At 32.0% G+C, this 72089-nt stretch overlaps 2 protein-coding genes across 2 annotated transcripts; both read left to right on the forward strand.

Annotated features, from left to right (window-relative positions):
- The first annotated feature begins 31998 nt into the window (after window positions 1-31998).
- On the forward strand, window positions 31999-32742 carry LOC124354645 (venom serine carboxypeptidase-like). Its single transcript, XM_046805269.1, has one exon. It carries the CDS (start codon window positions 31999-32001, stop codon window positions 32740-32742), a length of 744 nt encoding a protein of 247 aa, XP_046661225.1.
- A 66-nt stretch (window positions 32743-32808) lies between these two features.
- Window positions 32809-33473, forward strand: LOC124356069 (venom serine carboxypeptidase-like). Its single transcript, XM_046807240.1, has one exon. It carries the CDS (start codon window positions 32822-32824, stop codon window positions 33362-33364), a length of 543 nt encoding a protein of 180 aa, XP_046663196.1. The 5' UTR covers window positions 32809-32821; the 3' UTR covers window positions 33365-33473.
- The last annotated feature ends 38616 nt before the right edge of the window (window positions 33474-72089 follow it).

Here is a 72089-nt window from a genome sequence, read left to right on the forward strand (position 1 = left end):
ATTTGTTTTCATCGGATAAGAAGTGTTGCGGTAATTTATAATGGTTAGGACCAGCAACGGTGGAAGTTGTGAGCTTGATTTAACCTTGCGGTGTAATAATACAAAAATATTCACGTTCTGATGAAAAAAAAACTTAAAATAAATACAATGTATACTTGAAAATGTATGAAAATAAATAAACGTATACGGTACTTGTAGTTATCAAAACTTAATATTTTCTGATAAAATCTAATTGGAAATATCTTATAGATAGTTACGTTACATAAGCTACTATATTAAATGTTAAATTATTTATACTATCTGAGGTTTACTCGTTTTCATCCTAGTTATACATAAGACCAATATAAAATGTTCTTACTAACGTTCAGCCAAAACCCATGGTCTGTCTCACACTCGATAGACGACATATATGAAAATGCATATTCATGAAACATTTCAATTCTCTGGGTCTGTCTCGAGATATAGTGCGGACAGACCGACAGAAAAATATCTTTCAACCCTCGAGTGATAGGCTCCACTAACGTTCAACCAAAAATAGCAAAATTAGCCATTCATGTGAGCATATATGACATTCAAAAAGTGCTCAATTAAGATTTATACAGATTCTAAAGACAAAGCGTCTAAGAATTATCTATTGAGAAGTATTTTAAACCAAATAAAATGGTGCATAATGCACGTAATGTAAGCATATACTTGTGAAATATTTAATTTATTTGAAGGAAATATAACACTTAATGAAGAGTTTAAGGCATGAAATGATCACTCTAATACTGAGACTACTGAAGGGCAGTGCATTAAAGCTTTCACTGTAATGGATTTACAAATTATTCATAGGATTCCAGGTGATAATGAAGCATTTAAAATCCATTAATTCCAGCTCCTTTTTGTCACAGTCCGTAGCTTTATTTATATATTACGATATAAGAATTATTAACACATTATTTCTTAGGGGTACTACTTCTGTATACATTTTGCCAACATTACATTTTGACGAGCAATTTACCCTCCACTTTAGTATAAACTGACCTGGTAGTTGGAAGAAATTAAAACCCCTCAAACCGTAGATTCCTCCTAAAAACAATGTATTTCCTCCGAATTTAAAGTGCATTATGAAGTTAATTATTTTGGCTCACAATTAAGTTTAGTATATTGTCCAATATATGGTATATGAGTTACGGCAATTTATTTCAGTTAAATTAATATTATATATAAGAAATTTAACATATTAATCATTAAGAATGTTTTGTTTGGCAGGAAAAAGCAACCAACGGCGCTTATTTATTATAAAGGCCCAACAAAAACAATAACCATTGAACCACCACTTTGACAGAGCTGGAGACAGTTATGAGTCTGCTGGAGCTGGACAGCCCTGAGATATTGGCTCTCCCTGCTTTAGTGACAGACTCCAGACAACTGGAATACTGGAGCCCGGAGCTGCGTCGGCAGGCTTGAGACATTCTACATCAAACAAATTTGAAATAATTTTTATTGCAGCTTAGGCACTGACGCGGTTTGAATAAGATTACTTACATAGCCTAATTAGTTTTATTTGTCTTACACTATTTTGTATTATCTTGTATATTATTTTAAGCAGTACACTACTGCTTATACTTATATAACCAGGTCCCTTAACTCTTAATAAACGATAAACATCAATGCATTCACCATTAGTGTTTAATTTTCTAATTGGAACCACTAATTAGGGAATACATAAGTACATTTAACTCATGCTACTTTTATGAAGTGTGTATTGATGTTAAAGTTATTCGTGATACTTACAAAATCTTAAGCCACAAGCGATACATTTTTTAGTAAAAAGTACCATAAAATAAACTAAATAAAATAACTAATTTGGCTTAACAATTAATTGAAATCCGTTTACATTTATTCCAAAACTCAAGTGATTGTTTCAAATTTTAGAGCCCTTTTTGTATTTAACGTTCTTGTAAATGTTTTATATCGTTAAATTTTAATTTATATAAATACATATAATTCACTAATGACTAAAATTACATTTTTAGTAAAAATTACCATAAAATAAACTAAATAAAATGACTAATTTGACTTAACAATTAATTGAAATCCGTTTACATTTATTCAAAAACTCAAGTGATTGTTTCAAATTTTAGAGCCCTTTTTGTGTTTAACGTTCTTGTAAATGTTTTATATCGTTAGATTTTAATTTATATAAATACATATAATTCACTAATGACCATACAGTTGGACTAAATACGTCATTTGCGTGTCTGATGGAGTGGGACACACAGCCAAGCGTGGCGGGCGACCAGCCGACGATAACGATGATATGGCAAATGAGCGGAAAACTACTTCACTTCCTGCCACACAATTTGCGGCGAAAATACAGGAGGCGTTGGTACCTGTTTATTGACTCATGACAAATATTTTTCACACGCACAAACTTTAAATTTGTTTAACTCAGTGCATGAGTTGAAGACAATCATATACGTATTATCAAAAATAAAGATTCCGTCAAAATTCAATTTATCCTTTTAGTTTTATTTCAAGATCTGAATTACTGAGATTATCATATAAGTTTAAACCCCTCAGTTAACAAATATACGAGCCCTTTTCGCTTATATTACGTATGAAAATTCAACATCGAATAATGTCATTAACGATTAAAAAAATCATACACCTTTAATGCAACTCAATAATATTGTTTTAAAAAATATTAAATAACTCCTTCAGGTATTATTTGGCACTAAGATTTTACTGTCTCTGTACAAGACTTAAATAAAAATACTAAAGATACTAAATATCTACCGTGTATATGTAAGTTTAAGGCAGTTAAATGATTTTCTAGGCGATTAAATACTGTAGGATATTTTAAATTCAAACAAATTGAAATGCTTATCATTTACACAAGTTGACTTTCATGTACACAAAGTCCAATGTTAATATGCTTTTTTCAATAGTGTTTCATTGGGTCTGATTATACTTTACGAGTGAACGCTTATAATCCTAGTGTAAGTCTTCATAAAAATAAAGGCTGTGGCTAAAAAAAATAATATTATCCGTACACCAATTTCAACATTTGTCGGTCCTGTTTTCTATTCAATTTTCTGTATATGATAAAGTAACACTGGAGACATTAAATCCCGGCGTAAAGTCATTGCAACAGAGATTTCTGACGTATATTCTCCTATGGCATACTGTAAACACCAATATCTACAGTTAATATTTGTTTCTGCAAAAGAACTGTATACAGCGAGGCTATTAATTTTTGTGTAGCATTTAGTGTGAAATGTTACTAAACTTTTTATGCCGAGACTAAAAATGTAAATCCTTAACTAATCTAATATTTAAAATTTGAAGTAAATCTTATATGTTTATTCAGATTAGAAAAGTATCCTGTCTAGTATCTGTGATATAAAACATAGATTAATTCGAAATAAAATATAACTGAAATGTCCTAATTCACAATTTTACTACAAGTAACAACTTTTAACTTGAGTGGAACCATTATTCACTCTTTGCCACTTGTTATTCCCTCATGTTAATCAATAGAACAGTGACAAGTTACTACTTCTTCTTCGTGTTAGTGACATATATATTGTTTCCATTATTATTATTATTATTATTATTATTATTATTATTTAAATTGTGTATAAATGGTAAAAAATAATAACGTAGCTTAGCATATTTCGAATTTTGATCAACCATTTTTTATTATTATGCTATATTTATTAAATTTTTTCTAAGTATTATCATTACGTGTTTTAGTGTATTGTATATTAATTAATCAATGTTATATATTTATATTTTATTTAGTATTTATCGAGTTTATTAAAATTATTTATAGGGCAGGTTAGAGATAAATGGTGTATTTTATCTTAGATTAAATATTTTATGTATCATAATATCAGGATTATGTTTTAATACTACTCAAGATTAATGCGCAAAACTTTTAATATTCTTATACATATTTTAAGAACTATTTATGATGTTAATTTATAATTAACATATTATTTCGATCATGATTGATACTAGAGTAGTCTGAGTTTCTATTAAGGGGTCATCAGTCAGGGCACTGCAGATAAACTACAATCTGGAAAGATAAACTTCTACAGCTCCAAATTGTTGTATCTATTGGAGGAATATTCTTGTCAAGGTTTAAACTTCAAGGTCAATTTAGAAACGAATAAATATTTAATAACCTTAGAACAATCACTCTGGCAATTCTGAAGATAAAAAGGCAGTACGTGCACAATAATACTTTTCAAGCGTTCTCACTTGCCTTCTGAATTTAGTAGCAATACACAATGTAAAAGTTTCAATGTTTCATTAAGGTATACACACAAGTTTCTCGGTATCACATGTACAAACAGTAGGTATAAGGATGTAAGAATACTTTTCTTTAGATTTTTTACAATTGCTTAAGATTCATCATTCTGTCTCATGGGATTATGATTAGCAATATGTTGTATTAAAAATACAAAACTTCCTTCTTTTAACTAAAGATGCCGCTGAAATTGTTGCAATCATTATAGCAATTTATTAGATAATTGTAATTTTGAATATCAAACTATTATAATAAATTAATTAGCGTGCTAATAAAAGAATGAAACTGAAAATACTATAATAATAGATTTCACTTCACATTTCATCAATCAGAAACAACGCATATAAACACCGATTTAGCAAACGTATAGTTTATGTAGTTAAACTGTAATTCCAATAATCTGGGACAGCAGATTTAACGCTAATTCCACAAAGAGCAACTCAAATAACAACTGATTACAGGCAGCACCTTTGTTCCTGAATGTAGTAATTACATCGAGTAAAGTACAACCGGGTTAATCATCACATTGGGAAATGCGTTGTTTTCTGATAATCTAGGACTCATTTATTTTAATTTGTGTTTCATAACTAAGACACTTTGTAATAATAATTTAAACTTTGCTTAGCACTACGAGCGTTTACGTGATATTTTGCTACTACTAAACTATGTTAAAGACGAAGCACGAAAATTGTGTATTCAAAATTAAACCACATAATGTGAGAGGTCAATCTATTTTTAAAGGTCTCATATAATAGAGACTAAAATCACAAATAATCGATCGTATGGTAAATATAATATAAAGTTAGGCTCACCAAAGAAAAAACTATAAGCAACGGAATACCCGTTTCATTATTATTTCTAAAGTTTACGCTCAGTGTCATAACACAAATAAAACGTTTTCCTGTTCAATCCATGTCGGAAACACTGCTAAGTAATTAATTTTGAAGTTCTATCTGTAATGGTCGTACATTACGAAGACTCTATATATTTAAACCACTTGTTCATGCCATGCTTTTCATAATTGCTTATACCTTTGTTGCCATATCCTATCGCAGCTGTGGTAAGTACGGAATATTGTAAAGTAATTATGTTTACTCTAATTGAATCTAGTACCGCAGCTTTGGTGAGGATCTCATTTCAAGTGTAATTTATGTTGCTGCCTATAACACCCATACGATGGTTTATATAAACAGCCCGGACTTGAGACCTATTTAGGCCTTAACGAAATTCTTAACGAAAAAGATTATGAGTAACTTATTGTTCTAAAAATTATAATTTGTCTCAATGGTTGATCCCAAAAATTACAAACATCCAAGCCAATCCTAGCTGGACACAATATCTAAGTGCCATAAACTTTCAAAAGATCATCACTAGTGTCCAACATAATTCCTTGTTTTTATTGCAGCTACAATAGGAACAAGCCATATAGTTTTTGATACATTAAGAATGAATGTGACACTGAATAAAGACATCATGCATTCCGTTACACCTCCATTACATGCTTGGCAGAGCCCAATGTATGGCAACTGATACGACACTGAAGAACTAATATATTACCTCTCTTTCTCGCTCGTAACTACCTCCAACAATATATCTCGGTGTGTGGTGGGTCTCTCGCTCTTCCCGCGGTAAAAATCAAGGTGACGGATATCTCGAAAAACTCCTTGGCCCCGTTACATTTTGTGAACCCCGTTAGATTTGGTGAAGATCGTTGGCCTTGGACAGATGTGGGTTCCCTTGTAAACACTTTACCCTCTCCGATGGTTGTGAAGTGTATCTCCAATGTTAGCTGTGACTAAAGCTACAGACACCGAGTTGACACATGGTGGCCCTCAGGAGGATGGCATTGCTCCATAGAAAACCTTTCTGTCAACTGTTTACCTCCTCAACCACGTCTTTCTGTCTTTTATGTTTATTGTTATATCTGTAATACAGAATAGAATATATTTATTTCCATCTTTTTCATGTATATTACATAGTAAGATGACAACTTGGAAAAAACAAATAACCACCATTTGCCAGTATTCTGTGGTTATTTTGGTAATTTAATTATAACATAATTACAACTTAAAGTCTTCCGTAATAAATTTAATTTTTAATTTTTCGACTTCTTTACCACATACCAACTAATGATAATAAAAATAAGTATGTAAGAGAAGGAAAAATTCATATTTAATAATTGCACCTATTTTACAGTTATAGCACCGTTAAAGAGAAAATGATTGAAGAGCATTACATTAAAGAAATATAAAATTTATAACAATATAGATTAATACTCGATTAGATCGTAAGCTAGACAGAGCTAGACAATGGTTCATTGGCCCTTCGACTCCGGATGTAACAGTTTTATTTTCATTATCTCATCTTACACCATCCCTTTGTCCTCTGAGTCCAAATGACAGTACTATATTTTATTATACTATATTATATTCAGTAATAATACGTAATCCCTCCCTGGGATTCCCAGAGAAACGGAGGCAACTTCTGAGGCATTTTTTGTATAAGTATTTTAAACACTTACAACCCTTAAGACAAATTCCCTGGATACAGAGTCAAAACATTTATGATGCACTAGGAAATACAGGCATTAATAGTAATAAAGATAATATCACATTTGTGATATTTCATAAACCTATTTTTTAACACAGTTGCGGAAACTACTGGTGATTCTATTCTAAATCAGTATCAGACCACGCAGTGCTGATACCCATCAACAAGTCTGATTGATGTTTACTAAGGTAGTGTGTAGCTTACATCAGTTACACACCTTTGATCTTCAACTAGTTTGCTTTTGGTAACACGTTTTCTTTAACCAGAGTCATTGATTGTCTGTTTATCCAATCAAGGAATGGTTTTTAAAAACTCAGGATAAATTTATATGAAAAAAATTCAGTATTTTACAGTCCATTATGTAACTGAATGTTAAAGTGTTAATCACTCGAATTTATATTGTATCTTAAAGGAAACACGATCGAAAACGGTGGAAACTATAACTTTCAGTTTCTTAGATAAGACAAGATATTTTAATGTCGATTCTAATAAAAACTAATCTAAAAACTAAACTTTACTAAGAAACACAAAAGGTAGCTCATGCAAAAAAAATTTAAAACCTCATACGATATTTAAAAAGGTAAAATTTATAAATATAAATTATCATCGATGTTTTTTTATAGTTTTGTAGAATTTTAGTACATAAAAGTGATGCAATATCGGATTCATATTCGTATGTGAAACGTCTTACTTTATGTTTAACTCTGTTGAGACAAATAAGAAATATGTGTCTTTAGTTTTATACAAATAAGCAATATACTTTAGATTGTTTCATGAAGGTTCTGAGAAATTCAAAAATAATTCTTAATAATACAATAATTCGATTAACAGGTATGTGGATATAATTTTCCAATTGAACAACCTTCAGTGTCACATCCAGACCACTAAACAATGAGTAGCTAGTCCGTTAATTACCGATTATTAACTGAAATACAGTTAATTATTAGGTAATCACTGAAAGTTGCATGGTTTAAATTTAAAAACGATTTTATGCCATGCATAATAATTTTAAATTATTTATTTCAATGTTTATTTATTTTTAAACTGCTTAAATGGAACTTAAGATTTTTATGAATTATGACTGAATTCATAAGCTTTATTTAAATTAAATAAAGATAATAGGAGGAAACAGTACTGTATAGAGGTATTAAATTTTTAGAGAGTATTAATTTGGAAGAAATATTTTCTAAAATGTGTGAATGATTTTTTAGACGATAGGGTCTACACGGACACATTACAAGTTACGGGCTGTACAGACATCGGTGTCAATTAAATTTTGGTTGTTACTGTATTTGAAGGGGTACTCAATTTTAGGTTGCCTTTTAGATTATTGAAATACATATTTTAAATCGAGCCCACTACCGTTCTAAACTTTTGCTCAAGCAAATAGTTTGATTTTTTTCTCTAAGTATTCTAGATTTCTAAAACCACAATTGTACAGGAAAATTGCTGTAAAACGATGGAAACTAAACACATCCATTTAGTTAATACGTGTCGTTAAATATCTACTTCCGGTACAAGAGAGGTGGTAAACTGAATTGGCATATTAGACTAGTTTACCAATGTAGTAAATTACGCGAGATGTGTCCGTAAGAATTAATTTTGGGTTATACGAATATATTATTAATTAATCCTAGAACGTCTTGTAAATTTTAATGCTACCGTACTACACAGTAAATAATAGAAGTAATTGGGTTTTTACTTTTTTTATTTTGAAACTTGTTACTAAAATGCATGTGCTTAAGACCATGAAGAAGGTTTTATTTTATTAATTAATTTTTCGGTTTAAATCTAACTAGTTTGGGGTTGTTTTATGCGGGTTCGTGGTTAAGGAGTCCAACGCAGCATCGTTTCGTGGTTAACATTCATCCTTATTTTGTGGAGATAAGATTTTCGGTTGGCAAGCTACAGTGATATATTTTATTAACAATTGTTTTATTTATTTGGAATGCATTGTCGCAATGGAAGAGTTCAGGGCTACATTCCTACTGTGTTTCAAAGGTTGTCTAACTGTAAAGTCAATCAGCAGATGGTTCCAGTTAAAGTGGCATTGTACCACAACAAATTATTACTGTCAGTTGTGAAGAAAAAATCTATTTATAGTCCTGCCTGTAACTCCAGTATGCAGTAATCATAAGTTTTCAAACTAGTTACAACAATAAATACGAACTAAAAAGTGTAAGGGATTAAAAATTAAAGAATAATAAAATTTTGCCTCGCAGTAATTTTGCGACAGTCATTTCTATTGACCGATAACTGTCTGGTAAATACATCCACAGTTTGGAGCAACAAATAACTCAATTAAGTTAGGATCAGATAAATCAGATAAATTTGTGTGCAGTTGGATTAGTAAATGCTTTCCGCGTATCGACATCCGTTTCAATCAATATCCTACAATACGACATATCCTAGGTATTGACATGTTGTCTAATAATATTAATAGGTTTGGTCGATTACTTGCAATGACGAACTGATGATAAACCATGTTCAACAAACTTATACTCGTATTACATGCGATGTAACAGATATGTGTAACATGTGGAGTATTTTATATCGAGTCGACTATATAAATATAATTACTTAAGAAGAATTAATTACTTAGTTTAATACGACTTCGTATTTGATATATCGTGCGGACAGTCAGACTGACAGAAAATAAATTATTATTTAAATAAATAAATAATACTCCAGGAGTTGAAATTTATCAAACTCCTGGAGTAATAGACTTCGTTAATGCTCAGCTAATTACTTAATAAGGCTAACATAATTGGTATAAAATGTTTGATTTTCTGTTATTTAACTCCTTAGCTATACAAGGTGTATGTCTGTGCGCATATACGAGACGCATTTACAATAACCTATTATGTTTCATACCGTTAGGTTGTAGACTAAACTATTAGTCCTGTCTGAACAGTGAGGAATGTGGTAATACTATCCAGTATATGTGTTATAGACGTAATGCGGAGTTACTGACACGATCCACGTGCATTTATTAACTTAAAGCAAAGTGAGAGTTTCCTAAAGTCTGAAATAGAGGAAAAAAGATAAAGAGCAAAAGTCCATGCAAATCGGAAACACCAGAAACATATAAGTAGAACACATTACCCATCTTTTTTTTGGTCAAGCAAAATAAGTAAACCGTGTTTTTTTTTTGCAAAAAATAAAACAAATCAATAAATGTGCGTCGTATTTATCAATAAAATATATTTGCGCGAAGAGTTTACATTGCGTTAGACTTCAGATTCTTAGCTGGTGGGATAGACTTAATTCGTAATAAATATTAATAACACTTTATAGTATCCTGATGGGTTTTATAAGTATGATGCATTTCTCAAAATTCTTTCTTTGTATGATTATGAAAATTTTATATTCATTTTTAATTTTAAAGCTTTCAAATGTGTGACGTAAGAGCGTATCCAAAGTAGATTAAAAGCAATCTTATTGTTCAATAAATAACGGACTTACTGTACGGATAACAATTAATGAAATAATGTGTACTGTGAGCAAACTACAAGATTACTTTAAGCAACTGATACAAGAAAACTAAAAGAATTCAAAACTTCTTCAAATAAAGAATAATAGTTTGTAGAAAGGTTTGAGTAAATATGAACAGTTGGATATAGATCACAGTTTTCTCCTTTGTATCCTTGGTGGAAGTAAGTAGGTTTTAATGGAAAAGACATTTTTTATATACTTCCACATTAAATTTATCAAAAAAGCGCTTTCGCCGGTTAAGGCATCATCAGTTTGACATTTTTTACAGAAAAAAACATATCTGTAAAATAGAATAAACATATGGTAAAATAGAATACAATTTAAAACTAACTGTAAAGACCAAAATCTAATAAATTATGAATTTACTCCATTATTTCAAAATTATGAATTGCAAACCATATTTTTCTACATAATTCTTTTATAATTTATTAGTTTTTGGTCTTTACAGTTAGTTTTTAATTTTATTCTATTTTATCATATGTTTATTCTATATTACACATATGTTTTTTTTCTGTAAACAATGTCAAACTGATGATGCCTTAACCGGCGAAAGGGCTTTTTTGATAAATTTAATGTGGAAGTATATAAAAAATTATTTTCCGTTAAAATAGATAACAGTGACAGAACATAGACCACCCTCTGTGAGATAACATCTGTAAACCGCTCTTATTATTATTACATGTTGCTACTGCATATTTCTTTTTAGCACGTGAACCGAGTCTTGTATACCGGTAGTTAAAAGCTTTGATATCATATCAATCTAACTAATAGAAGTTTGCTACTATAAAGGTTGAGTAAATATGAACAGTTGGATATAGATCACAGTGACAGAACACATACCACCCTCTGTGAGATAACATCTGTAAACCGCTTCTTATTAATTTATTACATGTTGCTACTGCACATATTTCTTTTTAGCACGTGAACCGCGTCTTGTATATCGGTAGTTAAAAGCTTTGATGTCATATCAAACTAACTAATAGAAGTTTCTACTATAAAGGTTGAGTAAATATGAACAGTTGGATATAGATCACAGTGACAGAACACAAGCCACCCTCTGTGAGATAACATCTGTAAACCGCTCTTATTACTATTACATGTTGCTACTGTACATTACACTATACCACGTGCACCTCGCCTTGTCTTCTAGTGATTAATGACATGTGATTAATTTAAGCTATGAAGATTTTATCTCTTAATCAATACAAATAACTTATTTAATATAAAGAATAGGTACTCAATCAGACATTTGATTCGTGTGAAATTCTTATCAAAAGGTCAGGTTACTCCAGACCACATGTCGCGTAACAGATTCGCTGAACATGCATGAACAATTTCAATTGTACATCTCATTTCATTCTCTAGTTGCCTATGGACAAACAGACAATCAGACGGAGGGATTTATTCGTTGTTTTTAGTTAAAGGATTCAATAACGGTCATAAAAACTCATGGATGGTCGAGCACCAGCACCGAATTCATTCTTGTCAGTGTCTAAAGGAAGTTCCGGGAAAGTTTAAAATATATAAACGTAAAAAAATCTTTCCCAAGATATCTTATGGAAAGTTACGATCAGCCAAATCCTATAGAAGGATATAGCCATCATGAATCATGACGTTGCCTATTTATAAAGACTGTAAGATTCCAAGTCCATCGCTCAATGCGTTCTTGAGGTATCCATCAGAAAACTGACGCAAAGAGAGATAGATAGGAAGGCAGAAGAATTTATTCAGATCCCAGAATTAAAATTTACACCATTTTAGGTGTATAGCTCAATTCATTCTCGGAATATCACCCTGATTTATAGGTGTTTTGGTCAGCCAAACTCTTTGGATTGACACGCTTATCATAGACTCTATGTTGTTTATATAAAAAAATCCAATCCAATACAGCAGAATATTGAAGGGTCCGACAGAACGTTATGAGAGTCTTACCGAGCAATCATATATAAGTATAAGCTAATCACAAAATATAGTAACCTCATTACTCGTGTTACAACGTAACATATCAATTGACTGGACTCAGTTTGAATGTCAATTTTCGAAGCAGTTGGAAAAAGTTTAAATTGAATTTTTGGACCTCATTAGATAGCACGATTTTTCGAGATATCACGTACATAAAATGCGTACAAATTATCATTACGATTAAATGTTTTCATTAAAAAGAGTTGTCTTTTTTTACATAATAATTTAATGTACTCGTATCTTTAACATCTTCTGAAAAGTTTTTTTCCCAATAAAATAATGATTATGCATTGAAAATTCATCATTGGCTGCAGTTCTTAAATTATACAGTAATTCGTTTTAATATATAAAATGTGATACAATTAATGAATGTTGAATGGATTAAGTATAGTTTCAGATTTGTTATTTCAATATTTCAAAATCTAATGCATCAATCATTCTATATTGCCATACATCTGAAATTATTCTATTGTAACAATACGAATGTATTTAAAAACACTTCAGTGCGTGTTGAAACCTTTCTTAAAACAAGAACTGTTTGATGTAACATATATGAAACTCAGCCTCAAGGTTGGGATTTCGATCACGTTCTTGGATTGAGGTATGTTCTTGAATATTTATTCATTCCCGTGTCTCAGAATATACGATCACATTGTGTGTTTACATTTGTATGCGCTCAGCTCTATACACCACTACATTTACATTTATTGGTCCATTAACTGTTCAAGTCCTTCTTAGTTTAAGTTGGGTATTTTTTTAATCCGATGCAGCATACATTTTAGAAATAATGAGCAGTACATCCTCGTTTATCCGGATTAATTGGTACCAAACTGCGAATACAGAAAATGCAATAGATTAGCCTATAGCTATCAAGAGCTTTCCTTTTATACAAATACAGTATTAATAAAAAATAGCTAGTTTCTCATTAGTGTTACAGAGATTAACATGCACCAGAAAATTGATCTAAAAAGAATTTTTGTCTATTTTATAAAAGACGTATTCAGTTTATTCTTTAACTTTAATACACTGCTTCTGGGAATTGCAAATTATTGAGTCATTGCATTAGCAGACATTTCAACTTTATATATAAATAAATATCAACTATTCATTCATCATCATGCGTTACCTGAATTCGGCATTACTTACATGTTAATGTTAAGGAAAATTAATCAAAATAGAAAATATATCCTTTTTTCATGAGCCTTGGTATGCTCCAAGGCAGGGTTTAATCAATCTTCTCCTGATATAAAGATCATATAGAATTCAAGTAACCCACTGAGCTGAGTGAGCACCAGAGGTGATATCCCTTTAAGTAGTTACACTACGTTTTAGAGACTGGGATTGTAATTAGATTCATCGTTAAGCTAGAGAGATTTCCACCACTCGAAACAACAGATTAACTTTGTGTTAGCCTGAACTACACTGGCGAGTAAAGGCTTCTGTATGTTGAACCGCTGACTGCCGGGATTATTCAATTTGAGTCTTTAATGCCGACACACAAATTCACTTTCTTTTCATAAAACGATGAAATTTATAACGATAATTACGTAAAAGCCATATGAGATAACAAAAAATAAAAGAAGTTGTTTATAATCTGTATTATACGTTTATAGCCTGTGAAACGCGTGTAGATTTTATTTTTAATTATAGTAAAATACAAACTTTTCTATATTGTTTCAAAAAAATATAACAATACTTCCAGTATTCCTTTTATTCTTATTGCATTTTTTTGTCACAGGGACAAAAATTAATTTACATATTCTAAGTGTAACTTTTTTAAACGTCGCATTTTATCGAAATAGACGCAGAATTTATTTATACAAGTCATAGTATAGTAGGTTTTGTTGAAAAATTTAAGTAATTGAATTTTCATTTCTATTCTCATTTACTTTAGTCTACTTTAAAATTGTTTTGTTATTTTTATAGATCACCCTCAATTATTTTTAAACTTGATTCCATAGTTCTTTTCATTGTGGAAAATTTACTATAAAAATAAAAACAACTTAATATATGAAAGATTTTACGCCTGTTATTTTTTTATTGTTATGCTTAGTACTATAAAACACTGAGTCTGATGATGAATATATGTCCATAAGTTATATTTGAAAAGCATGCAACTCCCTCGTGAAATCTTCAGAAAAGGCATCCTTGTGTGTCGTGACTACAAAATTTGTGTGAAATTACTAAAATGTTTTCAATTATACACTGATAGTATACGCATTACTCGTACAATGCGTAACATAATAATACATTATGTTATACATTTTTTTTAATATAGCAAATCAAAGGTATGTTACGTCAAGTAATTTCAGGACTACGCCACGAATGTCTAAAGTCACTCCATTTCAGTCACTTGTGTAGTTGACAGTGGCCTCACGTAATACACAGTGTAATTATCTTCACCTGGCTTATACATCGCGTCTTGTCTTCAGCAGAACCTTTAAGGGCATCATTGCATTAAGTCTTAAGGAAACGTACTTCGCAACATCATCAAATAAATAGTATTGGGCAAAAACTTTTAATTGTATTTTACTGGGTTTTGTAAGACAAAATGAAAGTAGCATATGTGAAATGTGCTATCTGAAAACATTGTAAATTTAAGTTATATCGACTAAGAACTAAAAAAAAGAAATTATAAGATCTTAACCACGAGATTTACTTTCATTTAAAGACTTCATAATAAAAAATGTTTCAACCAGAACGTATTTTTTAAGTAAAAGTCTCCATATCTATAGAGTATACAATCTTAAAATGACCTATTTAAAAATTTCTCTTGAAATAAATTAATGATATTCACGCGGTAAGCAAATTCCAAACCCCAATGTTTTATCTCATGTGAATACAAAATAAAATCCCAACTTTTTAACCCACAGTTTTTATCAGTTTACGGTTTACGCGTTGTCAATCAAAAAATAAACTATAAATAGACGGAATTTTGTAAAACTGTCGTAAATAATGTTGTAAGTATACGAAATCTATATAAAATCAACACTAGCGTTAATTTTAATCGAGTTTCATTTCTAGACCGCTCCTTCTTCCCTTGCGCCCTAGGGGAGCTGTCAGTTGCCTGTAGGCACGAATCCACTTAACGCCTTGACAACATGCGTCCTGAAAATTGATTTTCTGCTGAACTTATCAATCTTATTAAATAATGTACCTATTTTCTCATCAAACCATAACGACAATATTATTTGAATACCAAAAAGTAACATTTAATAAAACAGAATTTAGGGCTATTTTTAACATAGTTTGTTTTTCAGAGGTAATTATATCAATCACATATGTCAGCTTTTAATGGTCATTTTTGACTTAACTTATATAAATTGTTCAAAATAGATTCCCTACAATTTATTTTGAAAATTTTATGTATTTACGATTCATTTCACAAAGCTTTTATACATAAAAAGCGGAGTTTCGTGCCCCAACGCCTTGTATTTAGCCAGGCCTAAAAAAACTACTAAAGGTAAACCTCTTAAACTTATACTATCAGATTTTCCTGCTTCAAAGATACAGAATAAAACAACAGAATTTATCATTTAATTTACCTTCTCATAAGTTTTGAATGGCTTTATTCAAACACTTGGCTCAGGAATCACATTATAATCTTCCACTAGTTATAACTCGTGACAATTTTTATATTGCTTTAATAAAATAATTAGTTGTAAAAATTAAGGCTAACTTCATAAAACTACCAATACAATTACTTAAGAAAAGTTAAAAACGTACCCATTATTCAGATGATGTACAAATTTTGTTTCAGGTTAAAAAGTTGTGGCTATAGCCCTAAAATGGTTTCCGTGTAGATTAGCGACGATATTGCAGTATTTAACTCATTTAAAATTTCGATGCTAATGGACGCTTCGCTACGCGTTTTAGTACGGAAGTTGCTCTTGAAGCTTGTTAATTATTTTCGTGTAGGTTGTTTTGTATTTGAAACTGCGAGGACTTGTATTTCAACAGTCATTTCACACTTGCTATATTAAAACAACTATACCGACGCACTGACACTACCAGTAAGTGTTGTATGTTGATATTGTTAACCCTAAATGACAGTATTTGGTGAAAGTATTATCTTTTTACACTGGATTAAAGTTCAAATCTCTTGCAATACCCATCGCCCTTTTGCTTTTCGATTATAATAAACTTGCATTGAATTGTTATAACAGCACACATCGGCTTGCACCGAAGTATTCAATACTTTTACAATACAATTATTTATATTTAAATTGTTCAATTAGTTTACCCATAGTTGGAAAAAGTAGGTAAATTTTTTTACTACTAATATATTAATAGTTTATTTCTAATTCGATTTATATTTAGTTATTATCTTAAAAATTGTAAGAGAAGGCAAAATTGTGTATTTCCTAAAGTTTATGAAATGTTTTAAGTAACCCAAAACTCTTTTATTTTTTAGTCTGGGTCTTAAATAACAGAAGTTGTGTTTTTTACTTTAAAGCAACTACCGCATTGCAAATAATTACTCACCGTACGAGGCCGAGATAAACTTAAAATAGGATAACCCTAATGTAGGTAAAATTATAATATCCGGTTTCACCTTTTTTCATCATTTATTCCTCCATTCATTAATGATTAAAATATTTTCATGGGATTACATGTAATTTATATTTTAAAATTGGGCTCTGGAGGGCATTTTCGGTGAATTATATATATGTGTGTGTGTGTGTGTGTGTGTGTGTGTGTGTGTGTGTGTGTGTGTGTGTGTGTGTGTGTGTGTGTGTGTGTTTAAATTAAATATATATAGTGCTATCATGATGACCATTGCAATATGTTGGTTTTGTGTAAAAAATTTTCCTAAAATCAACAATAGCGTTAATTTTAATTGAGTTGTTAAATGAAATGTTCCCCTTGTAGACTGCCCCCTTCTTCCCTTGCGCCCTAGGGGAGCTGTCAGTCGCCTGTAGGCACGAATCCACTTAGCGCCAACATGCGTCCTGACAATCAATTTTGCGCCAAAACTTATCATCCTAATTAAATGATATGCCTATTTTTCTTACCAAACCGTAAGGACGATATTAATTTTCTGTGTTTTAAAACGATACTGTACTCTTGGAGTAGACTGATCGTTAATATGTATTATTAAATTTGTGACAACTTCATGCTTTGAGTAATATTTTAAATCTAATTATATATTTTGAATTAGTTCATCTTTAACGTTCAAATATTTTAAACTCATTATACAGTAATTAGGTTTACTATATAAGGTGTCCATCCTCAATATAACAGCATTGGTATGTCAATATCGTCTAAAGTCGTCTAAGAATTCGTATATTTTTTAGTTCTAATTAAAAATATTAATTTAAAATTTCAACATCTTTCCTCCACTTTTCAATATATCAGTAAAATTTAAAATTTCTTACAGAAAACCATGTATTTTTATATAATTTTAGACTAAAAATAAAAATGTTTAACGTTTAACTATTTGTTATCAATGTTTTATCACCGTTTAAGAAACTCATTCAAAATATCCCAACAAGAACTTATGCGCAATGTGTGGTGTTACCTAAATTGAACATTGGGAAAAAATTAAAGACAAAAAATAGTAAAAGTATGAATGCTTATCTTTGCGTTACTATGGAAACAATAATAAATTTTAAATTATTTATTTTTCGTTATAAAATAATCCACATAATATTTGTTACACAATACTTTGCAACTAAATGATTTTACAATATATAGATTGATATAAAATGTCTAAGTAATATATTTTGATTAAAATGAATACTCGGCAATTCTCTGTCTAAACAATTAAGTCATTGCAAAAATAATATTAGTTTTACATTAACTGAATAGGTATATTGAATTTGAATTAACATAAAGCACTTTGACATTTGAAATATTGACTGTTCAATACTTTTATGAACATTTTAAGCCCTTCTAAAATTGCCCTACTTGTATAGGATGTTTATTTATGGTAACCAGTAATTAAGAATAAGTCTTTATCTTGAGCAGAAGACATAGTACCATAATGTGATCATAATACCAATGAAAATGCTGTAATTATATACACAGAATATTAAATAATGTTAAAGGATTTGCATCGCAAATATAAAAACACAAAACTGTATCAAGTAACCACATAACCATCACGCTCATGTAAGTCACAATACCGTGTATCAATACAATGTTATTCCTACATTGCGTCAGTAATCTGGAGTGTATTGAGAGGCAGCGAACTGTATCAGTGAATCACAATTCCAAATCGCGGCATATGCTCGGATACTCTGGCCTGGCCCAATGATCGTCCATCCCTTCCTTACTCAAATTAAATTTATTCTCTAAGGTTATTTCAATCATGAAATAAAAGCCCTTAGTTTGTTTTAAAATAATTTATTTTAGTGCTTTTTTATGTGTAGTTTTATGTGTGCATAATTATGCTAATTGCAGGTATTTTCGTGTCGTCTCATTGACTCCAGTGAAACGTCCACGATAGATTGCCGAACTACGTTTCGATTAGGCAAACAGTTCTCTGAGGTCGCATGAAAATTGAAAAGTATAGATAGCTATGTGTGTTACTATGTCACCTATTAAAATTTCCTATTATTGTACTCCGTTATTTACAAATTTATGCATTCTGTAATTGACCCATAAGACAAGAGATTGTCTTATGAGATTGTTGTGAGATTGTCTTTGAGATTGTGTAAAGATGTTCACTAACGCTCAGGTAAATCCCATAGAGTGACGTACAACACATCGAACTCGAAATTGCCTACACAGAAAAGAAGTGCCATGCTAAATATCATATCTATAGATATGTTCATTATTGAGATATCGGGCGGACAGGCAGACACATATGATATTTTCCCAGCCCCAAGAGGGATAGGCATCGGTAACGCTCAGCCAATCGATAAATAATAATTGGATTTACATATGATGGATATTAAATAGGAAAAAGACTTGTTCGGCTAACTCTTGCGTTATACATGTAATCAGAATTATCTATAATTAGTGGTTGTGTGTAACAGAGTTATTTAGTCTTACACTTCCAGGGAGGTGGATGGAAGTTTTATTTTGAATTGTCGTTACATTTAATCAGCTGGACAGTTTTTTGTGATCAGCCATAACGGACATTACAGCAGCTGGGTAGTTATAAACGTCATCGTTCCCACGTCATGACTGCCCGCCTGGATCTACACAGACAAAGCGTTGTTACATTTTAAGTCATCCTCTTTTCTGATCTCTTACAGAGAACATCGATGATGATCTTTCTTGGGTAATTTTAAATGGCTAGTTCCCCAGAAGGGTTCACTTCTAGCTGGTTTATTCCTTCCAATTTAACCCACATTGGGTACAGCAAAAACCTATGTGTCACTTAACTGTGGTCAACCTCATCGATGTCTAAGAGAGGCACATTACTAACCGTAAATGTGGAGATTCTGGGGCGCAAGGATAATTCGATAGATCTAGTCTACTACGGAAGATGACTGTTGGAATTGGTGATGTTTGTTCCATAAAAGGCAAAGGCTCATGCCAGCCTGGACATAAAGGAGTGATACCCCCAGCCTGTTTTGACTGGAGAGGTTGGTTTAGATCTGGCTTCTCCTTCTTCCTAGGGAACATAACATGCGATTAGTGCACTAAACTTTCCCTCTTAAATCTTGACAGGAGGCGGCCCTTACTCCCAAACTTACCCTTCCAAAATATCCTGTCACTTCGAATGCAGCGCTAAGGTCCTTATAAGACTAGGTGCAATTTTATAAGCTTATTGTCATTAGAGGAAAATGTAAATGCTTACTCCAAATCTCCGGGACTGTTTCTATAATAACAAATGAATACAACTAAAGACATTAAAATAAAAATAGCAGTCGTGGGACTGCCGATAGAAGTGAAAACGGAACTATTAAGTTGAGAGTAATTAAAACTATATGCAAAAATTATATGAAATTTTTTATGTTTTATTTATTAGTTACATATGATGGGTTAAACAAATCATGAACAAAATATAAATACAAAGTGGTTGAAAAAAAATTATATGAAATTTTTTATGTTTTATTTATTAGTTACATATGATGGGTTAAACAAATCATGAACAAAATATAAATACAAAGTGGTTGAAAAAATAATTAATATACAATTATCTTAATTATACATAGTATTTATATTTACACGAATTTCAATGAATTCAAGTTTGAACATTATTTTCATTATTTACATCATTGTCATCATTAATTTCGACAATACTTAGATTATCTGTTCGTTCAATCATTTCATTGTATTCTTAAAAAGATACAATAGATTTATGGTAACTGAAATAAGAAATAAAAATGTTTGATTGAAATTTATCTAAATATCGTATAAAAACAGCATCGATAGTCGTTTTATACTTTGTTGTACTGACTTTTCGATCATTAGACATAGTCAAACCAAATGTTTCATTCAAAAATTCAATTAATGATAAATTTTTGTCATCTGCGAAGTTAATATTAAAGTCCCGCTTAATATCAATGTTTAAAAATATATTCGTTGTTTTCATTATTCATTTATCTGTATAAAAATATTAATATGTTTCATACTCACTTTTATACTGAAGTCAATGAATTTAAATTCAATAAATAAACAGTAATCCTTCAATTAAATAATTACAATAATAGTCAAATTAAAAATTCACTTAAATAAACAAAATCCAGTACACACAAGTTGAACTTCCCACGTGGTCAATTTAACTTTACTTATGTATTCTACACTCTAATACTTAATGTACAACGCGTCACATTTACAATTACAGATGTAATGCTACTATAACGTATTGTTGACGTGACTCACAAAATTATACTTATCCAAAAAGCGTCCAACGCGCACATAATACAGTCAGAAATAGTCGATGTATTAGTGTATACGTGTACACAGGCTACTGCGCGTGCGCTAGTCTGGCTCTCCATAGCTATAGATATACTATTATCATTAGCATATTACATTGCGTAGATTTAGTATTAGGCGTTTAATATATCATAAATAGCACAAAATGACTAAAATAGAATAAACAAATTTTCCAAAGATTATTAACGTTTCCATGGAAACCACTTTAGCATATCGGTGACGCGAACCGAGGATTTTTACCCTCTACCAAAACGCTCAACGCGCCTAAAGAAGTTTTCACTTCAAAAATATATATATTTTTAATGTCTATTTTTTAAATGTGTATATATATATATACATATATATATATATATATATATATATATATATATGAAAAATAAGCCCAACTGCCCCGAGGATCTTATTATCATAGAAATCTAAAAGACCTCTCCATAATATTTTAGGAATTAAGCTCAGACAGTGCAAACAATATTGGTTATCTGAAGAAATGGTCATATACTGTAATTAAAGCAAAAAGCTTGTCCGAAAATCTATACATATACAAAATTATAGGCAGTTCCTGTGTATATGTAATAGCCGTATAAATTTTTACGTAACCAAAGCAACAAAGAGTAGATGACAGTAATATAAACAGATCTGGAAATCTGGCTCATCCACTCCCGGAGATATCAAATAGTTTATATATTCAGCAATGAAATATTCACACAACTGACCCAAACCCTGCGATGCCCCGGATTGATCGAAACTGTGAGATTTACTTTTGATTTAATATTATCAGGAAAAATCCAAATACTTCTTACTAGTACGTTCTAGACTGGAAACTATTTTTAATATAATGTAGTATAATATAATGTGCAGATAATATTGATAGATGTGCCTTAAAAGACAGTACATAGGATCAATTACATCTCTGCTGTATCAGAAATAATATTAAACCTGTAAAAATACGTTTTACATATATTAGTACATCCTACAGTTTTCTTTAGCTTTTTAATCAATTGGTAATTTGTTTTGCATGCATAAACTTATCTTGCAATTGAATAAGAATATGTATTTTCATGATTGAAACGTCGTGTTTCTTTTATTATAACAATTTAACCATGGGAAATTTGTTATATCTGATCTCCCTTCAAATCATCCTTTACCAATAATAGACTTTAAACAGGAATGGCTGAGTATTAGTTGTATTTTCTTGTAAATGTCCATGGTTAAAGTAAAATATATAAAGTCTTGAATATATCTTAGTGGAATTCTATTTAATTTACAATAAATTATATAAATTGTGGCGTAGTCTGATATGTATTAGGTAGGATGGAGATGCAAGGAAAGAGAATAGGGTAACTAAATATTGATTGTCTCTGAATTTTAACCTGTAATGTCCATACAACATATCCTATCTATAGCTAGTATACATGATTAGCGGAACTACAGATTCTTTCTTCCAACCTTTCAACTTTAGCACACCCTTTAAAATAACACAGAGAGCTAAATATTTACGACTTCAAGATTACGAGAAGTCTACTAATAAGGAAATTTTAATGTTATGTGCACGACAGTAAAAACGTACGAGGAAAAAACGTTCATGAATTTCCTCAATCTCATTTTTAGTATTAATTGATTTCAATTACCAAGTAACATAGATATCACAGAAAACCCGGAACACTAAGCAAAGGATTTGACTGTCAGATTTAGAACTTACCGTTGACTACACGAAGAAATACTAGTGATCTGTTTTTTACTGTGTACCGTTGGACGATAACACATGGGGGTGGTGACTTCTGAGGTCGTAGTAATAAATACTCGAATTGCAAAGTTTACTTATAAGTTCAGTTTAATTATTAAAATTTATAAGCGCCACTTTTAGATGGTAAAGGAAAAGTATGTAATGCCACGTTGCTGCCATTTAGAATATAATAACTAAAAATGCATATCTTCCAGGTGGGCCTAAAATATCCAATGTTCTATGGAATTATGCCTACGATGTTCTATTTTATAAAACATAAGATTTTACTTCCCTTCACAATGTGTAGACTCACAACCCGGGTGTCGGCATCTTGGCACGAGACAATGGCGCTGTAGTCTAAGAAGGGTTATGTCTAGTCGGTGGTTACTAGACGATGAGTAGAAGTTAAGAAACTGGTAGCCATCTACTCAAATAATATGTGCCCTGTGAGCCGTGAGACACGTGGGACACGTAAACTCGCGGACAAAGCGCGCGAGGTCTGCTCGGTCACATAGTTGGGCTGCTACCAAGGGTTAGAAGAAAATATTCATACGCGTGCCAATTAGGTAGTTACTCCGCCCAATAATTTAGTCCGGAACATTGGATAAAAATAATATTAAATTATACTGGCTGACTAGGTTGCGAAATTTACATTATATGAAATTTAATTAATCAATTAACGGTACAACTGATGCTTATAACCATATAGGTTTTAAGATTTTTTACAGTCCTTATATCACTGGCCACGACTATATTTAAAGTTTTCCTCAGTTGTTGAAGTTTCCTATAAGCCAATACAATTCTTAAAAACCTCAAACTCGTCATTGACATATGTAAGGTTCATGGATACCTGTTCTTTTGCCTCGTCCACTATTAAGGCAAAATATTCATCATGTTTTATTTCACTCCTTAACTTTTGCATCAACTCAAAAACTAGGATCTCCAGTATTTCATTTTTTTTCGTGAGAAATCCCAGATCTCATTCTTAGTAGCCACTCCTTTAGTTCAGGAATACCTTTCACTCTCAAATGCAAAAGTTCGTAAAAATTTCCTGTTCTATCAAAGTGGCCTCTCAATGCAAGCCTGCGAGTGGCTAATTAATCAAAGACACAATGCTTATAAGAGCTTTTTATGCAGTCAGAACTTAAGAATGTGTTTGGCTAGATAGCTGAACCGTAATGGAAAATCGATTAAAACCTATTGAGCTGTAACATAAATGTATGGAATTCACTGTTTTTTTTTTTTTTTTTTCTGAAGAAAACTTATCAGAAGCGTTTTTTCGAGTTAGAAAACTTAGTAACCATAAATGTCTTCTTTGCTTATTATAAACAATAAAAACATGCTTTTTACTCCGTGTCGAGCTGTTGAACGAAACTCCTTAGTCTGAACCATTAGATATTGCGTAATCGTCTATTAATTTTAGTTTTAATGGCATTGTTTTATGCTAGCAATTAATATTTTAGGTAATGGTACACTACTGCTATGTAGTACATAGTTCTGATTTTATATCATACAAACTTAATGAGCAGGCTATATTCTATGCATGTATAAGGCTTTCAGTAATACATATTTTATTTTAATTTGGTTTAATTTTGCAATTGGATAAAACCATTCAGGTTAAGCTTTTTATACTGCATGCAAACATAGCAAATAACTGTTTCAGATTCAGTATGTTAGAATAACAATAGCCACGTTTTATATCATTCTTGTTTAAATTTGTTGATTTAATCCATGTGTAACCCTTATCGGGTATTTAAAATCTAAAGTCTGAATGGCTCATTACCTTCCGTTCGTTGATCTCGAAGGTGAAACGTTGTATTAGGCCTAATATCATTAATATTCTTTACTACTTTGCACAGTTTATATAATAAGAACACAGTACGTCACTTATGGACGTGTGATTCTTAGTTTTCTATCTAAAATAATGTGTAATACTTTGTCTCTTCATAAGTTATAAAAGAGTGAAACACTTATGAATTATTGAATTCAAGAAAGAAACAATTCACAATAATGATTGTAGTAAGAATCTCACTATAGTAAGAATGTAGGTTAGATGTCACCTATGAATACTATAATACGTATTTATTGGTGACACTTACACGTACGGCCTGCACGTACGTATATCGTTCTCCATAGAGTAATAAATTCAGTTTAAACTAACTCAAGTCTCACTAAGAACAAAGTAAAAAAATACACTTGACAAAAAGTAGGCTGTTCGATACAAATAATTCCAAATACAAATGTTTCCGGCTGTTCGATTGGTAATTTAATTTTTGATATAGCAAAACATAAGACAGTTTAAAAAGCACATATTTTGTTACATTGACTACCTATAGATATTTCGCTTTCATTCATAATCCTGTGGTTATGGAGTGAATCAAAGTAATGTTATTTCACATTTAACTCATTTGAATGTTTGATCCCTCACTTCCCCTCGGCAATATCCTGAACATTTAGAGTCAGCCAACCCTTGTAACCTTGAGTTTAACATAATTGTCTATTTTACCTTGTAACAGTGGCATGAGATATAGTTTATAAAACTGAGCAGTAGTTAATTACCGCTCTTGTTATAGCTACCCCTAGCGCTATATGAGCTAAGCCCCTCCTGCAACCCTCTGATTACACTCTAAGCTCCTGTCCAATAGGTGGCATGATGCTATGCTGATATGCAGTATTGATTGATGTATTAATACTGACATAAGTGTGTAACGCTGTGATAGTGTATTATTTTAGCTATTGTGGAATGGGTTTATTTCAAGCAAATTTTTGGTTTGTCAATAATTTAAAAAAACTTATAATTTTGGTGTTATTAATACTTTTCACATTGGCAGGACACATTATTAGACTCGTAGATGTTTTCTTCTGACAGTACAAATTATAAAAAGTACTCAGTGTGTTAAAAAACAAAATATAACTAAATACAGTAATTACTTTGTAGGTGGTTTGAAAAATATTTACCAGCCTATGTATGGGTAAACTTGGCATCCATTCAAAATCTTCTAATCCGTGGAAATACATGTTAAAATCCATTCGAATATTGAGCTACGCTTTATTTCACCTTTTTCTGAGTGAAGTGTTTGAAATCTAGAGTCCATTTCCGTCTGAAGAAATTCAAAAAATACGACCTGTTGTATTTTCGAAAGCATTTAGGCGTATAGGTCAGAGAGGCCCCAAACTAAAAATATAATACTTATGTTTGTCTTGTACACCTACTTCGGACAATGAACGTCTACTTCCTGTCCTTGTAACGTACTTCCGTTCTGATAATTCTAATGCCATAGTTGGTTTTGCTTCGTTATCCCAAAACGAAAATGTAGGCTATATAGGACTAAAAGTGTCAACTTCCTGTTTAATGTAATTACGTTTCCACAGTTAAGTTGCTTTTTTGTATCGATTACACTGTTGCTGGTTTGTAATTAGTGATACGGATTTTATTCCACAGTATAGTTTGAAAGTGTTTTGTTTTTTTTTCACTGTGTATAGAAATCTTTATTTTATATTAAGTTTTATGTTAAACTTAATGTATTTTGTAAATCCAAAATAAAATCTACATAACATTAATATAATATTATAATCTATTAATTTAGCATATTTTTGTGTTATGTATGTAATATGTAAGTTCTATATTTGAAGGCTATACTGTATAAATTTATTTAAATTGTAAGTACGGGCAAACATTATAATCTCACTGTATAAATGAATATATTTAACTCCCGTGATGAATGTAAATAAAAGTCATTTGACAGGTATTTGATCTTCCGATCATATGTTGGTTTGGTTATTTAAACACATATGTGAAAGAAACGGCCAAATACAAAATAATTGAATCGTAAAAAGTAAGGGCTCTGTGATGTAATGGTAGCACATTCACCCGACAAGTGAGAGATCCTGGTTCGAGTCCCGGCGGAGCAAGTACTGTTTGTGATTCAATGTTTATTTAAATTAAGTTATTCTATTGCCACTTATAAAAATTTAATGAATGTAAATAAAAGTTCCCTTATTTTCTTATTCATGGAAGAATTTCTTACCTCCATCTTTCCTTATTCACAACGTAACGTACGAATGTGTAACGTATGAAAGAAAAATCATACTCACTTTAACGAGGACACGTAATTCTATAATGTTTATGCAGGGGTCATATACACAATATATGTGCAGGATAGAACACCTGATATAAATGTTTAAAAAATGTCGCAGTAGAATGTGACGTCACATTACGTCATTGTCACTTGCAGAACTGTACTTCTGCTACTGTCACATGTCAGCATTTCGTCTCAAAATTCTGTTATTTATTCAGGAATAAATCACAGCCCGTTGGAAAGAGTCACAAGTGAACTATTGCTCTTCATAAAAGTCTGTAGCAGCTTTACAAAATTCCACAGAAATAGCTTCCAATAAAATGACAAAGTACTGAAAACTATTTAATAAAGCTAAGGTATAAGTGATGCTAATAATTTCTCACCATAATCTCAAATTGAATCACTGACACGCAATAAGATTTATTCTTGGAATTCTGAAGAATTCTTATTAAGTACTTCTTGCAGATCTAAAAATAATTCTTTGTTTTATTGAATATTTAGAGGTGATAATATAAATAAATTCTTTATTGTACTTAAAATAATATTGTTTTTATAAATGTTGCATACACTTGGAATTTCGAATGTTTTATAATAGTTAATAATCTAGTATTAGAATGTAATAGTAAAACAATAAAGTTAAGTTTCTTGTAGCAGGAGTGTTTATACATGTTTAATATATATTGCTTGAATAAAAATTAACTAATTAATTAAAATTAAAAATTAAATTGAAATTCTTATTGAATTTTGGAAATAGTCTACAAATTAAGCAATAATAAAACACATTAATGATTCAAACTCATTTATTAATTAGATTTTAACAATAAAGAATGTTGTTAATGTGTAATGTTTTTTGCCAAAACGTCCACATCCTTCAGAATAAGATGGAAGATTATCATATATGTTCAGTCTATATTGATGTGGTCTAACGTGTCCATTAAATCATGTATTATGTGAATGTACATCTCTGCCTGTTGTCAGCGTACTTGTATAACAAGAAAACAGAATCGTTTTTTTTTAAAATTTACAAAGAATGCAGAGATAGAATTCTAAAATCTTCAAAGGCATCTTTACATTATTCAATATTTCAGATATTATCCTCATAGTTTTGTGTAAAACTAACAATCTTTTTAACTCTCTTAATGGACATTTACCGCATACCTCTACACCATATGATAGGTATGGGAAAATCGTTTCATAATATGCAGTATAAAAATATATAAATTCTTTCGCGAAACTAAACTCCCATTTGTTATTCACGGGTTTTTATACTATCTGTCTTGTTTCATCACTAAGTATGTTTTACTCTTTGAAAATTGGGTATATTTACAGCGTATAACTGTATACAGCAGTATCTAAAAGTATTTTAAGTTTATAAATATTCCGTCTATTTACATTATATACCGTCTGTCTTAAAAGTCTCACACACTCCCTATTAACTATCTTATAATAAATTAAAACAAAGTGATTTACTTTGTTACTTCCTAGGGGTTCCAATTTTAAATATTTAAACTTTTAAACCAAAATAACCCAGTTGGGGGGAGAAAGGTAAAACCTTTTATACATAAAAAAATCATGTAAACTCAGTTAGTTATGTAAACATCCCCCAAAGTAAATCATTCTATCTCTATTCATAAAGAAAAGTTAGAAAAGTTATTAAGAGGTGGGACTTTTAAGACACATTAATTTGTTTTTTTAATACGAAGTTAATCTAAACCTATTAATATTTTTGTGAATAATAAGCAAAATGGTTATTTCGGTTAACTTTGAGTTTAGATAAAAATACGAAATTTATTCAATAATCTCATAGTTTTACAGAAGAGAGGCGTACCCAAGCTCCTTCTCTTCTTTCTCCCCACTAATAATCTCATCCTTCGCGGACCAACAACTGCCGTTTAGTTGTACAATTTATAAAAAGGACAAACACTTGCCGCCCATAACACGCTAACAGCATATGCCAAAAAGCATATTAGCATAAATGTGTCATCCAATATACACAAACATACTATACGCTCAGAAAAATTACAAAAGACTTTTATAATAAGGTTTAAAACTATAAAAGCACAATTGATATTTTACTATTCTAAGTTATTTGAACTATTGCTAAAAACACGTTAGAGATTAAAAAATTATTTTAAAACGGAGTCAATAAAACATTTTAAATTATTTACACCATATGGTATTTTAATTGTAATAAAAATTATGTAAATATTTATTTGTGGAGTCGCCTGATGAGGAAACCTTCGGTTTCGAAAGGCCTCGACCGAAAAATAAATAAATTGGAAATGTTATGTATTCTTTACATTTAGTAATATTATGCATACCTATATTACTATTTTTTCAGTTACGGTTATTTGAATGTTTTCAAGATATTTATTTTTGTGGAGTACCCAAATATGGTTAATATGGTTGTGTTGCTACAAAGGGCATTTCTATATTTTTAATTTTGCTATATCCCAAGTAATTAAAAGTACCGATTTGAAATGGTCAAATAGTTTTACCTACATCTATTTTTTTACTAAAACTTTAAACCTTCTGTCATGTTACATAACTGTTTACATTTTACAACTTACAGAAACAAACGTGGGACATTCAGTTTTGGCACGTCCTCTACATAACATCTTATATAAATATTCTTCTAGATAAAGAATTAAGGGTTTAAAAAATAAATTCTAAAGTCTAACAAAATTAACCTTTTGGAATTATAAAAATTTAAGATTATTAACGAGAAATATATAGTGTAACAACAAGCTATTCAAAAGAAATAAATGGAAAGTGAAATAATTTCCCTACGACACCTACTACAAGAGGTTTCAGTAATCAAAGGGAAGAGGGGTTAATATGAAAGTATTGGACACTGCAGCTGGTCTATTATTGGTATTATTGAGTTAAGTAAGAAGGGATATTTACCCACTGGACACTCCCCCGCTCGCTATATTGCCACATTCAGCGGAAATTAAGTTCAAAATAAGGAAATGGAAAATGGATTCGTTGGTAAACACTGTTCTGATGCACAGATTATTATGTAGTAGTATGTAATACATGTTATTCAGTTAAATCGACATCATTCTTAAATTAGTATATAAGCTGTTCATAGTCTAATTTTTACATAGTCAATAAATCAAAATTTAAACGGAAAAATAATTCTAATAGGAAAATAAATACATTACAAATTAACTTCTATGCACACAATTCGTAAACTAGTGGCATTTAAACGTTCTGGCACATTACAGGCTCTTGAGCGTGTATAATAACTTTAATGTCGTTTTCAGAAACAATAAGTTTAGATTTAAATGTTCCTATTTTATTATTTAAAAAATAAAAAAAGTACCGGCACAACACTCATATGGGACTCGTTATCACATCTACGGGAAGTTACATTACGAATGTACATACGGCTCTCGTTTGACTCCCCAACAGTCCAGACGTAATGCGTCTTATCACCAAGAAGTTTGAAACTTTAGCTTGCTAAGTACAGATCAAGTACTTAGTGAGCGATGTTATTTCCTTTATTATAGTTATGTTACGTGTCACCAGTCACCGTGAACTCAATTCAATACGTAAATATCAATGATAGATCGAACCATCTGCCATTTAGATCTCTAATAGTAGATTTAGGCCATTCTGTATAATAATACTCTAGTTGTGCTTAATAATTAGACTAATGATAATTTGATTAAACATTTTTTTACATAATGTAGCTGATTCTAACAAGGGGTGTCATTAAAACAAAGTTTTTATAATACCTGATCTTTGATTTTTCGTTTTTGTAGGTAATACTTAGGGACTTACTGCCCTTGGATGATAAAACTTTTCCTCGCATATTCTATTTATATATATAAATATAAAAAAACCCGACAAGTGAGAGATCCGGGTTCGAGTCCCGGCGGAGCAAATACTTTTTGCAATTCAATGTTTATTTAAATTAAATAAGGCTATTGCCATTTATACAAATTTAATGTAAATAAAAGTAATTTGACAGGTGTTTGGTCTTCCGATCATATGTTAGATTGGTTATTTAAACGCATACAGGTATGTGACAGATACGGCCAAATACAAAATAATTGAATCGTAAAAAGTAAGGGCTCTGTGGTGTAATGGTAGCACATTCACCCGGCAAGTGAGAGATCCGGTTTCGAGTCCCGGCGGAGCAAATACTTTTTGCGATTCAATATTTATTGAAATTTAAATAAGGCTATTAATTGCCATTTATACAAATTTTTATGTAAATAAAAGTCATTTGACAGGTGTTTGGTCTTCCGTTCATATGTTAGTTTGGTTATTTAAACGCATATGTGACAGATACGGCCAAATACAATATATATATATATATATATATATATATATATATATATATATATATATATATATATCCGGCCACTATGTGCCATTCGACCAGGGAGAAGTGGCTCTGGACATTATTAGGACCGTGGTGTCGAGCAAGCCTGGAAGTCTCACCCCGTTTAGTCAGTGATGAAAAGTTGCTTTAACATTGATTGTTCTTTGCAAATAGTAAAAATATATATACTGTATATATAGAATTTTAACATTATATTTCAAAATAATAACAATTAAATTACCATTAATACATTGCTTAACTGACATAATATGGTCCTCAAGAAATTTTCGAACAAGAAAAAATATAAAAAGAACGTATTGCATAATACAAAATGGGTTCCTTGAGTACATATGATTAAATAGTGATTGATACATAAATTTGATTTGATTAATGTTTATTTAATTTATTTATGTTCATATCTCTAATAAAAACATTATGATAAATACGAGGATAAATTTCCAAAATTTTAAAATTACCTTAAACCCCTGTATAACATAACCATGTAGAAGGTTTTTAAAACGATCATTCGCGGAATTCAAGTAAACTTGACACAATCGGTAACAAACTGAGGAACAATAGCCATAATTTATGCGTTAGTTCAGGTGTTATAACAAATGGCAATTAACCACGACAGTGTTTCTATTCACACTACATTCCAGTTCAGTTTGTGTAGCCGTATTCGTAATGCTAATGCTTGAGAGTCTAGCTGTTCGTTATGCTAACCTATAAATGTGACATCGTTTGTGTTATCCAGTTTCTGTCAGCGATATCTTTGTTTAAGGCTGTCGTTGGATATGATTATTACTACGACCAAAAGCCTCTATTTTTGACACCTTACTTGAAGGCTGGCAACATCACGCAGGCCCAGCAACTTGCCCAGACCAATGTCGGTGGTAGGATCAGCTACAGTGGCTACTTCACCACAGATGAGGATTGCGGCAACCATTTATTCCAGTGGTTCTTCCCTGCAGATAACGACTCTGATTCGGCACCCATGATTCTGTGGCTGAACGGCGGTCCCGGTAGTACATCCATGTACGGCCTCTTCACAGAAATCGGCCCTTGGAACCATTTGAAGTCTTCCGGGTTCGTGGAAAACAAGTTCGCCTGGACGAAAGACCACAATGTTTTGTTCACTGACCAGCCGGTGGGCACTGGCTTTAGTTTCACCGAAAAAGACTGTTACCCTACCAACATCACGGAGGTAACGAGAAACATGTACACTGCACTGGTTCAGTTCTTTCAAATGTTCCCGAATTTACAGAAGAAAAGGTTTTTCATCGCCGGGGAATCGTTTGCCAGCCATTATAACCTTGAACTGGCCGTTAAGATTCACAAAGAAAACCAAGTTGGGGACCAATTTGAAAATCAATTTGGTAGGAATCCTTGTTGGGAACGGAATTTTGGATCTGGGCTGCAACGACGCATCGGATCTGTTGTACGAGCTGGGCATCATTGATGACGAACAGCGAAGTCAACTAAAAGAAACGAACAAACAAGTTCGTCAGGCCATCGAGGATAAAAACTATACTAAAGCCATGCAACTGTACGATCACAGATTCTATAACCGACTTCCAAGTGAGTACAATGTGCTCTACGACGAGGCTATTCCAAGGGTCCTTTTCGATTACACACTTTACATCAAGGACATCAAGACTAGAGAGTTGATTCATGTCGGATACACTCCCTTCTATGAAAGCAACGATCTGGTGAACACGAAGTTGAGAGAGGAAGTAGCAAAGACTCAGAAGCCGAATATTGAGTTCCTGCTGGAGACCGGTCAGTATATAGTAGGGTTCTACACTGGTCAGCTGGACACCATAGCCTGTGTCAGTTCTGTGACCTGCGCGCTTCGTGGACTCCAGTGGTCGCATTCTGCCGAATACCTCAACGCCACCCACAACCTCTGGCACGTCTCCGGTAGACTAGCGGGCTGGACCAAGACTGCAGGTAATCTGCTGGAGATCGTTGTCAGAGCCTCCGGCCACTATGTGCCATTCGACCAGGGAGAAGTGGCTCTGGACATTATTAGGACCGTGGTGTCGAGTAAGCCTGGAAGTCTCACCCCGTTTAGTCAGTGATCAAAAGTGAATAGTGAGGAAATACACTCACTGTATGTATGCTTTAACATTTACTGTTCTGTGCCAATCGTACAAATTAACCCATATCCATACGTTCTATTGTGGGTTTCAATATAAAAGTTCGTTGTATTGCTGTTTCAATATAAAAGTGTTGTATTTTAATATGCGTTGCAAAAAAAGTTTAATGGAAATACAATGAACATTTTACTTCAAATTTACTATAGTCTCTTTTTTCCAAAACCTTAATTGCAGCTATTGAGAACAGTTTTTTAAAATCTTATTATTTGACTTATCTATAGGTATTTTAAAATAAAAACTGACGCCTCTTATAAATTTATAAGGGCCGTCAATTTTTAATTAATTTTAAGTCAATTTTGCACAACTATTTGCTGGCTAAACGTTTTAAATTATCCAAATAGACTCGAATGCGAACCTTTAAAATCTGTGGTTTCAAATTGTATTGAAACTAGCAATTGCTGTGTTAAAATAGTCTAGTATTGATAGTGTAGTGCTGAAATAGTTACACAAAAAAATATGGTTCTTAGCATTGTTTAGAAATAATGAATAATATCGATTATTTTTGTTTCCACAACGATTTTTAAAGAAGACAAGACATGAATTGATTAGTTATACAAATAAAAATACAATGCTCAGTTTTTTCACCATTGATTACGAAAAATATACAAGCATCTCATTGTATATATATTATGGTGCTTTTATATTGTACGCTATTAAATCGGTTATTGTAAAATTGTTAATATTAAAGTTTAAACTACCGATGTGGAGAGAGTATAGGAAATATTATTCTAGTTTTTACCTAAAAGTAAGTTTTAGAAAAACAATTAGTCGTGCTAAAATAAAAACGCAGCAATTTAAACAGTTTTCAATTCTTAAATTAAGTGATAAAGAATTTGAAACTTTGGTTTAAACATTTTTTGTTTAATGTAAGGAATAATATTTTTAACTAACTGATGTGTATCATTAATTTTAAAAAAAAGAATAACTATTTATAAGTACTTATATACAAAAGTTCCGTCTTTGTTTGTTTGTAAATTTCAGATTTCGTGTTTTTATGGCTTAAAGGTTTAAAAGTTCGTCTTTTCTACAACTTGGTTTTACTCGCGACTTAGCTCTCCTTAGATCACAATTAACAGGTATAATAAGCCACAGGTAGGAAATCAAAACTTTCCTTAGATCACGTTTTTAAAATATCATAGATTTCGTTTTTGGTAGTATATTGAATTTTCCTAATCATAAACAAACTGCGCTTTCATATCTGAACTCAAAAATATCCATGCAAGGATTCAATTGTCTTTCAGTAATTTCTGAGTTGATATTAACTAAAAAAGCTATGAAGTGGACATCCAACAGATTATACGAGAGCAAGATACCTGGATATCCCATTAATAAAAGTACGTTTTATTTTTTTATTTTTCTTTTTTTTGCTTTAAATAAAATGCAACCAAAGCACAGAGAAAATCTTGTATTAAGTGATGATAGAGAGTTTTAAAATGAAAATTTCACGTAACAGGATAAATTTAGCTCTTTAAATACACACGCGCGTTGATAATATGATAACGTGTTTTCTGCTATAACACATTTAGAAATGAGGATAGTATAAGTTATTTTATTCAGAGTGTAAATCTTAATTACTAAACGAACACTAGTTTACCATTAATATTTAACAAAGGGCAATTATAATAATATTTAATTACATAATAATCTGTGCTTTTAGCGACGTAATTAACTCCGGTTGCACAAAGCTAAACACAGTTCAATCGCGTAATACTATAACCCTGGCTTATTGTTTTACTTGTAAATGAATGTTATTTTGTGTTGAAATTTGACTGTTTACATTATATGTAGATAAAATATATTCTGATTTTGTCTATCCATATGCAATTTCAATAAACTATATACAGTCTAGATCAATTTATATTTAACTATCAGAAATATAAAAAATGTAATTCCTAATTCAAGAATGCTCTGGTAAATAACGCCAGGCTTATAAAGCAGCTATTCTTTAGATGCAATACTGTTTAAACTCCAATTCCACTGTTATAATTTTAACTGAAGGTGTTTTAGAAATTAGCTTATTTTTATCCTCTCTAAGCACGATGGAGCAGCCGATTTTTCTAGACATAGTTGTGGTGGTAAGGGTTGATTCTACGTGAATGTTGAGTTAAACTCCAGTTTACCTTCCTCTTAGTGCAGCGTCTGGAATCTATTTTAGTTTAGGTCTCTCTGATGTTAAATACATTCGTTTAGAACTTCTTCGTAAACGATTTTATTTTATTTCTTCAGACGGTTTAAGTCTGAGACACCGTTAGATTTCAGACGCTGCACTAAGAGAAAGGGAAACAGGAGCTAAACTTCACTTTCACTAATTCTCTTTTTTAAATGAGAGATGCCGATTCCCTTTTAAGCTTATTCTGTTCGTCCTTCGGCCCTGTGCGAGAATCCTATCCAACAGAAAAAGGAGGAGAGTCGATACATATCACTGGTACTGAAAAGGTGCTACGGTCACAGACAGGATTTGAACCTGTGCTATCTGTAACCCAGATCCAATGTCCAAGGTTTTAGACCGCTCGGCCATCAGCACTTCGAAACCCTTCGAGCATTGAATCAACCGTTCCTAACATAGCTATATCATGTTTTAACATACATTTTGTAGTAATAATAAAAATCAAATAGATCTGGTCCGTTTCTAATTACACCTAGAATGTTTTATGCTGTTTTCAAATTTCTATTTAAATTAAATTATATACAACTCGACACAGGCCAGCAAAACCGTACTAAATAATACAAAAGTTGATTCCAGTTTCAAAGCCAGAAAAATTCAAAAGTTGAAACTTCCACAAAGACAGGTAAAAGGTCTTCGGAAATATCAAAATCACGTGACTTCGCCTTTTAAAGCAGAGCTAGTAATTACTAAAAATGGAAACTGTGTGGCCGTTGAACGATTTCTTAAGATGCCATGCTGTAACCTTACAAACTTACTCAATAAAAGTTTGCTAGTATATTCTTCAAAATTTAAATAACTATTTATCATTATTTCTTACTAATAACTTTTAGCTGCATATTTGGGTGTTGGGGGTTCAATAAGAACTTCTTTGGATATTTCAAAGTAATGTTCCACATTTATCTTTATAATTCAGTGTTCGCGAAACAGGATCATGCGTGTTGTTACTTGTATTGTTTAATAAAAACTATATTGTTTTATTTTTTTCTTCTTTGAGTACATTTTCCAAAGCTTATTGAATATTTAAACGGTATAAAAGATACAATTTACAAAAGAATACGATGGAATAAAGAGTATAGGCTTTGCCAAATGGTTTTTTTGCCAAGGATCAAGTTTCATCTGAGTTCAAAAGACGAGCAATTATTCTCCGCCAGGTCGGAGCTGACAGTCGGAGCCAGGATCAGGGAATTGCCCCCGGCTCTGTGTAAATCACTTGCCTTTATATCTCGAGCTCGGCATTGGAATTGCTTTAATGAAAATGTCCCAAGCAGATTATTCTTGTGATTTTTCATCCAGTATATTTTTGACGTAGGCAATACTTTCACTAAGCATTCAGTTTAGCCAAAGTAATTCAAAACTGGGAAATCAGTTGAGTATCTCATTGGCTCCTATACGAACATATATAAAGAAAATGTTATAATAGTGCTAGTAAAATATTTACAAAACAATACATTTTTAATATTAACCAGATATAAACGTGAAATTAGCTATAAATATAGCTGCACGTGTTTCTCGAAGTGTAACACGTATCACATTGAAAAGGATATGTATAGAATCAATTATATTACCTTGTATAAGCCCATGGGGTCAGTATCGACCCTCTACTAGTACAACCGTGTGGTAGAGTAACAGCTTATCTGCTCCATATTCTGGATATATATAATATAGGTTAATACTAGTACACTGATACTTTAAAGGACTATCACTGAAATACACATAACGAAATGGCAAATCTTCAAACGTATTTTGTGATAGTAGACAACTATAACATTTATTTACTATTGCATTCTGGGTACACAATATTAACCATTCTGATCCCCCCCCCCCCATCATACCCTCACCGTTTTGTTTCCTTCAAACATTATAATTGTTCACAAATAAAGATTGCAGTAAATACTAGAAATAAACAGCACATTCTTATAAGTTAAAAACTGTATCGCAATTTTGATTTTGATAATTACTAATCTTGAGAACGCCTAGACAAATTCTGCTAACTCTTTTGTGAAATATATATATATTGATATCCAAGGAATGTTTATATGAAGAGGAAGATTAGAAAAGTTACCTGAAATATTTTGTAATTCAGAAAAAACTTTTAGTATTTATGCTTTATAATCCAAATTTTACTGACACTAAACAGTTGTTTCAGACTTTCAGCTAAGGTTCAATTAATTGACCAAAAAATATGTTTGCACTAAAATGATGTAAAATAATAAGTATACAGTGTTTGACCAGTAGTATAATCCAGATACTAAATAAACAGTTAATATATAAATTATACAAAGTCACGAACTAAATAATCTATTGCATTGTTAATACTATTTAAACTCCGTTACAATGCTAAAATTAAAGAGCAAAGCTGTGAATGATGTCACATAATGTATTCCAAACTGTTGGGCTTATTTAACTTTGTAATATACCATTTGTGAATAGGCTTCTCATTCCTAAGTATGTGTTTATATTTTCATCATCGGGACAACAAGGCAAACTGAAGCATGGAACTGGAAATATTTTGGCCCTAATGTAGATTACAGCGGCCGGAAGTAGACACATTTTAATCGAAGTACATTTCCGTGAGCTACATATGTGTATAATAGATATTTTGATCGAGGCAATAAGGCCAACTAAACTGTGGCACCTTAAATGAATTTAAACAGCTAAAAGTAGGCACCTTTTAACTTGGGTAGACTTTTCTCAGTCCTAGAAATGTATATATTTTTTATCTGGATAAAAAGGCTAACTTAACTGGAAATATCTTAGACCGGAAACTACAGGTATATACCTGTATGTACAAGGGCTAAAATTAAACTCTTTTTGACCGAACTAGATTTTCGAGACCGGTGTATTTATATTTTTTGATCGGCATAACAAGGCAGACTCAGTTAAGGCGTTGAAAGTATAATTAATTGGAACCAGAAATGCTCATGTATGTGGAAACAAATATATATTAGGATAAACTCTGATGCTCATTACCACCTCTAATACTTAAACAATGTCTACCAGATTTATGTCTACTTACATTTGAACAGTTGTAAAGGAGTCTATCATATTACATCATAAGTGTCTTTACCAAGTATAAAGACTTTGATTTCGAAAAATGCTTGCAAAGCCGCGGGTGAAAGTTATTTAAACAAATAACGTTATTTCTGTTACAAAACCATACTGTTTGTATTCATATTTGATAAATATTTACTTCAGTTTGATGGCTTTTTTGTATGTACATTATTTCAAATTTCAAACAAAATAAAATAATTATTTCAATTTATTTTTATCACATTTAAAACTACATTATCGAATGAGCAAAGCTGAGCGTTAGCGCATCGTACCACACGAGAAGCCAAAACAAATGTAATTTCTGCCTGCCTGTATGTCTGTCTGTCCGCTCGATGCCTCAAATACAAACCGACCTCTAGATATTTGCATGACGCTCCATTTTTATATCAGCAACACTCAGATCGATGGTGGTGCATCTCGTACTATGGAATTTCCTAAGTACTAAACAATATTTTTACATTGGTCTTAAGGGTAACTATGATGATAAAGAGATAATAGAATAAATAAATTGTCAAGCAAACTGAGACCATTCAATATGTAACATTCGTATTTATAGAAGTAAAAGAAAAATAATAAATTGGAGATTCAATTTATAAATTTTAACAAGGTTTTATTTAAGCTATGATTCATACTTTAATGAACAAAACTTTGAAGGTAAATGATAAGTTTAATTCCAATTCACCTTCCTCTTAGTGTAGTGTCTGGAATCTGTCGTTGTCACAGTCTTGACTCCTGGAATCCTCTAAAGAGAAGTTTTGAAGAAAGTGTTTGAAGAGAACCGAAACAAAAGTCGGCGACGAAGAAGCTCAAAATACACTCTTTACATCATATCGACATCAGAGACACCTGGATTAGTTAAAGTTAGTGTAATCTATGGGAAGAGGTATTCTCATGGTCTAATCATGTGCATATATGAGGGGATTAGGATGTTTTGGATACGATCTCTAAGCAAGGTATTCACTTCATTTATTTGGAGCTTCTTCATCGCCACCTTTTTTCAGATCCCTTCAGACGAACAAGACTCCAGATTTCGGGAGTTAAGTGTGTAACATGGTCAGATTCCAGGCGCTAGACTAAGCGGAAGGTGAACTGGAGCTAGACTCAACGTTCCCATTGAACCGACCCTTCCCAACATAGCTGCTTTATGTGTAGAAAACTCGGTAATCTCAACCTTGGCTTTCGAATCTCAAACAAATCTGTATACAGGATTTTATACTTTTTAATAAACATAAACGCACGCTAGTTGTGTGGTTTGGGATTGTAATTGTAGATTTCCCGGGATAGTTACGTAACTCGTTCTTCTTTCCCAAAATTAGTACCAAAATTAATCATTTTTGTCAACTTGTTTAACCTTTCTAATTTTCAAATCCAACAGATTTACTGTCGCGACACACTCAGAAAACCCAATTGCATACAATAATTCACTAAATTACATAACCACTATAGTATGTGTTAAAAAATCAAAGGATTATTGAAATGTACAAACGTGAAAGTAAAACAAATTTTTATCAAACAATGCAATCATCATACTTTATAAGGACATTAAAACAGATATATAGCTGAAAGATTGAAAAATATCTTAAATTCTGTCTAGAACCTCCCTAATGAGTAGAATCGCTGAATTCTTTATATTTTGTCTTAAATCGGAGTTCTAATGTTTTTTTTTATCTGGAAATTTTGGGGGGAAATCTAGCCCCCGCATTGTGAGATAAAGTTTTAGCCAGAACGAAGTGATTTGAGGTCTGTCTGTTGGTACACAAATTTATAAATATAATATAACGTTCTAAGAAATAAGGAATTATTTTTTCTTATCGTCGTGATGCTATAACACATGCATTTGAAGGATTTCATTCTAAGGATTACAACAAACAATTTTCATACCGAAATAAGGTTTAAATTATTTCCTCCTACTTCAAATGTGATAAGATGTTAACTGACATATTTAAACCATCTGAAAACAATAATAATGTATTATACACAGATTTCATTAATGCAATTAGTTTTCATTTGTTTTTGGGAAATACATAAAAATATTTGCACATTACGCAGCAAGTTGGTTACCAAGTACTTGATTCACTAACGCATAAGATTTCTTGTGAAAAGGGCAGAAACCATATTAAATTTAGAAAAACCCATTTCACTACTGTATTTGCAATACGTTTTCACAATGTTGACAGATACATAAACAAAGTAGTTATAGCCTCTCATCGTATATCTCTTTCAATGTGCGATATACTTTAACTTCACTATTACAATCCAGTCAGACAGAAACTACTGCCCACTGAAGTGTTGCCACGGCCTACACCTTCACTGAGCCGCTTTGACACATTACTCTAATCTTGGTGTAATCAAGAGCTACCTCACTAGTCACCTGAGCAGTGAATTATAGCTACCGTATTATCCTCCTAACTAAACACCCACTGTGATGGCTACCACGGCCTACACGTCACTGAGCCGCTTTGACATATGACTCTAATCTTGGTGTAATCAAGAGCTACCTCACTAGTCACCTGGGCAGTGAATTATAGCTACCGTATTATCTTCCTAACTAAACAAACACCGTGATGGCTACCACGGCCTACCCTGTCACTGAGCCGCTTTGACATATGACTCTAATCTTGGTGTAATCAAGAGCTACCTCACTAGTCACCTGAGCAGTGAGTTAAAGCTACCGTATTATCCTCCTAACTAAACACCCACTGTGATGGCTACCACGGCCTACACTGTCACTGAGCCGCTTTGACATATGACTCTTATCTTGGTGTAATCAAGAGCTACCTCACTAGTCACCTGAGCAGTGAATTATAGCTACCGTATTATCTTCCTGACTAAACAAACACCGTGGTGGCTACCACGGCCTACCCTGTCACTGAGCCGCTTTGACATATGACTCTAATCTTGGTGTAATCAAGAGCTACCTCACTAGTCACCTGAGCAGTGAATTATAGCTACCGTATTATCCTCCTAACTAAACACCCACTGTGATGGCTACCACGGCCTACACCGTCACTGAGCCGCTTTGACATATGACTCTAATCTTGGTGTAATCAAGAGCTACCTCACTAGTCACCTGAGCAGTGAATTATAGCTACCATGTTATCCTCCTAACTAAACACCCACTGTGATGGCTACCACGGCCTACACCGTCACTGAGCCGCTTTGACATATGACTCTAATCTTGGTGTAATCAAGAGCTGCCTCACTAGTCACCTGAGCAGTGAATTATAGCTACCGTATTATCCTCCTAACTAAACACCCACTGTGATTGTTACCTTTCAAGTAGTGGTTTATACCTTTATACTCTCTTACTATCACTAGACAAACTTTTTTATCGCTTCACGCGAATTTATAATTAATTCAAATTAGAAAGTAGTTTTTTTGGCAATTATGACATCTCGCCCAAGGAAAATGGTTGAAAATGAGAATATAATATTTTATAATATGTAAGTCAGATATTGCTTTATGTAATGAAACGTTTTAATTGACATTGAATTTTATCATTCCATGCTATGTTGTTTTTATCTAATCTGATATCTCTTAACCCTCCCGTTCAAATATCTCTCCTGGCTGTCCAACAAATCTATGTTTTTTATATATGACTTTTAGTCTTGTGGCACTTTCATTGCAACAAACACAACTACATTAATTATGAACAGACGATTACATTTAACTTACTGGGTACACATACTAAAATCCAATGATAGTAGAGAAATGTTATTGAATTTTGTTAAGGGAGGATAATAGACAAATAATCAAAATTGGACCTTATCTAAGAATATTAGTTGTAAGGGGAATATGTTAATTCAGTTTTATTTTGTGTGGTTTGAGTTATGAAATACACGGTATGAATCGCTAAATAACTCTTTAAATGCCATTGTAACAAGGGTTAATATTACTATATAACATGTTATTGACCTATATTAAACTGCTGTAACACTAATTACTTTTATTAACACGATTTTGTCCTGCTTAATAATAGTTGTTCCTAGTAAATCGATATATAGCTAACATCCTCGTACTACATCCGTTTATCTTCTATATTGTAAATTGGTATATTGCATATTGTTAATTCAGTCTTTAAAAGTACTTTGGTAAGAATTATAAATCGACTTTCTTACCAAATCATATATTGATATAAATCACAATGAAAAATGTATTATTATTTTTATAACAACTGATAGGTTATTATAATATTATAAGGATTACATAAATTAAGCAAGAGGCTTTTGGTTAGCTCATTATTGAAAATAGAGAGCTTTCAAGCTCTGAGTTAAGTATACACTCATATAAGTTATTTCATGGAGAATATTTAGTACAGAATTATATTATATGACGGTAATATTTTGAGATGTAATTTCTATAGATAAAAGGTGTATTCTTTAAGTCCATAACGCCTTTGGCTATCCACTACTTACGTCTCTCTAACCCCAAATTAATTTTGAGGTTTGTTTTTATAAACCAAAATCAAAATGGTCTTTTTTTAATATCAAATAGACTGTTGCATCATGAAAATGAATTTTCTTCATCAATAGATTAAATTTTACGTATTGATCTACAATGATTCAATATAAACACTTTTATATTGTTATGAAACTGACTTGTAACAGGATAGCATTCAATGTTATGCCAAATACTTAAAGATAAATAGATAAATGAAGCTTTGTAGTTCCTTCTTTATAAAATATCTATGCTTCTTTTTTAATTACCAAATAAACCAAATATCTTAATTACATACTTGTAACTTAAAAGCAGTAAATTCAAAAACTCAAAATTCTTCAACTTTTGACTGCAAAGTGGTTAACAGTGCTAAAAATCAATAATAAATTGAGTTATAACCACGATTTAAGACAAATAGGTATTTAAAAAGTTTAGGTGCTTTTAATCTACTTTGTTTCTAATGTTGCTATCAGATATTTCCACCTTATTCGGAAATACAAAGGCAAAAGCATTTGTTATATTTCCCGGTATATGCCTACTACCCACACATTGTGAAAATATTACGATAACACGCTTTGTAAAGAAATATACATTCTTGTTAATTTTATTTAAAATTATTTCAACATTCAGAAATACCTTGAGCGAGTGTATTTTTAGTAAAACTTGATTAGAACAAATATATTGTAGCAGAAACAATTACAAGAACTGCAACAATACGTGATCGTTGAGATTGTGTTTTGTTGTACTAGAATAAAAATACATTTGTAAGGAGATAGAAATAGTACTAATTGCTCATAACACCTAAAAATATTTCACTTAGTTGGTTTTGAGTTATTTTATATTTGTAAAAGTTTATCATGAAAATAAATTAATTCTTGAAGAAATGTATTAGCCTTGTATTTAGTAAGCAAAACAGCTTTTATTACAAAACAAACGAGATAACACTAGTAAACTCAACGTTTGCTTGTACACGGCATACTAAAATTTGAAAAAGTTGAGTTTGAATAAGTTCCATTAAAGGTATTCGTAGTTTACAAAATATTTGGAACACTCTGTAACAAAATAAGGTGTTGTGAGCTGTAAGAGATTTTGTTTAGTTTAAAAGATATGAAAAAACTTATGTCCTGAATATTGCTGGTGTATAACATGAGATAAATTACAATCCAGGCACATATATCCTGAGTACGAGTACAGTCAACCAACGTGGTCACCACAGCCTACTCTGTTACAGAGTTACTCTGACACATGATGCTAATCTTGGTTTATTTCAGGACCACCTCACTAGTCACATGTGTACGGAGTAGCAGCTGCCGTACATCTAGGTTCCTAACAAAAATTCGCTACAGTGCCATTATTATTGTGCCTAACTAACCATTCACTTCAGTGACACTATACGAGTACTTACAACGTACAGTCAATTGACGTGGTTACCACAGCCCACTCTGTTACAGAGTTACTCTGATACATGATGCTAATCTTGGTTTTATTCAGGACCACCTCACTAGTCACCTATGTACTGAGTGACAGGTGTCGTACAACTAGCTGTCTAACTAACCATTCACTTCAGTGATACTATACGAGTACTTACAACGTACAGTCAATCGACGTGGTCAACACAGCCCACTCTGTTACTCAGTTACTCTGACACATGATGCTAATCTTGGTTTCATTCAGGACCACCTCACTAGTCACCTATGTACTGAGTGACAGATGTCGTACAACTAGCTGTCTAACTAACCATTCACTTCAGTGATACTATACGAGTACTTACAACGTACAGTCAATCGACGTGGTCAACACAGCCCACTCTGTTACTCAGTTACTCTGACACATGATGCTAATCTTGGTTTCATTCAGGACCACCTCACTAGTCACCTATGTACTGAGTGACAGATGTCGTACAACTAGCTGCCTAACTAACCATTCACTTCAGTGATACTATACGAGTACTTACAACGTACAGTCAATCGACGTGGTCAACACAGCCCACTCTGTTACTAAGTTATTCTGACACATGATGCTAATCTTGGTTTATTTCAGGACCACCTCACTAGTCACCTATGTACTGAGTGACAACTGTCGTAAAACTAGCTGCCTAACTAACCATTCACTTCAGTGATACTATACGAGTACTTACAACGTACAGTCAATCGACGTGGTCAACACAGCCCACTCTGTTACTAAGTTATTCTGACACATTCCGGTAATCTTGGTTTAATCAAGATTTTTTTAAACAACCTTTTATTAAGTGACAGTTGTTACCTTACAACACTATGTTATTTCGTATAACAACTGAGTTATCTGGATATCTTATTATCTTTTCTTACTATCTGTTATCTACGACTTTGAACACAATTTTTAAAATCGAAACCCGTAGCCTAATTAGTTAAAGCACTTATGATATAATATGATGGAGCACTATAATATTTTTGGAACTTAAGTGTATGTATAGGTACATCAGGTACATAAAATTTCAGTGTTCATGGTTAAGACGATAAAAAGTTAAGGGACCGACTCTTATATGAGATTATGCGCGTAAAGGAGCCCTTCTTTTTCGACTGAATTATATTTCCGACGCCATAGATGAGTTTGTTGTTGCCCCTTTGAAAAACATGTTCAGGTCTCAGAAACCTATTTCGGACAAAAGGTTTTTATTTCCGGCCCTTGTAATTTACTCCCTGTTTAAGGTATTTCCAGTTAAGATTGTCCTGTGGTCTCGTTGAATAAATGTACATATTTTAGGCCTACTTAGGAATAATAAGCCTACACGGTCAAAACACATCTACTACCAGTAGAAGGAGTAAATCTTCACTAAGTTCATGCCACTTTTTCGAAATAGTTTGTAATATGTTATAATTCACAGAAGCCTTGTTGTTGTTTCGGCTATAGTCTGGGTAAGGAAACTCGTTGAGGAATGTTAGTTTTCATTCTCTTTTTTCTTTAAGCCACTGTAAAATACCATATCACAATGGCAATGAAGACACCATGTAAAAGGTGTTTTGTAAACACAGTTATCAAGCACTCTGTACTTAACATTGTAATAAATTACAAATGTAAACATTAAAGAAAGTGTAAAAGACTCAACAATTTTTTCGTTTCAATTATATTTGGATTGTAAGGTTTTGAATATTATCATTATTTATTCAAAATTAAGTGTTCCAGGATTTTTTTATAATTTTTTTTCTCTTCATATAAACCTTTCTTGGTCTTCAAGAAAATTTTCAAAAAAAAAAGAATTAGGTGAATTGTTCCTTTGAAGATTAGCGCTTAGCAACATATTTAGCGATTCATTTTTATTTATAAGATTCAATTATATATCTTATCGTTGTTAGTAAATCTTTTTTATAATAATTTCTTTAGTATGCTACGAAAATGTATTACTCCTTCTGTTATTGCATTATAGGTGTATTCAAAGTTATCTTTAAGAGTAATTGTGAGTATTGTACTGAGTTGCAGATGTCGTTCAATTACCTCTGTCTAACTATTCAGTATGTTAATTCATGTACATCTGAGAGCCACAATCGACTATGATAATGATTTAATCTGACACATAAAGACAAACCTAGATTAGTCTACAACTGCCTCACTGATCATGCAGTGTAAGGAGTCGCCTTACTGAGCCGGAAGGGATATTTACACTTCAAATTGAAATAGAAAAAAATTGTTAAAAATATTGTATGGAGTTTAAATACGATGAAGACAATATGTTGAATTCTCGTAATCTATCCTAGAGGCATAAACAGGTTATTAAAATGAAATTTGTAATGCAATTAAATTCTAAGTAATATCAGACGGATAAAAGAAACTTTTTTAAATGTATCAAGAGTGGTACATAAAACATATTTGATAAGAATCCTTATATTCATTTCTTATATATTCATGCTCTTATTAATATGATAAAGAGGTGTTTTTAAATCCTATATCATATATTTCTACGTGTTACTTTGGACTCCTTTTAACACAAATTGTGTGTACGTCAATTTCTTAATCTGGTAGAATATTTAATGACTCTTTTTCAAGTCTATTTTAAAAAATATTTTTTACTCATTTACATAAGTAAGTAGGCACACGCAGGTTCCACACATGCACGCGCGCGCGAGCGCACACACACACACACACACACACACACACACACACACACACACACACACACACATACACACACACACACTGGTTTTCTGTCCAGTTAAAAATATTTTGTAATATCTGCAGCTAAGCTTGTATTAGTCTATGGTTGGATAATTAGACTGCATCTAAGGTTGTATTAGTTATTAAATATGATTGGATACTTTGCTAATAGCTCCGTTCCTCTTACAAATCCAGATGGTTACTGTAGGCTCGATATAGATTGTACATGTGTGATAAACTCTGTAACCAAGCGGACAAACACGCACTGCGAGTGTCTCGTTAGTCGCTCGGATTGTGTGTTTGTTTTCTGTTTGTAATGTTTACCGACAGTGGGTTATTCCAAACATCTTGGAGGCATGTTTTGTACATTCGCTATATTAGTTGAGCGATATTGTGTTTTGTTTGTTATAAAACATAAATTCTGTTCGATATGTTATTATTAAGCAAGACTATTGAGCTAAATTTGATATTGACTGGAAACATGCTGATTCCATAACTGAAAACATATCTGCAAGATCGATGTCGTTGCAAGGGATTTATGTAAGGCCTCGAGTTACGTCAGCGTTGGGGAAGGGGATCAATTTAAGCTTGTTGATGGTGGTTTTACCACCGTTATATTGCCAATGTGTTTTCCTGCTGTCTACTCTATCACATCTTGTATAGATTTTTAAATTTGAGTTGCAATTCATTTATTCGGCAAATGCGTTTTAATGTTAATATGGAAACATTTGAACATTTTAAGTCAAATTTGTATCATTGCTAACTTAAATTTTGTTCGATACATTTCGTTATTAAGTAAGACTACTAAGCAGAGTATGATATTAACCAGAAATATTGAGAGAATTATTCAATAAATCAGGTAAAAATAAAAAGAAATTGGATTAACCTACATTCGAGCAAAAAAATTGATACTTTTACAGTTTTAATTGGTTTTTCATAGAAGCAAATGAATCTATCGAGGATAGAAAAATGAACCCCTTATAACCATCGTCAACTGCGGTAGTTTTAGTGAGTTCGTAATTTAGTGTTACTAAAGGGCTACAAAATGTTTAATAATTTTGTTCTTAGATTATATTTATAGCTTGACAGTCTTAAAACAATCCATGTAAATAATTGTTATGCTAGCGTCAGATAACATGTTAAAGAGAATAAAAGTCGTAACTATTGTTCTCTAAACGAAAATAAAGTGCTTAGAGTATTATTGTGGTGTGCAGTGGTATGAATGAATTCCATATTAGAAGACCCATCTGCACGATTAAAATTAATGTTGCACCGTCTATACCACCTCGAAGTAATAAAACGGGGAAAGAAAGTGATGTGACTATTACTTTGGTCTGAGGTAGGATTAATTGAATCTACAATTGAAATCATATCTGCAAGATTGATGTCGTTTGCGAGGGATTTATGTTAGACCGTAATTTACGTCAGCTTTTGAGGTGGGGGGGGGGGGAATTTAAGCTTGTTGATGGTGGTTTTATCACCGTTATATTACTAATGTATTTTTCCTGTTTTCATATCACATGTTGTATATATTTTAAAATTGGAACTGCAAATATTTATTCCGCAAATGTTACAATACTATGTGCATTTTCATTTTAATATTGAATCATTTGAACATGTTAAGTAAAATTCGTATCATCGCTTTGTTTCACTATGAATTCGTGTAATCGATTATATATTACAGCAGTTGTTGCGCTCAATTATTTTCTGCTTAGCATATTTCTGGGAGTTCCTTGCGTTCTTTTTAAACTCTTGAAACTAAGAAAATTTGTAACCCTGTTTAAAGTTACCTTCAACTACTTGTCACTCGAAATAAAAGTGTAAGTAATCCATCGCCAATCGACTCAGCCAATGCAAATAATATATGCATATACCTTCACATAAGCTAGACCCGTCACAGTCAGTGCACATTATCTATGCATATGCCTTCACAGGAGCTAGACCTGACAGAGCGTGTGTCAGATAATAACGGGTTACAGTATACATAAGGTTGGAAACTAGGTTTGGAAGTTAACTGAGTTGGAATATTCAGTGTTATTTTACGTACACAAGATGACCACCAATTGTTAAATTGTATCCAGTTTTATCACAACATTTATTCAAACAATTATTATTTTATAATTATTATTGTAATGTAAACTGGGTCATAAGCGTATACTTCGGTACAAATGTATCAACCAAATTTGAAAAATACTTTTTTTAAATTAGTGATTCCAGACTGAACGAACAAATGTATGAAGAGGCATATCTTACAACTCCTTTATAGAATGAATAATAGAATGTGAAATAAAAAGTCTTGAATTTAATTAATTATTCAATACAATTGTTGAGTTTCACTTTCCTCTAACGTGCAGCATCTGAGTCATGTTCGTCTTGAGGGATCCAAAAATACGACAGAAAAACATGACTCCAGTTATCAGAGTCAAGTCTGCGTCAGCATCAGAAGCCTAATGCTGCACGTAAGAGGAAGGTAAACCAGAGCTAAACTCAACATTCGCATGGAATCAACCCTTACCACCATAGCTACGTTATGTGTAATTATTTAAGTTATTAATTAATTACTTGGGTAATGGACATATTTCAAAAAGGTTAAAGGTAATTTTTCTTACTATTTAATGAAAATTTCAGAAGTTAACGTATCCATCTTGTCAGTTGCCAACCCATGACCTGTGCGATAAATACATATTGTGAGCCTGTCTCACGGCAATCATCATCCTAGTGACATCTTGTCATCTTTTGGCTGATAATCAGAACACTGGTAATTCCATGAAACATTGTATTTTTTCTCAGCTATAACAGAAGAAATTAAAAATAGTTATCTTCATATAAATCTTCCTTTGTCTTCACAAAACCCTAAATTTGTCTTTAGTGACAGCTGTCGTACAACTATATCTTTCTAAATATTCAATATAGTGTCATTTCATCCGCTAATCTTAGGTTAATCAAGGACCACCCTGTAAAGTTGTTTTCATACAAACACTCTGATGTTTCATATAAAAGTGGAGTTATCTAGATATATTTATATCTCCTTACTAGCTGTTTCCATTGGCTTTAAACAACATTTTTAACAAAGTCTACTTAGTACTTTGCAATTATGACGTAATAGGATAGTGCTCTATGATATTTTTGAAACGTAACTGTCTACTTTGGTAAAACAGGTACATATAATGTCAGTGTTCATGATTAAGACGCCAAAGGTTAAGGCACTGACTCTTATATCAGGTTTCGCGCGTATAGGAGCATTTCTGTTTCGACTGAATTTTATTTCCGACGCGAAGCTGAGTTTTCCTAGTTGATCAAACTGGTAAAAAAATATACAGGTCTCAGAAACCTAATTCAGAAAAAATGTATTTTCGGTACTTGTAATCTACTTCCGGTATAAGATTTCAGTGTTTGTCCTGTTGTCCCGTTGAATAAAATGTACATACTAATACAAAATGAACTTAGGACTGCGACGGTCAAAACATCTATGTTAGTTTTCATAGGATGAAGATGGGTTTGAGTAGTTCTTAATCTTCATTATAATACTGATCAAACACTGCGTACTTAATATTTTATAAAATTAAAACATAAACGAATGTTTACGTCTATTTGATGAACTTCAGTTGAAACATTTAAAAAAATTAAAAAGGGTCGACAGCTGTTTAGTGTCAGTTAATTTGGATTGTGAGACATTTAATATTATCACTATTTTTTTTTAATTCTAAAGTACATGTGGTAGCCACAACCCATTATGATATTGAATTACTCTGACACATGAAGACAATCCTGGATTAGTCTCCAACTGCCTCACTAATCATGCACTCTAAGGACTCTGCTTACTGAGAATATTTCGTACAGAATTATATTATGTGACGGCAATATTCTGAGATGTTATTTCTCTACATAAAACTTGTATTCATTACGTCCTTAACACCTGTGGCAACCCACTGATTACGTTTCATTAACCCAAATTGTGGGGTTTGGGTAATGAAATTATATATGACGATGATGTGGATATTTCAATATTATGTTGAATATTGTTTAATATGTCATTAAATATGTTGCACGTCATTGCTTTTAAACCTCCATAGCCATAGTTACAACTAATGTTTCTTAACATAAATCAAATGTACCGTGGTTTGGGAGGAGGGACGTTTTCCACCTTGGCGTCAACTTTTACAGTTGATTTATAAACAGTATAGGTCCAAATATGACCTGGATAGTACACTTTTCATTAGTATTGTTAACTTATAGTTGTATTTACTACTCTTTTTACTCGGCTTGGTCAGATTCTTTTGTGAGTCTGTTAAAATAATTCTGGGGTAAAAATAGCATCTTTAAAAATACATCTTTTTAAATATTCCATAGACTGTTTCATCGTAAAAATGGAGATTATTCATCACTAAATTAATGTTTACATATTGATATATAAAGATTCAATATCAATACTTTTATTATGAAACTGGACGTGATTTAAAAAGGGTAACATACTGTACAGTACCAAATACTAATGATAAATAAAACTTTTTAATTCAATCTTTGTAAAAATCCATGTTCAAGTTTCTTATACAAGCTGATTTTATTCTATTATTTAAAGTATATCAGTGCGTTTTACTTCTTTTAAATTACCGTATAAACAAAATACCTAAATTTCATACTGTAACTTAAGGTAATACCTCCAATAGAAGAATACAAATGCTCATTCTTGTTAGAAAACAATTCATTTTCTTTGCATGTATTAAGCAAAACAGATTTCATTAAAAAAACAAACCACCAGTGGAAGTTCCATTGACAGTTGTTTGTTGTTTGTATCAATATTTCAAATTCTCTGTCACAAAGTAAGCTGTTATGAGCTGTACGAGAATTTTATTAACTTACATGTTGTAAAAACACATCCTGAATAGTCCGTTGTATAAGATGAGATAAATTACAATCCAGGTACATACATCCTGAGTACGAGTACAGTCAACCGATGCGGTCACAGCAGCCCACTCTGTTACTGAGTTACTCTGACACATGATGCTAATCTTGGTTTTATCCAGGACCACCTCACTAGTCACATGTGTACTGAGTAGCAGCTGCCGTACATCTAGCTTCCTAACAAAAAATCGCTACAGTGACATTATTATTGTTATGTTAGGTCGGTGGACCGAGCCCACTCTATTACTGAGTTACTCTGACACATGATGCTAATCTTGGTTTTATCCAGGACCACCTCACTAGTCACATGTGTACTGAGTAGCAGCTGCCGTACATCTAGCTTCCTAACAAAAAATCGCTACAGTGACATTATTATTGTTATGTTAGGTCGGTGGACCGAGCCCACTCTATTACTGAGTTACTCTGACACATGATGCTAATCTTGGTTTTATCCAGGACCACCTCACTAGTCACATGTGTACTGAGTGACAGCTGTCGTACATCTAGCTTCCTAACAAAAAATCGCTACAGTGACATTATTATTGTTATGTTAGGTCGGTGGACCGAGCCCACTCTATTACTGAGTTACTCTGACACATGATGCTAATCTTGGTTTTATCCAGGACCACCTCACTAGTCACATGTGTACTGAGTAGCAGCTGCCGTACATCTAACTTCCTAACTAACCTTCCACTATAGTTACATTATACAGTCGCTGGCTACAGCCCTCTCTGTGACGAGTTACCCTTACACACTCCGCTAATCTTAGGTTAATCAAGGACCACCCTGTAAAGTAACAGTTGTTTTCATACAACACTCTGTTGTTTCATATAACAGTGGAGTTATCTAGATATATTTATATCTCCTTACTAGCTGTTTCCATTGGCTTTAAACACAATTTTTAATATCGAAACCCAAAGTCTACTTAGTACTTTGCACTTATGACGTAATAGGATAGTGCTCTATGATATTTTTGAAACGTAACTGTCTACTTTGGTAAAACAGGTACATAAAATGTCAGTGTTCATGATTAAGACGCAAAAGGTTAAGGGATTGACTCTTATATCAGGTTTTGCGCGTATTGGAGTATTTCGTTTCGACTGAATTTTATTTCCGACGCGAAAGCTGAGTTTTCCTAGTTGATCAAACTGGTCAAAAAATATGCAGGTCTCAGAAACCTACTTTGGAAAAGATGTATCTTCGGTAATAGTAATCTACTTCCGGTATAAGATATTTTCAGTGTTTGTCCTGTTGTTCCGTTGAAGAAAATTTACATACTAATACAAAATGAACTTAGGACTACTACGGTCAAAACATCTATGTAGTTTTCATAGGAGGAAGATGGTTTTGAGTAGTTCTTAATCTTCATTATACTACTGATCAAACATTGCGTACTTAATATTTTGTAAAATTAAATCATAAACTAATTTTTAAGTCTCTTTGATGAATTTCAGTTGAAACATTAAAGAAAGTTAAATAGAGTCGACAGCTGTTTAGTGTCAGTTAATTTGGATTGTGAGACATTTAATAGTATCACTATTTTTTATAAAATTCTAAAGTACATGTGGTAGCCACAACCTATTATGATATTGAATTAATCTAACACGTGAAAACAATCCTGGATTAAGGATATTTATAGTTCTAATTAAAACGAGAAGAATAACGTTAAAAATTATTTATGAATTTCAAAGACGATGAAGGCGTTCTGAACTACACGTAATCAATCCTAGAGGTATAAACAGATTATGCAAATGAAATCTGTAATGTAATTAAATTATAAGTAATATCCTTCGGATAAAAAACCGTAAAGGTTTCCAGGGATATTAGTTAAAACATCTTCTTATAAGAGTTCTTACATTAACATTTTATTATTAGTTACTATTCTTGCATTTATTAATGTATTAGAGTAGTTTTGTCTCTTCAATCCGATATCATACAACTCTTAAATATTATCTTAAGTATCTTACTTCTTTTACCAACATGTATGTACGTCACATTTTTGTATTTTATAAAATATGTAATGACCCTTTTCTTCAATTTTTTGAATATATTTTTAACGAATTTACGCAAATAAGTAAGCAAACGCTGGGACGCATGTCCGCAAGAGCGCGCGCGCGCTCACACATAAACACACACAAAATTGATTTTCTGCAGAGTTTTACTGTGTCATATACTACGAATAGGAGATAGTAAAAACTATAAGCAATATTAAATCAATATTATTATAACGTTGGGTATTTGACCTGTGACCAAGCTTGTATAGGTCATTGGCTGGATGCTTGGACGGCATCAAAGCTTGTCGTATAAGTCATCATCTATGGTTGGAAGCTTAACCTGTAGCCAATCTTGTATAAGTCATCATCTATGGTTGGATGATTGACCTGTAACCACACTTGTATAAGTCATCATCTGTGGTTAGATGATTGACCTGTAGCCACACTTGTATAAGTCATCATCTATGGTTAGATTCTTGGACTGCATCAAAACTTGTATAAGCCATCAACTATGGCTGACCTATACCTATAAGCAAAGCTTGCATTACCACTTCCGCCGTTACTGCGATTTGTCTCACCTATGTCAAGAATTGAATTACTTCGTTTCGGGTTGGGCTTATACGTAAAGGTTAAGGAAGGTTATTTATTAAATATGTACGAAAGAAATGGTGGACTCGAATGATGGTGTTTAGTTTAGAAGATCTGAAATTGACTGTTTACACTACATACATAAATGGACTCTGCTTTTCTTAGAATTCCACATTTGAATTAAGTTTAGTTCGTTCACGATTGAATCAACTGCCTCTGAAGGCATGCATGAAGGTGACAATTTGATATTCCATGCTGAGCTGTTTGCCATATCTCAGAGACTGCCACTCAATGGTGCGTATGTGAATCTTAACTCTGCTTGTAGCCAAGGAGCTAGCCAGCATTGAGTTAGTATGGAAAGAGTCTGAGATTTTGAATTTTCATTATGGTAAGGGCACATTGATCAGCATGAAAGTACTCTCACTAGCCCCAAATGAGTTGTGGGGGGTGTAATTTCACGAATAACGGCAAAAAAGGAAATAACCCGTTTAATATGCGTCACAACTATGGAAATTCTATTTTCTAAAATAACAAGACACATTTACAAGAACAACTCAATAGTATACTAACTCTACTATAGTTTACGGAGACCAATCTACAAGTTTATTACAATAGTTCGATAAGAAAGTAGAACGGAAAACAACAATAAAGTTCACATATTTAGATAGCTTTAGTACTATTATACTATATATAGATTTTATTGAAATTTATAACACTAACATAGTTATATGGCTTTTCTTCCAGTATTATAACATAAAGAATTTGAGGTGAGGATCTTTGGTGCTGCAATGGGCACGCAGCAACAAACTTAGTTCGAAGAAACAAATTACAACGCATCCTCTTGTTGCTTCACAATAATAATTATAATACAAGCCCATTTTTTAGACTTAGCTAGGTCCAAAATAATGCTAGATAACGCATTTCAAGGGACATATTCCCAAAAAAGTCCAATATTTTACCGTACTTAAAACTTTTTATCAAAAGTCATTTATTTTAGCAAATTTAATTTCCTGCAATTAAAAAAGTACAATAAGTTACAATGTACATTACGCAAGATACAGACGTTTTTCGTGACTTTATAACATTTTCTCCATGATATTCTACTCCGACTGCATGCACACAAATACTCAACAAGATACTCATTACCATAATAAAATAAAATTTCTAAATGTCTTATATTTCCCACGTATGCTCAATGTTACCTAGCTTGTACACTGTTGTGGTACAGAAGGTATCCCAAAACTTGAGAAAGGTATTGCAGACCCGATATAGATTGTACATGTGTGATAAACTCTGTAACCAAGCGGACAAACACGCACTGCGAGTGTCTCGTTAGTCGCTCGGGTTGTGTGTTTGTTTTCTGTTTGTAATGTTTACCGACAGTGGGTTATTCCAAACATCTTGGAGGCATGTTTTGTACATTCGCTATATTAGTTGAGCGATATTGTGTTTTGTTTGTTATAAAACATAAATTCTGTTCGATATGTTATTATTAAGCAAAACTACTGAGCTAAATTTGATATTGACTGGAAACATGCTGATTCTATAACTGAAAACATATCTGCAAGATTGATGTCGTTGCAAGGGATTTATGTAAGGCCTCGAGTTACGTCAGCGTTGGGGAAGGGGATCAATTTAAGCTTGTTGATGGTGGTTTTACCACCGTTATATTGCCAATGTGTTTTCCTGTTGTCTACTCTATCACATCTTGTATAGATTTCAATTTATTTATTCGGCAAATGCGTTTTAATGTTAATATGGAATCGTTTGAACATTTAAAGTCAAATGTGTATCATTGCTTTGTTTTACTGTGAATTCTTAAAATCTTATTAATGTTTCAATTAATTTAAATCATTTTCACAATACAACTGTATCGAAGAAAGTACTGTAATTTGATAGTTACTAAAGTTATTACACTAAGTTTATTAAAAAGCTACTATTCTACAAGATTAATTACTTTAGGCCAAACAACCACCTCTGGGGTGGGATCCGCAGGCTTGTGTAGGTGGGTTGTGAGCATATTGTTCTACAATCTCGTTCACGTTAACTAACTGTATTACGTAGTTTACACACACAAGAATTATGAGTGAAGACGCTGTGTTTTTAACGCGTCATTATACGAGTATTACGTTTAAAATAAATAGAACATTGATATCAAATCAGAAACGTGATTGCTTCAACTGTACTAGTTAAACAAGAGATAACTAACCCAATGCTATAAATTTAGGTACGACAAACGTGAGCGCTCGGTCTGCCATCTGTGGAGTGAGGTCAGTACTATTATCTAACTAGATTGAATAAACGTGAATCCCGGATAGGCTACATGTATATTTTTGAGTAGTCAGTAGGCTAACATGTGTTGTTATATAGTTCACGTTTTAATAATAAAATATCAAAGTATCTAATACATACAGTAATGATAGTGTATAGAGGTAACCTTCAACTACTCGTCACTCTAAATGGAATTTTTAGTAAACCATCGCCAACTGACACATCCACTGCACATTATCTATGCATATGCCTTCACATAAGCTAGACCCGACACAGTCAGTGCACATTATCTATGCATATGCCTTCACAGGAGCTAGACCTGACAAAGCGTGTGACAGAGAATAGCGGGTTACAGTATACATAACTATACGCGAGAACGTTATACACTTTTGGATATCCATTCTGCTAAAGTTATGGAGGTGTTACAAGATGAACACCAATTGTTAAATTTCATCTAGTTTCATCACAACATTTAATCAAACAATTGTTATTTTATAATTCTTATTGTGATGCAAACTTATTCATAAATAGTGTGAGTACTTTCGTAAAACTGTATCTACTAAATTTGTAAAATACTCGAACAAAATCAATGATTTCAAAGTGAACTAATAAAATGTTTGAATAGGCATGCCTTAGAACACTTTTGAACAAATGAATTAAATAATGAATGAATAATAGAATATTAAATAACAAGTCTTGAATTCAACTAATTATTTAAGTTATTAATTATGATAGAATATGAAATAACAATTCTTGAAATCAATTAATTATCTAAGTTATTAATTAATTACTTAGTTAATAGGAGCATTTTAAAACACTATAGGTAAGTTTCTTACTTGTCAATGAAAATTTTAAAAGTGATTGTATCTATTTTGTGTTAAAATATTGTAACATTACTACTATTAACCTTAAATTCTGAGAAGTATTCATATATTTCGCTCTTAATTTAGTTTTTTTAATACTAAGTTATCACATAAAAACAAAGCTATCAAAGATATTTTGTCAGATGATTGGTCCTTGTCAAAATCACTAGTATTATTTATAGCAATATTACTTTAGCCATAAAGAAATAAATCTACATTAATTTTAAAAACTGTATAATTAACCCTTCCTACCGAATTCCAGTAAGAAATCACTGATATTTAAAGCAGACGAAAATCACTAATAAACTATGTAACATCTTTAACTAGGATATTGGGATCTTCGTTAAAAAATAAGAATAAGTTCCATATAATGCGCACTTTGATAAATATAAATTGGAATTTAATAAAGATATGACTCAGAAAAGAATAAATATTGTATTTAGTAAATATATTACACTAGAACATACTCGGGCTTCGCTCGCAATAGCTATACAACATTCCGGGTATTTGATTGAATAGCTTCCACAATTTCAGCAACACTGGAACTATTTTAGACCAACGCGTAGGAACTCCAAGTCGAAGTTCATAACTTTTTAGTGAAAGCACTTATGTTGTAATGCGATGTATGATCCTATGAAATTTTTGAAATGGAATTAGTCATGTATCATGCATCAAGTGCACATTTTTCATTGTTCATTGTTAATAGTATCAGAGGGCAAGCGAAATGGTGAGTAATTCATAGTTCATGTTTTGCACTTTTAAGGGCATTTCTGGTTCGAATTATTTATATTTCCGACGACAAATTGGAGTATGCTATTTTCCCTCGGAAAATAATATTTATAGATGTATATATAATTTTGTAATGAGGTTAATTAAAAACAGTACAAAATTGTACATTTGATTTGGTTATAGATATTGTTATTGAAAATAAAAGCACATTATTTTGAGTTATAAACACACTTTATGAATTATGAACAAACTATATGACATGTAATATATTGGGTACAATTAATACAATACAATGATAAAAGAGAATATGTGCGGTTATGTTATTGTATTTTGTAAGTTTACGATGATAAATAATTAATGCAAATCTTATCTGGGAAGGCAATAGTTGTAAGGCAAACGAGGTAAACGAGTTTTATTTTGTTCTAGTTCAAATTAGTAAATACTTGATAAGAATAACTAAATGCTATCTTAACAGCTAATCGCAATTTGTAGTGAACTACGCTAAACTACTGTAACATTAATTACTGTAATTAACACGATATTGTCCTGCTGTTCGTATCATATCAATATCCATCTAACATACTATATCTGTCTATATATTGTAAATTTGGGACTGTATATTGTAAATTCTGACTTTAAAAGTACTTTGGTATGAATTATATGACGACTTTCTTACTGAATATAGCATATGTAGTATAGATCACAGTGAAAAATGTATTTTTATTTTTATAATAACAAACAGGTTATTGTGAGATTACAAGCACTACATAAATTACATAAGAAGATCTTAGCTAGCTTATTAATTATAATAAATTTCTTTCAAGCGCTGAGTTAAATATAAACTGAGATATATAAGCTTATAAACCTATCTAACAGATATATTGGACCAGTTTTAGACTGTTATGTTTAGTATAAGCAATTAATGGTTTCTTTTAGGTTCCACGTCATCAAAAACCAACAATTTACTGTTGAACCCATACAACATTAGAAACCAATGTAACTATTTACTGTTGAACCTATACAACATTAGAAACCAATGTAACTATTTACTGTTGAACCTATACAACATTAGAAACCAATGTAACTATTTACTGTTGAACCTATACATCAGAAACCATTGGAACTATATACTGCTGAACCCATTCAACATTAGAAACCATTGGAACTATTTACTGTTGAACCTATACAACATTAGAAACCAATGTAACTATTTACTGTTGAACCTATACAACATTAGAAACCAATGTAACTATTTACTGTTGAACCTATACAACATTAGAAACCAATGTAACTATTTACTGTTGAACCTATACAACATTAGAAACCAATGTAACTATTTACTGTTGAACCTATACAACATTAGAAACCAATGTAACTATTTACTGTTGAACCTATACATCAGAAACCATTGGAACTATATACTGCTGAATCCATTCAACACAAGAAACCAATGTAACTATTTACTCCTGAACCCATACAGCATTAGAAACCATTGAAACTATATACTGCTGAACTCATTTAACATTAGAAACCAACGTAACTATTTACTGCTTAAACCATTTAACATTAGAAACCATTGGAACTATATACTGCTTAAACCATTTAACATTAGAAACCAATGTAACTATTTACTCCTGAACCCATACAGCATTAGAAACCATTGAAACTATATACTGCTTAAACCATTTAACATTAGAAACCATTGGAACTATATACTGCTGAACCCATACAACATCAGAAACCAATGACTATTTACTGTTGAACCCATACAACAATAGAAACAAATGTAACTATTTACTGCTTAACCCATTTAACATTAGAAACCATCGGAGCAAATTACTGCTAGACCCATAAAACATTAGATACAATTGAAACAACTTACTGCTAGACACATACTAGATTTGATACTACTGAAACTATTTACTGCTAGACGCACACAACATTAGAAACTTTTGGAACTATTTACTGCTAAACCCATGCAACATTCTCGTATTCAGTAACAATTCAACGTACAGTTCAACTCAGATTGAAATGAATAAAGTAAACCACTAACAGGTACATACAGACTGTTTATGCTTTTACATCCATGTACATATCTTTATTCGAACTAAATACTACAAAACGCAAATCGAATTTAAGTTATTTCATGCAATTGAGTTATAGATAGTAATGAGTAGCAGCAGTATATGTAGCAACAAGTGTGTTACGTCACAGTGTTTGATGGAGAAGGCTGAGGGAGGCTTCCTGTTACCTAATTTCCTACGTTAATGGTATCCAAACCAATCCAGATCCTTGTGAATATTCAGGAGCCTTACATAAGTGCTTATCAGAACCGTCAGCATCTGGAGAGCGGGATCGTTATAACGCGCCAAGAAGACATAATAGCAGTTGGCTTCTTCTATTATATTACTAGATTTATTACTTGCATATAAATTTCCTTTCATTTTTTATTTACTATCTACGCTTTGTGAAAGTAAGTTTTTTCAAACCGGGAACTGGTTTTGTTAATCAATAAAATTTTACTTCTTAATTCTATTTTTCACTAGCAATTCGTATAACCAAATATTTTTAATATCCAGAAGAACCTCATAGTTACTTCAGATTGGCTGACATACTTTATATTATGTCAGCCAAATGTAAAATACTGTATAAGTATAAGGAAGTACTTATACAGTAAGGAAGTTAAGAGTTGAGGATATTCAGGACTGATACTTTGATATACCCTTTTGAACCACGATCCTCGAAAGTTTCACAGATATTTATAGGCTTTGAAATACACTACGCTTGCAGGTAGTAAAATACGCTTAAATTTGAATCGCTTGTACGTTTCTTCTTAGCGTGTCATAACGTCGTGGTATGATTTGTTTATTTTACCCTAGATTGCAGTAATATGTTAGAGAGATATAAATCTGGAGATCTCGAAACATAGTGTTACTGATTTCTAGTATGACAAATGTTCATTATATGTCCAGCTAGTAAGCTTAGCAAAACTGCATCTAGAAAAAAATAAAACGTTTATCAGTTAATTATTGAACATATGAAATAAATATTATGGTGAGAGGCTAAACTAAGAAATTATTAGACAAGTAACTTTAGTGTAGATGTACAAATATTAAAACACAGTAACCAACGCATTATTATTTTTTCCCCGTGTTCATTTAATTTTAAACACTTTTCGGTCAGGTCCAAAGTTTAGAAATAAAAATCTTTGTTTAATTAAAATGAATATTAAATTCAGTGGTACTTGGGCTATTAATTCATACTTATTGGATAAATATAAAATAGAGCTGTGATATATGTCTAATTCATTTACATGTGAAATTACCAAGAGCACAGTGGGTTGCGACTTAAATTAATTATCATCAGCTGATGTTACAGAAAACAGAATGGTTGTTGAAAATGATGTTTATGTGCACATTTTATTTTTTATTGTTAGTTTGTTTAAATGGTCTATATGTTTAATTTTTGGTAAATCATCACATACAAAAGGCACTTTTTGGCTACTTTTTATAGTAATTAAAAATGTTGCCTATGTAAATTCATATAAAAGAAATATATAAAAAAATATATATATATTTATTTATTTTGACAAATGAATTTTTTTATTTCTTTTTTTAGTGTACCAACCGCCCGATGATAGCTGGCCTATTTTAGTAAATTAAGAACGGATTTAAATGCAGTAATTAGTAATGGTGATTCCACTGACGATTATTTACATATTATTACAAATGATTATTACAAATGATTCTATACTATAACAAAGAGTTAGATACGATTGTGTTTAGTATAAAAATCTTCATTCTTGCAAAAATTGTATACAGGCTGTTTTTGTGGTATTGAATATTTCAGTTTTTAACAGATTGTCTTTTACACTTTATTGCTTAATACAAGTATTTTATTAAAAGTATCATCAATATTTTCACTTTTAAGCTAGCAGTTAGTCGCAAAAAGCAAATTAAGTACTACAAACCATGAACTATTTTATCTATTTTTATGTGTTTCACTAATTCCTGAAATATTGCTCTTTGTAGAATCACCCTTTATAGTCTCTGTTATGCTGTACGCCCATATTGTTTTAAATCGTGGAAGATAACTAAGCTAAGTTTAAATACCAAACAAGGGGAAACTAAGACCGAGAAAGCAAACAAGGGTAACAGGAGCCAACGTGCATGTTTGCTCTCTGGTAGACGACTGTACACTTTATGGTGGACTGGGGCGGTCAACAAACCCTTCTTTGTTTATTATTGCTCCCGTAGTTAATCAGGAGTTGTTCCAATACACAATACTGTTCCAAAACTAACCTACACGTTCTTGTGACGTCAGCATGTTCAGATACAATGGAACTCCTATTATTCTCTTATACAAAGAAGGAAGAAAGGCAACATGACCTATAATACAAAAGTTTACTTAACAGAGTTTAAAAGTTTTGGATTTATTAAAAATGAATCATGTAGTAGCATATATTGAAGCGTAAACAAACACCAGTAGATATTTTAAGGTGAAAACTGATTAATAAATATGATTAGCGTATTGGATAATTACGTGTAGCATATTACTAGCTGTAGCATCCTGCTAAATAGTTTACTTAATATTAGATAATGTTCCACATTTTAAAATAAAAAAGTGTAAAGAAAGAAAATATTAGAGTCTTGAATAAATTTCTATAGTTGTAAGTAAGAAATGTATGGTCAGGTTTAAAACATGTACAACATGAATCGGAATTCTGATCGAGATCGATATTTAATAAAAGGCAGTTAGTTAACTTTGACAGAACTGGCCTCCACTAAGGCTGAACGTTCCGTATTGATCTTGTATTATACTTTGGTTCGTCAGCAGTTGTCATGAGTGAGAGAACCTTGCCTGAAAGGTTTGGTGCTGGACCAGTCAGAGGGCTCGAAAATTACGTATTTTGCAAGGGAATTAGAAGAAGGAGGTTTTTTGTTCCAGCAATAGGATCGGCTCGGTCATTTTTGTGTGGTGTGCTCAAGGGTAGCAAGATAGAGTGAGGTGGAAAATCGAGGTCGCGAGGGTGTTTGTGTTAAGAGAAATTATTTGCGCTTATTTCGAGTTTAGATTTAGAAATTCTTTCTTGCTCATCCGGTTTTTTGTTTTTACGTGATTTTTTATAGTAATGTGTTAATACAATTCCAAAATATTACGCCTGATTAACGTGACTGAAAGTGAATAACCGGAAGAAACCTCCGAGCGAAAATTTTCTGTTGAAGCTGGAAAGTGAAAATCTGAAGAACTGAATATTAAATTTGATCTATTTTAGCTACTGACATCCTTTAATAGATTAATTGTAAATTTTATGAATTTAAATATACTTGGAACTCATAGTGATGATCTTGTGAACATTTTATAATTTAAAGTATATATGCTTAGATATATGACATGACATGTCCATCTATTTAATGACGGGGATACAGAGTTGAATCTAAAGAAAATATTTTTTTTATTTTGATAAAAGTGATATTTTTGTCTGAAAGTGAACTTTATAGAACTTTTCTGGGCTTGTAGTTTACTTACTGTTCTCTTGTTAAACCTGTTATGTGTATACATATATTTTGTATCTATTTATTATTATTATTTATTTGGAGTATTTATTATATAAAGAATTACATTTTAATTTAACACTTTGTAGCTATATTTTACGTTATCACTTACTTGTTATTATAGCTTATAACTGTGTTATTATTAATTCTCATAATTCTCATATATTTATTATCGTTATTTACGAATTCATTACTTTATTTATGCTTTTTTACATGATTTCTTCTAATGTTTAAGTAGTAAACATGAATCCCCTCATTACTATTATATTAACACAATATGACTATTTTTATATTAATAGATCTCTTTTTTACTATTACTGTACATTGGGTTTACCGTTGGAAGTGAAATAAATAAATAGTGAATAGCTCATAACGAAGCAACATTGCTTTGTACATTACAAACTCTACACACAATTCCTGCTTACCCGAATTTAACTTATATAAGTGATGAGTGATTACAATTACAGCAATCAACACAATAGCAGCAGCGGTCTGTTACAATTGGCTACTCTGAAGATCACTGAACTCTGTAATGTGCGGTGATTGAATCACCAATAATAACGTGTTAAACCGCTTAGAATGGATCCACACAATATGGCGCGCATCTGATTGGTCGGATTGAGCAATACGGTACAGTGTGGTAGTGAACTATTGATTGGGCGGTTCAGAGATAGCTCCTAAAAAGCATAGAACATCTAATACATAACGAGTTGTACCCTAACTTATAGCCTAGGTGCCTAAACACAATTTGCACTGTGATAGTTCACAATTTATTTTTTCTTGAAATCGATAGCATTTATTCCGAGAAATAAATCGATTGTCAGCCACGCTTGTTTTGGAAGACATCGAAATGGCATGGTACCGAAAGAGTTAAAAATATGAAACTATACTTTTTTATTATATTTTTCTAACTTGATAATTGTCGTCAGGTATAGGAATTACCACCCTTAGAAAACTAGATTCAGATACTGAAAGTCACCAATTTAAGAGTTTGTATAAAAGATAGTGGACACTAGGATTTGAAATTTGTTTACATGTCTAAAGTTTTTTTGTAATGTGTCCAACTAAAAACAATACGACTTAAGAAAAATATTATCATTTCATATTTTTAACTCTTTTGATACTCTCCAAATCCGAACACTATCAAAACTAGCGCTGCTGACGAGCAATTCATTTCTTGGGGTAATTATCTGTATTGATTTCAAAAAAGACCAGCTTTTGGTACAAAGCAGATTGCCTCTTGACTCCTCAACTAAACCCTTCATCTACTGACTCACTCATTCTTCAGAAAGCGTGTTGGATCTAATTGCTGTAAAAATTTTCCTTTTGATTTACTGCAGAACATTTATGAAAATGATAAATGATTATCACCATTGTTGAAAATTATGCACGACGTGACCTAATTTTACAACAGTTTAACTATCTGTTAAAAAAAATTCTCAGACTCGTCAACGTTACAACAAAAATCAGTTGCCTATTTCATTTTTATAAAAATTACATCCAGTGCTTTAGTGTCAATCTTTCTCGATAATTACACTAAAAAGTTAAGTATGCACACATGTTAAGTGCCACATTTCTGTTACTTTTCCGATAGTTTATCTTTTGACACAATATGTCTACCGATGTTCTCCCATATATATATATATAACTATGCCAGAACATAACACTGTAGTTGTAATTTGCGTAATTGCCGTGTTATGATAGTCATAAATGCAGAGTGTTGAAGTGACTGACTGTTTTATACGCATTGTTTTATAATTTAATAATACAACGGAATATCGAAGAACCCGACAGAACAAAACTATAGTATTTATAGAACTGACTGTAACTGTTGTGCTGCTTGACCTCTTGATCCATAAATCAAGTTATTCCTTGGACTAGGAGGAATTTATGTACCAAGTTTCCAGTCTCTAGGATCTCAAGAGTTATCGTACAGACGGACGAACAAGCAAGGACACTCTAAGAAGGATCTGTTCGGTCCTAATGTGCACAGTTGTAAACTTTGCACAGTGAAACCTCTCGTTTATAAATCTAACCATAAATGTTCAACTTTATTGTTAATACCGTGATAACAGAATTACGGATAACAACCAAAATACGACGTTTCTAAGACTAATATCTGCCCTCTTCATCAGGTGTCAGATCCTGAGATCGTGATAAAGCATACAAAAACTTTAACAATTCAATCGCAATAGGTTGTAAGCACCGAATAGCTGCTGGGTTTTATGTATAAGTTTATGGGTTTTATGAGCAATTCTCGTAATATTAGACTTTGGCATGTCTTTCGCTATATATTGCAATTTTTTATTGACTTCTAATTGTAGCAGTATATAAAACTCTTGAACACAGTAATGCCACTTCTTAAGTAAACTCCGACCTCGAGAAAGTTATGAGAGAGTTTCTATCAAATATCCAAACGTTTTGAATTTTTGGCATTGTTTTGGACGATGTTCTCAGTCTCGTCTTCACTAAACACGTCATTTATGTCTCTCGGCGTGCTTTAGAAAGATTGATATGACAGAACAGTTTCAAAAATCTGTAACAGGTGACGATGGCATTTTTAATTGGTGTAAACGGTGTTTGGTTTGGTTATTTTTTTCAGGGTCTCTTCCCTTTCAGGCTTCGGAATGGCTGAGAATAGTGTGAGTTTTTACAGCAAGTTAATGAGTTATGACTGAAGAAATAGTATTTTTAATGACATTTAATATATAGCAGTACATATCTTTTAGCAAAATATTAGTTAGGTAAGTTACGGATTATATAAATAAAAAATATAACTACCATCAATAATCTTTTACGTGCATATTTCCGGCTTTTAACTCAAACCGTTTTTTTCTGTGGCTCTGATTACAAGATATCCCCAGATACTACTTGAAATACCTACGATTCGTCGGAGGATGAAGAGAAAAATTTTTCTAGTTTTTGTCTTCATTCAGGCCTATTTAGTCCAACCTAAACAGCAGTAAGAGAATTTTCCAATTCAAAAGAATATCAAAATCAAACACCTATTGCACTGCCTTCAGTAACTAATCAATTCAGTTTTCAACTACTGTTATCTAGGATTTTACAAGCATTTCCAAAGGTCGTAGATAAAATTGATGAAACTCTGTTTCTGACCAATATGAGTATACAATTGCTGCCAGTCATGGCAAAGCTTAAAAAAATATTTCCTAGAGGAAAAAAAATCATTTGTAAATTATATATAAAAGATAAATATATAATGTATGTAAAAGACAATGTGGAGTCAGAAATAATCCACAGCAAACATATTGCTCTATATCATGATTTAACTAACACAAAAGTTGTAGAAAAATGTAGTTCATTGGTGTAATGATTCTAATCACTGTTTTTATACTATATTGCTTATCAGTTCTCGAGAGCTAAATTTTCACAGATTTGGTAAAGAAAAACCAACAGACTGTGTTAGATTGCATTTAGAACATATGTCACATGTTTCAGGGAAGGTTGAATAAGCTGCACTCATAAAACATAATGGAGTTCCTCAATGAAACCGCCTAGGACCTATGTTGTTTAATATGAACAAATCCCCCCTCACCGTTGAAAAAACTTTTCCTACCTCGATACTATCATGTACTCATATAAGCCCTCCAGAATTGGTTAAAGGATCATTCTAATTTAAAACTAAAGAACAAAATGGGAGTATTGGAAATAAGGTGTATTCATTGTTCTTAAATAAAATATCAGTTATTTGAAATGTTCGCTGTAAAGGTACTTTTAAAGTAAAATGATCTTCAGAACTACATGGGCAGTGTAGAGTAGGATATTATGATGCTACTTTTCCTACAAGTAGGTGGAGGATTATTATACAGGTGTATACTAAAAATTCTGTGCCCACCAAAGCTCATAATTTTAAACTTATATTCTTGCTCACTCTCATTTCCTTTTGAATTGCTGGAAATGTAAAAAGACTTCCTCTGTAACCATATTCTTCATACAACAAACACAAATGTTACCTGTTGATGAAGATAACGTTGTTGTGAAATGTTGTTATAAGCCATTCACCAGATCTGTCCCCGATGACGCAACAACATGAAATGTTATCATCAATCACAGAGTCCCATAGCACTCAACACATCTGAAATATGGAACTGGCACAGTTACGTCACATTTCGACGCCTCATTATTCATCTACTTTTTACTGGAACTTTTCCCTCTAGTCGGATTCTGAACCGTCTTTGAAAATTGAGTATTTGCATCATATAAGGTTTTTTTGTTGAACGTGTTCCATGTAAAGATAGATTTCCATGTCGATAAATAACCTGCAGTGTATTGTATACAATATTTATACAAACTACTACTACTTTATACTTTTTTTGGTGGTATCTAACCCACTTGGGACTTTCATCAATTATGTAAAGAAAAAGCCATTTAGTAAATATTACCATCTTATACACTATATTTCCTATTTCTGAACCTTTGCTCGTGTTCCTTACCTTTTTTACTTTCCATCATATACAGGAAACATAAGCTGGTCATATTAAGTAAAACAATTTCGATATCACTTGAAAAATATGGCTGTATTACGCTGCCATACATTGTTCTTAAGTGTCTGATTAAAATGTGGTATTACTCTGCATGGACTACGTCTCATATTTTCCACACGTGCTCTTTCCTCCAAGTGTGCACAATTACAAGTATTTGCTACACGTTTTGATCTTACAAATCCAGTTAAGTATACAGCTTTATAAAGGATTGTTCAAATACAAACAACAGTGTGAAAAAATTAAACAGGAAGCTCATATAACATTTCCAGATATATATATAATCAAATAATCAATTTAATGCCATCATTACGTCGAAAACTCCCAATCACTAGCAAAATAAATTAAAAACTTTACTTTACTTCTTTTACTTTAAAATAAATTAAATAATTTGAAAAGTGTGCATGGAAAATTTTTGATTTTGTCATTCTTTGCCAACAGTGTTTATGGTTATGCAAATTCAAAAGTGCCTTTAATTATGTATAATCCATCAACCACCAATACAGCCACGCCAGACATTACTACTAATTACCAACGAAATTCTACAGATGTTCTGGTAGCCGAGTGGATAGCGTCTCAGCTAATCATCCATGGGACCCGGGTTCGGATCTTGGCTTGAGCATGATATTTTTGAGAGCTTACAAATAATTAGATGAGCCTAGCCTGAAATAATGTAATGAACGGTTTGGATATTTAAATAGTTCACAAAATATATGATAAAGGATACAGGAAAACGTGTAATAGTTTGGTATGCAAGATCGGTTGTGCAGGAACGACCCAAGTGGTCAGTTCTGGACACAAGAGGGTTGAGTGGAGGACGTGAGAGGACTGTGGAACCAATCAGCAAATAACAAGCCCATTGTATACCAGTAGTAGTAGCCTACTCGATAAATCACCGATTCGAACTTCGAATTCGAACCTTACCATTCCATACGAACATCGGAAATGCGTGAACTTTATCACAATCAATTTGCATAATGAGTTTTAAATTCTGGATGCCAAAACCGTAATAATGATATCATTAGTGGTTTTAAACATTTGTATGACTAATGTTGTTCTTATTTTAGATAATAGTTCAGCGTAATAAAACCAGAAAACACTCAATAGATATCTGGAAATATTTTCTCCTGTGTCTAAACATATTATTCGAAATATATTTATTTGTCAGTAGTTCGAGTGAGACGCTTATCCCTGTTTTGATTAAATTGTTTTAATATTGTTGTTACTTATGATTGTGTAATATAAAACTATTTGTACTGTATTCAAGAACTTTTACTTCAAGAAAGAATAACGACGAAAGTAGATCGTTTTGTTTGGAAATAATTTAAAATTATAACGTATAGTATATGGTATAGTTTATATACGCGTGTAATATTAACATTTCCGAAATAAAAGTGAGTATAATTAATTGTGGTGACCTTAAATCTCTAGATGCCAAATTTCAATAAACTGAAGATCATTACTACCACACAGTCAGTAATAGTTCTAAAATTTCACCATAAAACTAATAATACCATTTAATAAATAAATGAATAAATGAATTTATTTCCCATATAGAAATTCCACAATACAATCATTTGAACCATTGAGAAAAAAACTGGCCAATTTTACAAGTAGTTTGGCCAATTACAAACATATATAAATTAAAATTCCTTAATCAGCAACCAGTCTATGATTAATTAACTGATTAGGTTAATCTAAACTAAGTCTAAACTAAATTATCTAAAATGAACTAATTAGAGTCTAGCATTATGCTTATTACAAGTTGTATGCCCGCTGTAGCATCTGTGAGCAGAGATATTCATTTAAAACATGCTTGAAAACCACTACTCTAGCACGTTGGTGAAACACCTTACATCCTTCTGACCATAAAGCCAAGCGACTGTCTTTTTACAAAAGTACTTCATATTGATTGAGTTCTTTATGTGAAGCGGAAGTTGGTTGAAAAATTTAGGGCCTAGGTATTGAATGGAATGACGGAAAATAGATCTGTTGACTTTTGGTAGTTTAAACGATTTATTTACGAAGCTTCTCGTACTGTAAATATGGTCATTTGGTATAATACTTTCTCTATTTCCGCTCCTAACAAAAAACAGTCTCAGGACCTTAAATATAAAGAGATGTTGAACAGGTAGGATTTGTAGCTCTTGAAACAAAGGGAACGAGCTTGCTCGTTTAGATTTTTTAAGAATTATTGGAAGAAAAAAATTTTGAGTTGTTCTTATTTTATCTATTAAAGTTTTGTAAGTACCCCCCCAGCAAGGTAGAGCATACTGTAGTTTTGAATTGATTAATGCAAAATAAAGGGTTCTTAAAAGATTAGAATTACAAAAATTTCTTAAAAAATAAAATTTTCTTATTTGTGATCTTAATTTTGAGTGCAAGTCTAAAATGTGCGGTTCAAAGGTAAGTTTTTCATCAAGCAAAAGACCCAAATATTTTATTGATTTCACTTTTTTCAAAGGTTGACAGCTACATAATTGAAAATTGCAGTTTAGTGAATGGAAAATTAAAGGAGAAGGTAAGTCAAAACCAAAAAAAAACCAAAATTTATAAAATTTGTTTTACTGACATTCACTTGCATTTTATTTATTAAACACCATTTTCTTAGTAGTAGGAGATCAGAGTTAATTGAATTAGTAAGAAGGCCAGAATCTTTTCCAGTGTAGAATAGAGCTATATCGTCTGCAAAAGCATTTATATTTCCTTTAAAATTAATATCCAATAAGTCATTTATAAATATTAAGAAAAGAGTGGCAGAGGTCGTTGACCCTTGCGGGACACCTGTTTGAACTATGAGTGGATCACTAAAGTTATTATTTATCTTTACCTGCTGTCTTCTTCCGGTAATAAAACTGTGGAACCAATTCAGAGCTATTCCTCTGATACCAGCAGCTTCTAATTTGTTTAAAAGAATCTCATGATCTACCATGTCAAAAGCTTTTCTGAAATCGACAAATAAGCCCGTTGTTTTTTGTTTTGAATTTAAGCCATTAAAAATTAGTTCAGTTACATTTATTAAAGCACTTTCTGTCGATCTGCCCTTAATAAAACCAAATTGTTAAATCCAATTTGGTTAATATAAAATATAATATAAAACCCTTAATAAATCCACATTTCATTGAGGTGAATATTTTTATGGGCAGTTTATCAGTGAGTCGATCGACCACCTTGAATAGTTAGTTTTTGTTTAACGTCTGATCAGGCCCGTACTCAGACCGGCTTTATAGGACAATTTTACGTCTATTTGAAGGGACTGTCTAGACAGACGAGGTAGATAAGGACAGAGTGGCCTCCTTCCCGCCGACATCGCTTACTTTTGGGAGGCAGAAAACAGGAACCAATCGTCATAATTACATGTCATTTTTACAGTAAGTTAGATAGAGTCTATTCTTTCAAATACTGCAGTTTTTTAGGTTCCAGGTAAGAAGCTCTTCCTAAAATAGTAGCCTCCGGATAG

Source organism: Homalodisca vitripennis, chromosome 1, assembly GCF_021130785.1.
Source record: "Homalodisca vitripennis isolate AUS2020 chromosome 1, UT_GWSS_2.1, whole genome shotgun sequence".
In the NCBI taxonomy this organism is placed as follows: domain Eukaryota; kingdom Metazoa; phylum Arthropoda; class Insecta; order Hemiptera; family Cicadellidae; genus Homalodisca; species Homalodisca vitripennis.

Excerpts from the sequence above, each read along its gene's own strand:
- LOC124356069 (XM_046807240.1), top strand. The coding sequence starts at position 32,822 with ATGCAACTGTACGATCACAGATTCTATAACCGACTTCCAAGTGAGTAC.
- LOC124354645 (XM_046805269.1), top strand. The coding sequence starts at position 31,999 with ATGCTAACCTATAAATGTGACATCGTTTGTGTTATCCAGTTTCTGTCA.